The sequence below is a fragment of the Odontesthes bonariensis genome, chromosome 8 (genome assembly GCF_027942865.1).
Source record: "Odontesthes bonariensis isolate fOdoBon6 chromosome 8, fOdoBon6.hap1, whole genome shotgun sequence".
Lineage (NCBI taxonomy): Eukaryota > Metazoa > Chordata > Actinopteri > Atheriniformes > Atherinopsidae > Odontesthes > Odontesthes bonariensis.
The window spans coordinates 30,632,371-30,704,459 of NC_134513.1; the positions used below are offsets into that span (position 1 = coordinate 30,632,371).

The 72,089-nt window shown below is 40.2% G+C and overlaps 5 non-coding genes across 5 annotated transcripts; all 5 read right to left on the reverse strand.

Moving 5' to 3' along the window:
• Positions 1-33,688: 33,688 nt before the first annotated feature.
• On the reverse strand, positions 33,689-33,761 carry trnar-ucg (transfer RNA arginine (anticodon UCG)). The gene has a single exon. It is a non-coding gene; the product is annotated as a tRNA-Arg (tRNA).
• A 737-nt stretch (positions 33,762-34,498) lies between these two features.
• On the reverse strand, positions 34,499-34,572 carry trnai-aau (transfer RNA isoleucine (anticodon AAU)). The gene has a single exon. It is a non-coding gene; the product is annotated as a tRNA-Ile (tRNA).
• A 483-nt stretch (positions 34,573-35,055) lies between these two features.
• trnar-ucg (transfer RNA arginine (anticodon UCG)) lies at positions 35,056-35,128 on the reverse strand. Its single transcript has one exon. It is a non-coding gene; the product is annotated as a tRNA-Arg (tRNA).
• Positions 35,129-35,864: 736 nt separating this feature from the next.
• trnai-aau (transfer RNA isoleucine (anticodon AAU)) lies at positions 35,865-35,938 on the reverse strand. The gene has a single exon. It is a non-coding gene; the product is annotated as a tRNA-Ile (tRNA).
• Positions 35,939-45,215: 9,277 nt separating this feature from the next.
• Positions 45,216-45,304, reverse strand: trnay-gua (transfer RNA tyrosine (anticodon GUA)). Its single transcript is given in 2 exon segments — positions 45,216-45,251; positions 45,268-45,304. It is a non-coding gene; the product is annotated as a tRNA-Tyr (tRNA).
• Between the last annotated feature and the right edge of the window lie 26,785 nt (positions 45,305-72,089).

The following is a 72,089-nucleotide window of genomic DNA, read 5'->3' on the forward strand; positions in this document are numbered from 1 at the left end:
CATTTGAAGAAATTAAATAGAGAAAAATACAACATATTTATGTATTTTGACACCTGCCTCTTGTGAACATTTCTTCCCAAGAGTTTCTCCAATTGTTCCTTACTTAAATATTTTCATGGATGTTTTCCTTGTTCACAAGAGGCAGGTGTCAAAATACATAAATATGTTGTATTTTTCTGTATTTATTTTTCAAATGGATAAGTTTCCTTTTATTTATGTTATTTTCTTTTTTGTATTTGACAAATTTTCTGTAAAATCTCAAGATTAAAACACACGTAGGTAAATCTTGAGTATTTTGACACCTTCAGACCTTGGAAGAGGGTCCCTTCTTGTGTATTTCTTCCCAAGAGTTCCTCAAATTGTTCCTTACTTAAAGGTTTTCATGGAGGTTTTCCTTGTTCACAAGAGGCAGGTGTCAAAATACATAAATATGTTGTATTTTTCTGTATTTATTTCCCAAATGGATAATTTTCCTTTTATTTATGTTATTTTCTCTTTGTAATTGACAAATTTTCTGTAAAATCTCAAGATTAAAACACACGTAGGTAAATCTTGAGTATTTTGACACCTTCAGACCTTGGAAGAGGGTCCCTTCTTGTGTTTTCTTCCCAAGAGTTCCTCCAATTGTTCCTTACTTAAATGTTTTCATGGAGGTTTTCCTTGTTCACAAGAGGCAGGTGTCAAAATACATAAATATGTTGTATTTTTCTGTATTTATTTCCCAAATGGATAATTTTCCTTTTATTTATGTTATTTTCTCTTTGTAATTGACAAATTTTCTGTAAAATCTCAAGATTAAAACACACGTAGGTAAATCTTGAGTATTTTGACACCTTCAGACCTTGGAAGAGGGTCCCTTCTTGTGTATTTCTTCCCAAGAGTTCCTCAAATTGTTCCTTACTTAAAGGTTTTCATGGAGGTTTTCCTTGTTCACAAGAGGCAGGTGTCAAAATACATAAATATGTTGTATTTTTCTGTATTTATTGTTCAAATAAATACACAAGAAGGGACCCTCTTCCAAGGTCTGAAGGTGTCAAAATCCTCAAGATTTACCTACGTGTGTTTTAATCTTGAGATATCAGAGAAAATTTTTCAATTACAAAAGAGAAAATAACATAATTGAAAGGAAACTTATCCATTTGAAAAATAAATACAAAAAATACAACATATTTATGTATTTTGACACCTGCCTCTTGTGAACAAGGAAAACCTCCATGAAATCATTTAAGTAAGGAACAATTGGAGGAACTCTTGGGAAGAAATACACAAGAAGGGACCCTCTTCCAAGGTCTGAAGGTGTCAAAATACTCAAGATTTACCTACGTGTGTTTTAATCTTGAGATTTTACAGAAAATTTGTCAATTACAAAAGAGAAAATAACATAATTAAAAGGAAAATTATCCATTTGGGAAATAAATACAGAAAAATACAACATATTTATGTATTTTGACACCTGCCTCTTGTGAACAAGGAAAACCTCCATGAAAACCTTTAAGTAATAAAAAATTGGAGGAACTCTTGGGAAGAAATACACAAGAAGGGACCCTCTTCCAAGGTCTGAAGGTGTCAAAATACTCAAGGTTAAAACACACATAGGTGAATCATAAGATGTTTTAGAAAGTTTGTCAAATACAAAAAAGAAAAATACATAATTAAAAGGAAACTTATCCATTTGAACAATAAATACAGAAAAATACAACATATTTATGTATTTTGACACCTGCCTCTTGTGAACAAGGAAAACCTCCATGAAAACCTTTAAGTAAGGAACAATTGGAGGAACTCTTGGGAAGAAATACACAAGAAGGGACCCTCTTCCAAGGTCTGAAGGTGTCAAAATCCTCAAGGTTAAAACACACAAAGGTAAATCATAACATGTCTTAGAAAATTTGTCAAATAAAAAAGAGAAAATAACATAAATAAAAGGAAACTTATCCATTTGAAGAAACTAAATAGAGAAAAATACAACATATTTATGTATTTTGACACCTGCCTCTTGTGAACAAGGAAAACATCCATGAAAACCTTTAAGTAATAAATTGGAGGAACTCTTGGGAAGAAATACAAGAGAAGGGACCCTCTTCCAAGGTCTGAAGGTGTCAAAATCCTCAAGATTTACCTACGTGTGTTTTAATCTTGAGATTTTACAGAAAATTTGTCAATTACAAAAGAGAAAATAACATAATTAAAAGGAAAATTATCCATTTGGGAAATAAATACAGAAAAATAAAACATATTTACGTATTTTGACACCTGCCTCTTGTGAACAAGGAAAACATCCATGAAAACCTTTAAGTAATAAATTGGAGGAACTCTTGGGAAGAAATACAAGAGAAGGGACCCTCTTCCAAGGTCTGAAGGTGTCAAAATCCTCAAGATTTACCTACGTGTGTTTTAATCTTGAGATTTTACAGAAAATTTGTCAATTACAAAAGAGAAAATAACATAATTAAAAGGAAAATTATCCATTTGGGAAATAAATACAGAAAAATAAAACATATTTACGTATTTTGACACCTGCCTCTTGTGAACAAGGAAAACATCCATGAAAACCTTTAAGTAATAAAAAATTGGAGGAACTCTTGGGAAGAAATACACAAGAAGGGACCCTCTTCCAAGGTCTGAAGGTGTCAAAATACTCAAGATTTACCTACGTGTGTTTTAATCTTGACATTTTACAGAAAATTTGTCAAATACAAACGAGAAAATAACATTATTAAAAGGAAACTTATCCATTTGAAAAATAAATACAGAAAAATACAACATATTTATGTATTTTGACACCTGCCTCTTGTGAACAAGGAAAACCTCCATGAAAACCTTTAAGAAATAAAAAATTGGAGGAACTCTTGGGAAGAAATACACAAGAAGGGACCCTCTTCCAAGGTCTGAAGGTGTCAAAATACTCAAGATTAAAACACACATAGGTAAATCATAAGATGTTTTAGAAAGTTTGTCAAATACAAAAAAGAAAATAACATAATTAAAAGGAAACTTATCCATTTGAACAATAAATACAGAAAAATACAACATATTTATGTATTTTGACACCTGCCTTTTGTGAACAAGGAAAACCTCCATGAAAACCTTTAAGTAAGGAACAATTGGAGGAACTCTTGGGAAGAAATACACAAGAAGGGACCCTCTTCAAAAGGTCTGAAGGTGTCAAAATACTCAAGATTTACCTACGTGTGTTTTAATCTTTAGATTTCACAGAAATTTTGTCAAATACAAAAGAGAAAATATCATAAATAAAAGGAAAATTATCCATTTGAAAAAACTAAATACAGAAAAATACAACATTTTTATGTATGTTGACACCTGCCTCTTGTGAACAAGGAAAACCTCCATGAAAACATTTAAGTAAGGAACAATTGGAGAAAGTCTTGGGAAGAAATACACAAGAAGGGACCCTCTTCCAAGGTCTGAAGGTGTCAAAATCCTCAAGGTTAAAACACACATAGGTAAATCATAACATGTCTTAGAAAATTTGTCAAATAAAAAAGAGAAAACATCATAAATAAAAGGAAACTTATCCATTTGAAGAAATTAAATAGAGAAAAATACAACATATTTATGTATTTTGACACCTGCCTCTTGTGAACATTTCTTCCCAAGAGTTTCTCCAATTGTTCCTTACTTAAATGTTTTCATGGAGGTTTTCCTTGTTCACAAGAGGCAGGTGTCAAAATACATAAAAATGTTGTATTTTTCTGTATTTATTTTTCAAATGGATAAGTTTCCTTTTATTTATGTTATTTTCTTTTTTGTATTTGACAAATTTTCTGTAAAATCTCAAGATTAAAACACACGTAGGTAAATCTTGAGTATTTTGACACCTTCAGACCTTGGAAGAGGGTCCCTTCTTGTGTATTTCTTCCCAAAAGTTCCTCAAATTGTTCCTTACTTAAAGGTTTTCATGGAGGTTTTCCTTGTTCACAAGAGGCCGGTGTCAAAATACATAAATATGTTGTATTTTTCTGTATTTATTGTTCAAATAAATACACAAGAAGGGACCCTCTTCCAAGGTCTGAAGGTGTCAAAATACTCAAGGTTAAAACACACATAGGTAAATCATAACATGTCTTAGAAAATTTGTCAAATAAAAAAGAGAAAATAACATAAATAAAAGGAAACTTATCCATTTGAAGAAACTAAATAGAGAAAAATACAACATATTTATATATTTTGACACCTGCCTCTTGTGAACAAGGAAAACCTCCATGAAAACCTTTAAGTAAGGAACAATTTGAGGAACTCTTGGGAAGAAATACACAAGAAGGGACCCTCTTCCAAGGTCTGAAGGTGTCAAAATACTCAAGATTAAAACACACATAGGTAAATCATAAGATGTTTTAGAAAGTTTGTCAAATACAAAAAAGAAAATAACATAATTAAAAGGAAACTTATCCATTTGAACAATAAATACAGAAAAATACAACATATTTATGTATTTTGACACCTGCCTTTTGTGAACAAGGAAAACCTCCATGAAAACCTTTAAGTAAGGAACAATTGGAGGAACTCTTGGGAAGAAATACACAAGAAGGGACCCTCTTCAAAAGGTCTGAAGGTGTCAAAATACTCAAGATTTACCTACGTGTGTTTTAATCTTTAGATTTCACAGATATTTTGTCAAATACAAAAGAGAAAATATCATAAATAAAAGGAAAATTATCCATTTGAAAAAACTAAATACAGAAAAATACAACATTTTTATGTATGTTGACACCTGCCTCTTGTGAACAAGGAAAACCTCCATGAAAACATTTAAGTAAGGAACAATTGGAGAAAGTCTTGGGAAGAAATACACAAGAAGGGACCCTCTTCCAAGGTCTGAAGGTGTCAAAATCCTCAAGGTTAAAACACACATAGGTAAATCATAACATGTCTTAGAAAATTTGTCAAATAAAAAAGAGAAAACATCATAAATAAAAGGAAACTTATCCATTTGAAGAAATTAAATAGAGAAAAATACAACATATTTATGTATTTTGACACCTGCCTCTTGTGAACATTTCTTCCCAAGAGTTTCTCCAATTGTTCCTTACTTAAATATTTTCATGGATGTTTTCCTTGTTCACAAGAGGCAGGTGTCAAAATACATAAATATGTTGTATTTTTCTGTATTTATTTTTCAAATGGATAAGTTTCCTTTTATTTATGTTATTTTCTTTTTTGTATTTGACAAATTTTCTGTAAAATCTCAAGATTAAAACACACGTAGGTAAATCTTGAGTATTTTGACACCTTCAGACCTTGGAAGAGGGTCCCTTCTTGTGTATTTCTTCCCAAGAGTTCCTCAAATTGTTCCTTACTTAAAGGTTTTCATGGAGGTTTTCCTTGTTCACAAGAGGCAGGTGTCAAAATACATAAATATGTTGTATTTTTCTGTATTTATTTCCCAAATGGATAATTTTCCTTTTATTTATGTTATTTTCTCTTTGTAATTGACAAATTTTCTGTAAAATCTCAAGATTAAAACACACGTAGGTAAATCTTGAGTATTTTGACACCTTCAGACCTTGGAAGAGGGTCCCTTCTTGTGTTTTCTTCCCAAGAGTTCCTCCAATTGTTCCTTACTTAAATGTTTTCATGGAGGTTTTCCTTGTTCACAAGAGGCAGGTGTCAAAATACATAAATATGTTGTATTTTTCTGTATTTATTTCCCAAATGGATAATTTTCCTTTTATTTATGTTATTTTCTCTTTGTAATTGACAAATTTTCTGTAAAATCTCAAGATTAAAACACACGTAGGTAAATCTTGAGTATTTTGACACCTTCAGACCTTGGAAGAGGGTCCCTTCTTGTGTATTTCTTCCCAAGAGTTCCTCAAATTGTTCCTTACTTAAAGGTTTTCATGGAGGTTTTCCTTGTTCACAAGAGGCAGGTGTCAAAATACATAAATATGTTGTATTTTTCTGTATTTATTGTTCAAATAAATACACAAGAAGGGACCCTCTTCCAAGGTCTGAAGGTGTCAAAATCCTCAAGATTTACCTACGTGTGTTTTAATCTTGAGATATCAGAGAAAATTTTTCAATTACAAAAGAGAAAATAACATAATTGAAAGGAAACTTATCCATTTGAAAAATAAATACAAAAAATACAACATATTTATGTATTTTGACACCTGCCTCTTGTGAACAAGGAAAACCTCCATGAAATCATTTAAGTAAGGAACAATTGGAGGAACTCTTGGGAAGAAATACACAAGAAGGGACCCTCTTCCAAGGTCTGAAGGTGTCAAAATACTCAAGATTTACCTACGTGTGTTTTAATCTTGAGATTTTACAGAAAATTTGTCAATTACAAAAGAGAAAATAACATAATTAAAAGGAAAATTATCCATTTGGGAAATAAATACAGAAAAATACAACATATTTATGTATTTTGACACCTGCCTCTTGTGAACAAGGAAAACCTCCATGAAAACCTTTAAGTAATAAAAAATTGGAGGAACTCTTGGGAAGAAATACACAAGAAGGGACCCTCTTCCAAGGTCTGAAGGTGTCAAAATACTCAAGGTTAAAACACACATAGGTGAATCATAAGATGTTTTAGAAAGTTTGTCAAATACAAAAAAGAAAAATACATAATTAAAAGGAAACTTATCCATTTGAACAATAAATACAGAAAAATACAACATATTTATGTATTTTGACACCTGCCTCTTGTGAACAAGGAAAACCTCCATGAAAACCTTTAAGTAAGGAACAATTGGAGGAACTCTTGGGAAGAAATACACAAGAAGGGACCCTCTTCCAAGGTCTGAAGGTGTCAAAATCCTCAAGGTTAAAACACACAAAGGTAAATCATAACATGTCTTAGAAAATTTGTCAAATAAAAAAGAGAAAATAACATAAATAAAAGGAAACTTATCCATTTGAAGAAACTAAATAGAGAAAAATACAACATATTTATGTATTTTGACACCTGCCTCTTGTGAACAAGGAAAACATCCATGAAAACCTTTAAGTAATAAATTGGAGGAACTCTTGGGAAGAAATACAAGAGAAGGGACCCTCTTCCAAGGTCTGAAGGTGTCAAAATCCTCAAGATTTACCTACGTGTGTTTTAATCTTGAGATTTTACAGAAAATTTGTCAATTACAAAAGAGAAAATAACATAATTAAAAGGAAAATTATCCATTTGGGAAATAAATACAGAAAAATAAAACATATTTACGTATTTTGACACCTGCCTCTTGTGAACAAGGAAAACATCCATGAAAACCTTTAAGTAATAAAAAATTGGAGGAACTCTTGGGAAGAAATACACAAGAAGGGACCCTCTTCCAAGGTCTGAAGGTGTCAAAATACTCAAGATTTACCTACGTGTGTTTTAATCTTGACATTTTACAGAAAATTTGTCAAATACAAACGAGAAAATAACATTATTAAAAGGAAACTTATCCATTTGAAAAATAAATACAGAAAAATACAACATATTTATGTATTTTGACACCTGCCTCTTGTGAACAAGGAAAACCTCCATGAAAACCTTTAAGAAATAAAAAATTGGAGGAACTCTTGGGAAGAAATACACAAGAAGGGACCCTCTTCCAAGGTCTGAAGGTGTCAAAATACTCAAGATTAAAACACACATAGGTAAATCATAAGATGTTTTAGAAAGTTTGTCAAATACAAAAAAGAAAATAACATAATTAAAAGGAAACTTATCCATTTGAACAATAAATACAGAAAAATACAACATATTTATGTATTTTGACACCTGCCTTTTGTGAACAAGGAAAACCTCCATGAAAACCTTTAAGTAAGGAACAATTGGAGGAACTCTTGGGAAGAAATACACAAGAAGGGACCCTCTTCAAAAGGTCTGAAGGTGTCAAAATACTCAAGATTTACCTACGTGTGTTTTAATCTTTAGATTTCACAGAAATTTTGTCAAATACAAAAGAGAAAATATCATAAATAAAAGGAAAATTATCCATTTGAAAAAACTAAATACAGAAAAATACAACATTTTTATGTATGTTGACACCTGCCTCTTGTGAACAAGGAAAACCTCCATGAAAACATTTAAGTAAGGAACAATTGGAGAAAGTCTTGGGAAGAAATACACAAGAAGGGACCCTCTTCCAAGGTCTGAAGGTGTCAAAATCCTCAAGGTTAAAACACACATAGGTAAATCATAACATGTCTTAGAAAATTTGTCAAATAAAAAAGAGAAAACATCATAAATAAAAGGAAACTTATCCATTTGAAGAAATTAAATAGAGAAAAATACAACATATTTATGTATTTTGACACCTGCCTCTTGTGAACATTTCTTCCCAAGAGTTTCTCCAATTGTTCCTTACTTAAATGTTTTCATGGAGGTTTTCCTTGTTCACAAGAGGCAGGTGTCAAAATACATAAAAATGTTGTATTTTTCTGTATTTATTTTTCAAATGGATAAGTTTCCTTTTATTTATGTTATTTTCTTTTTTGTATTTGACAAATTTTCTGTAAAATCTCAAGATTAAAACACACGTAGGTAAATCTTGAGTATTTTGACACCTTCAGACCTTGGAAGAGGGTCCCTTCTTGTGTATTTCTTCCCAAGAGTTCCTCAAATTGTTCCTTACTTAAAGGTTTTCATGGAGGTTTTCCTTGTTCACAAGAGGCCGGTGTCAAAATACATAAATATGTTGTATTTTTCTGTATTTATTGTTCAAATAAATACACAAGAAGGGACCCTCTTCCAAGGTCTGAAGGTGTCAAAATACTCAAGATTAAAACACACATAGGTAAATCATAAGATGTTTTAGAAAGTTTGTCAAATACAAAAAAGAAAATAACATAATTAAAAGGAAACTTATCCATTTGAACAATAAATACAGAAAAATACAACATATTTATGTATTTTGACACCTGCCTTTTGTGAACAAGGAAAACCTCCATGAAAACCTTTAAGTAAGGAACAATTGGAGGAACTCTTGGGAAGAAATACACAAGAAGGGACCCTCTTCAAAAGGTCTGAAGGTGTCAAAATACTCAAGATTTACCTACGTGTGTTTTAATCTTTAGATTTCACAGAAATTTTGTCAAATACAAAAGAGAAAATATCATAAATAAAAGGAAAATTATCCATTTGAAAAAACTAAATACAGAAAAATACAACATTTTTATGTATGTTGACACCTGCCTCTTGTGAACAAGGAAAACCTCCATGAAAACATTTAAGTAAGGAACAATTGGAGAAAGTCTTGGGAAGAAATACACAAGAAGGGACCCTCTTCCAAGGTCTGAAGGTGTCAAAATCCTCAAGGTTAAAACACACATAGGTAAATCATAACATGTCTTAGAAAATTTGTCAAATAAAAAAGAGAAAACATCATAAATAAAAGGAAACTTATCCATTTGAAGAAATTAAATAGAGAAAAATACAACATATTTATGTATTTTGACACCTGCCTCTTGTGAACATTTCTTCCCAAGAGTTTCTCCAATTGTTCCTTACTTAAATGTTTTCATGGAGGTTTTCCTTGTTCACAAGAGGCAGGTGTCAAAATACATAAAAATGTTGTATTTTTCTGTATTTATTTTTCAAATGGATAAGTTTCCTTTTATTTATGTTATTTTCTTTTTTGTATTTGACAAATTTTCTGTAAAATCTCAAGATTAAAACACACGTAGGTAAATCTTGAGTATTTTGACACCTTCAGACCTTGGAAGAGGGTCCCTTCTTGTGTATTTCTTCCCAAGAGTTCCTCAAATTGTTCCTTACTTAAAGGTTTTCATGGAGGTTTTCCTTGTTCACAAGAGGCCGGTGTCAAAATACATAAATATGTTGTATTTTTCTGTATTTATTGTTCAAATAAATACACAAGAAGGGACCCTCTTCCAAGGTCTGAAGGTGTCAAAATACTCAAGGTTAAAACACACATAGGTAAATCATAACATGTCTTAGAAAATTTGTCAAATAAAAAAGAGAAAATAACATAAATAAAAGGAAACTTATCCATTTGAAGAAACTAAATAGAGAAAAATACAACATATTTATGTATTTTGACACCTGCCTCTTGTGAACAAGGAAAACCTCCATGAAAACCTTTAAGTAAGGAACAATTTGAGGAACTCTTGGGAAGAAATACACAAGAAGGGACCCTCTTCCAAGGTCTGAAGGTGTCAAAATACTCAAGATTAAAACACACATAGGTAAATCATAAGATGTTTTAGAAAGTTTGTCAAATACAAAAAAGAAAATAACATAATTAAAAGGAAACTTATCCATTTGAACAATAAATACAGAAAAATACAACATATTTATGTATTTTGACACCTGCCTTTTGTGAACAAGGAAAACCTCCATGAAAACCTTTAAGTAAGGAACAATTGGAGGAACTCTTGGGAAGAAATACACAAGAAGGGACCCTCTTCAAAAGGTCTGAAGGTGTCAAAATACTCAAGATTTACCTACGTGTGTTTTAATCTTTAGATTTCACAGATATTTTGTCAAATACAAAAGAGAAAATATCATAAATAAAAGGAAAATTATCCATTTGAAAAAACTAAATACAGAAAAATACAACATTTTTATGTATGTTGACACCTGCCTCTTGTGAACAAGGAAAACCTCCATGAAAACATTTAAGTAAGGAACAATTGGAGAAAGTCTTGGGAAGAAATACACAAGAAGGGACCCTCTTCCAAGGTCTGAAGGTGTCAAAATCCTCAAGGTTAAAACACACATAGGTAAATCATAACATGTCTTAGAAAATTTGTCAAATAAAAAAGAGAAAACATCATAAATAAAAGGAAACTTATCCATTTGAAGAAATTAAATAGAGAAAAATACAACATATTTATGTATTTTGACACCTGCCTCTTGTGAACATTTCTTCCCAAGAGTTTCTCCAATTGTTCCTTACTTAAATATTTTCATGGATGTTTTCCTTGTTCACAAGAGGCAGGTGTCAAAATACATAAATATGTTGTATTTTTCTGTATTTATTTTTCAAATGGATAAGTTTCCTTTTATTTATGTTATTTTCTTTTTTGTATTTGACAAATTTTCTGTAAAATCTCAAGATTAAAACACACGTAGGTAAATCTTGAGTATTTTGACACCTTCAGACCTTGGAAGAGGGTCCCTTCTTGTGTATTTCTTCCCAAGAGTTCCTCAAATTGTTCCTTACTTAAAGGTTTTCATGGAGGTTTTCCTTGTTCACAAGAGGCAGGTGTCAAAATACATAAATATGTTGTATTTTTCTGTATTTATTTCCCAAATGGATAATTTTCCTTTTATTTATGTTATTTTCTCTTTGTAATTGACAAATTTTCTGTAAAATCTCAAGATTAAAACACACGTAGGTAAATCTTGAGTATTTTGACACCTTCAGACCTTGGAAGAGGGTCCCTTCTTGTGTTTTCTTCCCAAGAGTTCCTCCAATTGTTCCTTACTTAAATGTTTTCATGGAGGTTTTCCTTGTTCACAAGAGGCAGGTGTCAAAATACATAAATATGTTGTATTTTTCTGTATTTATTTCCCAAATGGATAATTTTCCTTTTATTTATGTTATTTTCTCTTTGTAATTGACAAATTTTCTGTAAAATCTCAAGATTAAAACACACGTAGGTAAATCTTGAGTATTTTGACACCTTCAGACCTTGGAAGAGGGTCCCTTCTTGTGTATTTCTTCCCAAGAGTTCCTCAAATTGTTCCTTACTTAAAGGTTTTCATGGAGGTTTTCCTTGTTCACAAGAGGCAGGTGTCAAAATACATAAATATGTTGTATTTTTCTGTATTTATTGTTCAAATAAATACACAAGAAGGGACCCTCTTCCAAGGTCTGAAGGTGTCAAAATCCTCAAGATTTACCTACGTGTGTTTTAATCTTGAGATATCAGAGAAAATTTTTCAATTACAAAAGAGAAAATAACATAATTGAAAGGAAACTTATCCATTTGAAAAATAAATACAAAAAATACAACATATTTATGTATTTTGACACCTGCCTCTTGTGAACAAGGAAAACCTCCATGAAATCATTTAAGTAAGGAACAATTGGAGGAACTCTTGGGAAGAAATACACAAGAAGGGACCCTCTTCCAAGGTCTGAAGGTGTCAAAATACTCAAGATTTACCTACGTGTGTTTTAATCTTGAGATTTTACAGAAAATTTGTCAATTACAAAAGAGAAAATAACATAATTAAAAGGAAAATTATCCATTTGGGAAATAAATACAGAAAAATACAACATATTTATGTATTTTGACACCTGCCTCTTGTGAACAAGGAAAACCTCCATGAAAACCTTTAAGTAATAAAAAATTGGAGGAACTCTTGGGAAGAAATACACAAGAAGGGACCCTCTTCCAAGGTCTGAAGGTGTCAAAATACTCAAGGTTAAAACACACATAGGTGAATCATAAGATGTTTTAGAAAGTTTGTCAAATACAAAAAAGAAAAATACATAATTAAAAGGAAACTTATCCATTTGAACAATAAATACAGAAAAATACAACATATTTATGTATTTTGACACCTGCCTCTTGTGAACAAGGAAAACCTCCATGAAAACCTTTAAGTAAGGAACAATTGGAGGAACTCTTGGGAAGAAATACACAAGAAGGGACCCTCTTCCAAGGTCTGAAGGTGTCAAAATCCTCAAGGTTAAAACACACAAAGGTAAATCATAACATGTCTTAGAAAATTTGTCAAATAAAAAAGAGAAAATAACATAAATAAAAGGAAACTTATCCATTTGAAGAAACTAAATAGAGAAAAATACAACATATTTATGTATTTTGACACCTGCCTCTTGTGAACAAGGAAAACATCCATGAAAACCTTTAAGTAATAAATTGGAGGAACTCTTGGGAAGAAATACAAGAGAAGGGACCCTCTTCCAAGGTCTGAAGGTGTCAAAATCCTCAAGATTTACCTACGTGTGTTTTAATCTTGAGATTTTACAGAAAATTTGTCAATTACAAAAGAGAAAATAACATAATTAAAAGGAAAATTATCCATTTGGGAAATAAATACAGAAAAATAAAACATATTTACGTATTTTGACACCTGCCTCTTGTGAACAAGGAAAACATCCATGAAAACCTTTAAGTAATAAAAAATTGGAGGAACTCTTGGGAAGAAATACACAAGAAGGGACCCTCTTCCAAGGTCTGAAGGTGTCAAAATACTCAAGATTTACCTACGTGTGTTTTAATCTTGACATTTCACAGAAAATTTGTCAAATACAAACGAGAAAATAACATTATTAAAAGGAAACTTATCCATTTGAAAAATAAATACAGAAAAATACAACATATTTATGTATTTTGACACCTGCCTCTTGTGAACAAGGAAAACCTCCATGAAAACCTTTAAGAAATAAAAAATTGGAGGAACTCTTGGGAAGAAATACACAAGAAGGGACCCTCTTCCAAGGTCTGAAGGTGTCAAAATACTCAAGATTAAAACACACATAGGTAAATCATAAGATGTTTTAGAAAGTTTGTCAAATACAAAAAAGAAAATAACATAATTAAAAGGAAACTTATCCATTTGAACAATAAATACAGAAAAATACAACATATTTATGTATTTTGACACCTGCCTTTTGTGAACAAGGAAAACCTCCATGAAAACCTTTAAGTAAGGAACAATTGGAGGAACTCTTGGGAAGAAATACACAAGAAGGGACCCTCTTCAAAAGGTCTGAAGGTGTCAAAATACTCAAGATTTACCTACGTGTGTTTTAATCTTTAGATTTCACAGAAATTTTGTCAAATACAAAAGAGAAAATATCATAAATAAAAGGAAAATTATCCATTTGAAAAAACTAAATACAGAAAAATACAACATTTTTATGTATGTTGACACCTGCCTCTTGTGAACAAGGAAAACCTCCATGAAAACATTTAAGTAAGGAACAATTGGAGAAAGTCTTGGGAAGAAATACACAAGAAGGGACCCTCTTCCAAGGTCTGAAGGTGTCAAAATCCTCAAGGTTAAAACACACATAGGTAAATCATAACATGTCTTAGAAAATTTGTCAAATAAAAAAGAGAAAACATCATAAATAAAAGGAAACTTATCCATTTGAAGAAATTAAATAGAGAAAAATACAACATATTTATGTATTTTGACACCTGCCTCTTGTGAACATTTCTTCCCAAGAGTTTCTCCAATTGTTCCTTACTTAAATGTTTTCATGGAGGTTTTCCTTGTTCACAAGAGGCAGGTGTCAAAATACATAAAAATGTTGTATTTTTCTGTATTTATTTTTCAAATGGATAAGTTTCCTTTTATTTATGTTATTTTCTTTTTTGTATTTGACAAATTTTCTGTAAAATCTCAAGATTAAAACACACGTAGGTAAATCTTGAGTATTTTGACACCTTCAGACCTTGGAAGAGGGTCCCTTCTTGTGTATTTCTTCCCAAGAGTTCCTCAAATTGTTCCTTACTTAAAGGTTTTCATGGAGGTTTTCCTTGTTCACAAGAGGCCGGTGTCAAAATACATAAATATGTTGTATTTTTCTGTATTTATTGTTCAAATAAATACACAAGAAGGGACCCTCTTCCAAGGTCTGAAGGTGTCAAAATACTCAAGGTTAAAACACACATAGGTAAATCATAACATGTCTTAGAAAATTTGTCAAATAAAAAAGAGAAAATAACATAAATAAAAGGAAACTTATCCATTTGAAGAAACTAAATAGAGAAAAATACAACATATTTATGTATTTTGACACCTGCCTCTTGTGAACAAGGAAAACCTCCATGAAAACCTTTAAGTAAGGAACAATTTGAGGAACTCTTGGGAAGAAATACACAAGAAGGGACCCTCTTCCAAGGTCTGAAGGTGTCAAAATACTCAAGATTAAAACACACATAGGTAAATCATAAGATGTTTTAGAAAGTTTGTCAAATACAAAAAAGAAAATAACATAATTAAAAGGAAACTTATCCATTTGAACAATAAATACAGAAAAATACAACATATTTATGTATTTTGACACCTGCCTTTTGTGAACAAGGAAAACCTCCATGAAAACCTTTAAGTAAGGAACAATTGGAGGAACTCTTGGGAAGAAATACACAAGAAGGGACCCTCTTCAAAAGGTCTGAAGGTGTCAAAATACTCAAGATTTACCTACGTGTGTTTTAATCTTTAGATTTCACAGATATTTTGTCAAATACAAAAGAGAAAATATCATAAATAAAAGGAAAATTATCCATTTGAAAAAACTAAATACAGAAAAATACAACATTTTTATGTATGTTGACACCTGCCTCTTGTGAACAAGGAAAACCTCCATGAAAACATTTAAGTAAGGAACAATTGGAGAAAGTCTTGGGAAGAAATACACAAGAAGGGACCCTCTTCCAAGGTCTGAAGGTGTCAAAATCCTCAAGGTTAAAACACACATAGGTAAATCATAACATGTCTTAGAAAATTTGTCAAATAAAAAAGAGAAAACATCATAAATAAAAGGAAACTTATCCATTTGAAGAAATTAAATAGAGAAAAATACAACATATTTATGTATTTTGACACCTGCCTCTTGTGAACATTTCTTCCCAAGAGTTTCTCCAATTGTTCCTTACTTAAATATTTTCATGGATGTTTTCCTTGTTCACAAGAGGCAGGTGTCAAAATACATAAATATGTTGTATTTTTCTGTATTTATTTTTCAAATGGATAAGTTTCCTTTTATTTATGTTATTTTCTTTTTTGTATTTGACAAATTTTCTGTAAAATCTCAAGATTAAAACACACGTAGGTAAATCTTGAGTATTTTGACACCTTCAGACCTTGGAAGAGGGTCCCTTCTTGTGTATTTCTTCCCAAGAGTTCCTCAAATTGTTCCTTACTTAAAGGTTTTCATGGAGGTTTTCCTTGTTCACAAGAGGCAGGTGTCAAAATACATAAATATGTTGTATTTTTCTGTATTTATTTCCCAAATGGATAATTTTCCTTTTATTTATGTTATTTTCTCTTTGTAATTGACAAATTTTCTGTAAAATCTCAAGATTAAAACACACGTAGGTAAATCTTGAGTATTTTGACACCTTCAGACCTTGGAAGAGGGTCCCTTCTTGTGTTTTCTTCCCAAGAGTTCCTCCAATTGTTCCTTACTTAAATGTTTTCATGGAGGTTTTCCTTGTTCACAAGAGGCAGGTGTCAAAATACATAAATATGTTGTATTTTTCTGTATTTATTTCCCAAATGGATAATTTTCCTTTTATTTATGTTATTTTCTCTTTGTAATTGACAAATTTTCTGTAAAATCTCAAGATTAAAACACACGTAGGTAAATCTTGAGTATTTTGACACCTTCAGACCTTGGAAGAGGGTCCCTTCTTGTGTATTTCTTCCCAAGAGTTCCTCAAATTGTTCCTTACTTAAAGGTTTTCATGGAGGTTTTCCTTGTTCACAAGAGGCAGGTGTCAAAATACATAAATATGTTGTATTTTTCTGTATTTATTGTTCAAATAAATACACAAGAAGGGACCCTCTTCCAAGGTCTGAAGGTGTCAAAATCCTCAAGATTTACCTACGTGTGTTTTAATCTTGAGATATCAGAGAAAATTTTTCAATTACAAAAGAGAAAATAACATAATTGAAAGGAAACTTATCCATTTGAAAAATAAATACAAAAAATACAACATATTTATGTATTTTGACACCTGCCTCTTGTGAACAAGGAAAACCTCCATGAAATCATTTAAGTAAGGAACAATTGGAGGAACTCTTGGGAAGAAATACATAAGAAGGGACCCTCTTCCAAGGTCTGGAGGTGTCAAAATACTCAAGATTTAGCTACGTGTGTTTTAATCTTGAGATTTTACAGAAATTGTGTCAATTACAAAAGAGAAAATAACATAAATAAAAGGAAACTTATCCATTTGAAAAAACTAAATAGAGAAAAATACAACATATTTATGTATTTTGACACCTGCCTCTTGTGAACAAGGAAAACATCCATGAAAATCTTTAAGTAAGGAACAATTGGAGGAACTCTTGGGAAGAAATACACAAGAAGGGACCCTCTTCCAAGGTCTGAAGGTGTCAAAATACTCAAGATTTACCTACGTGTATTTGAATCTTCAGATTTCACAGAAATTTTGTCAATTACAAAAGAGAAAATAACATAAATAAAAGGAAACTTATCCATTTGAAAAATAAATAGAGAAAAATACAACATATTTATGTATTTTGACACCTGCCTCTTGTGAACAAGGAAAACCTCCATGAAAACCTTTAAGTAAGGAACAATTGGAGAAACTCTTGGGAAGAAACACACAAGAAGGGACCCTTTTCCAAGGTCTGAAGTGTCAAGGTTAAAACACACATAGGTTAATCAAAATATATCTCAAAAGGAAACTTATCTATTTTTTTTTTTTTTTTTAATTCCCCCAACTCGTAACTGTTGAAGTCAGCTCGTTTTACCATCAAACTACTGCATTTCTCTCTTGGATTTAGTTCATGTTATCTCTATCAAAAACATTATTTGTCAATTATCCGACAACTTTATAGTTGACTCTTACAAACAAATAGTGCGCGTAGCACATTTTTTTCTGTAAGTTAAACAGCCCGACAGATAGCCTACCCTACCTGACATTTGAACAAAGTAAAAATGCGCCGTGTCGGTCACTCGCAATAGACGGAGGTTTCCCCATGCGTCCCGCGAAGCGTGGTTGAAAGTTACACAAAAAAAATCTAAAACAAATTAGAGAAATCTTAACAAACCCGATCCTGTTGCTGCGAGGCTGTGTGAGTAGACTGTTGAGGGAAGTGTTCCAAGGCGGTGTTCTGTTCCAAGGCGGTGTTCTGTTCCAAGGCGGTGTTCTGTTCCAATGCGTCACAACGAGCCCGTTGTGTCATAGAGAGATCAGAGAACGATGCGTCTTTGAAAGAACAATGCGTCATAGAGAACATTCCATCATAAAGTCAGCTAATAAAGAGAGCCAAAATTTCTGGACACACAGAATGAAATATGGCCTACTGGTCATGTGGCTGTATGTTAAAAGGCTTGTATGTAGATTACAGGTGACTGCTTTTAAGCACAGAGTCATATTTCTACATCCCCCTCATTGAAAATACATTGGGTTTACTTTCCAGCACAACAGAAAGTTCAGGGTCGCTATAATTCTCACAGACTTCATTTCTACACTTACATAAAAAGCTAAAGTCTCCAGAGTTAGATTAACATTTTCCCAGTAGTTTAACATCTAGTGTTTGAGATTTGGAAAAAATGACTGCCTAGAGAGTTTCATGTTTAAATGTGGCATTTAAACACTATTTGAATAATAATAATAATAATAATAATATCCCTCTTTGAGTCCATTATGTAGCCAAATTTAGCTTTTAAGCTCAATCAAAGCAGGTTTACTTTACATGGGCCAAACCTAGCCCACACATAATGTGCCTTATATGGCTATCTATCATAAAGTATGACGAGCACTTTAAATTCCTTAAGATGACCTCTACATCTGACCTCTCATTACATTACCAAAATTCTGCCTATGCTACACCTTACTTCCAAAGTACACTCCTTCAGGTGAGTAAAATTCTCGCGCCTTGTGCAAACCTCTATGCCAGTGAGGATGCTCGGAATATCCAAGAATCATGAACTGATCCCGGCCATTTAGCCTCAATGATGGAAATGAAAAGACCTCCATCACAGATCATCTGTATGCACGGAGGATATGAGTCAATGATGAGGTTGGGCATAAATGTAACATTGCTCAGCATTACTCAAAGGGGTTGATGTGGTATTTTTCAAAATGAGAAATCCAGTTCAGAGTCTATGGACAATTATCCCCAAGTGTACCTGTACATTTAGGATATGGAAAAATGTTCGGTTTACATAGTCAGCCTCCACGGGTCCAGCAGGGGCCTGGACAATGTGACAATGTTTAAATCCAGACTGAAAACAGTTCTATTTAGCTGTGCATATGACACCTGAAAGTATTTCATCTGCACTCTTCACTTTTAAATTAATTAATTAATGATTTTTTTTGTTTTTTGGAATAATTTTATTGCCTTCTTGTGATTTTATGTAGCTGTAAAGCACTTTGAATTGCCTTGTGTACGAATTGTGCTCTACAAATGGCCTTGCCTTGGATGCGTACATGGGTACAGTGTAGTGCACCGATAACATTAGGGAAGCCTGAGAGAGATGATGAACTTAATGCAAATACTTCAGCCAGTAGGTTGTTTTACATTATCAGCTACTGTAAATGTGGAGCAGCAGCCTGAAAGGACAGAGGCCCCCCCCCCTCCCCCCTTCCGTTTAACTTTGCTTACCTCCATTGATTGCTCCGTTCTGTGTATTTTTAGTATGGTATGATTTTTTGATTCCTGCTGTAAGGGAAAAATTAATTCCTATATACATTGTGTGAGTGTTACTCTGTATCACCCGGTAATAACTCATTTAAGACACTTGTTTTTCTCTTTTCAACCTCTTTCAATGAGGGTATTGTGCTCTTATGATTTAACAACTTTAAGGAGTTTGACAGGGAAGATGGCACGATACAAAGGTGCCTTGGCTGGAGAAAGGGAGGAAAGATAGACAAAGTCTTGAACATATCAAAGGAGTGACTACGTATTAACCTGTATATTAACTGACTTGTTTTCGTCTAAGAGTCAGAGCAACTCTGAACTCTGTTCTGTGTTGTTCTCTCTTGCAAGATATTATTAAAAGCATCTTATCTCCTCAGAAAATAACTGACTCTAAAATGTCCACAACAATCTTGGCGTCACGGACAGGATCCCTCGACTGGTTTACCTGGACCGGACCGCAGTGCCTGATCAGCCTGGACTGAAGCTCCAGCCTCATACCTCCAAGGCCTTTCGGAGAGAGAGGGCTGACGGGTCCGTTTCCTGGATACCAGCGCTGGGGTCATCTTTTGAAACACAGTAATCTGGGGCGGTAAGATTGCTTTCTGTTATTATTTGGAAAAGAGGGTTTTCCCGGTTGTGTCATTAGCGATACAGAGATTTCACGGGTAAGTGAATCTTAAGTCAGTCCGAAGAAGTGTGACTGAATCAGTCCGAGGAAGTGTGACTGAAGTAGTAGGCTACTCCGAAGAAGTGTGAGTACAGATTAAGGTCCTCATTGGAGACGTCCTTTGAGTGAAGGAATATATTCCCCCATTCCAAGTCCGAGAATGGGAAACAGTATGTCTCGGGCTTCTGACCCTCCCGGGGGACCCAAGTATGATGAAATGATAAAAAAATATGGTCTGGAGAGTGTAAAATGGACTACTTATTGGATAAAAAATTGGGGTTTTCCCCCTGAAGGTTCTTTTAAAATGTCTGAAATAAGAAAATTAGAAGAGAAGATTTTCAAATGTGAGAAAGATATGAAAAAAAAAAAAAGTGAAGGTTAAACAGTGGAAAAAATTAGAAGAATGTAAGAAAGGTATAGAGTGTTGAAAAAAGGAAAGTGAAGTGAGAGAAAGAAAGAAAAATGCTAAACAAATGCCAGGACGGAATGATGATGATAATGCAGAATGTGGACGAAAAGATAATTTATCTCTGACTAATGCCTGGTTTATAGTCGGTAACGCAAGACGCAAAGCAAGACGCAAGAAGAAACGCAAGCCCTTGCGCGGTTGCAAGCCCCCCATTGCGAGCTTGCGTGTGTCACCTCAATTTTCTAAACTTCACGCAAGAAAAGACGCAAGCCTACTACTTGAAAACGACATACTCATCGATCTGACAGTATGCAGAGCGTTTACACACAGTGCACTTCACTCCTGCCCGAGCCGAAATCAGCCAGCCTGAAAAGCTGATTTCCCTTAAGCTATAAACTCTGTAAATATATAACTTTAGCAACATTTGAAACATTTTCAGGCGAGAAAGTAGTCGTTTAGACCCCCAAGGTGTTGAAAATCTGACAAAATACCGGCTATTTACAAGAAGAAGAAGCATGAATCACTCAAAGAGGTCCTGGCGGTGAATTTCCTTTCATCATAGTAGGCTTGTCATTGAAAAAACCCGCTACTCCACCTACTCTCCTGGCAGTGAATCGCCACGCAGCACACGCAAGCGCCGGCAAAGCTAAATGAAGTATAAACGTCTCGAGCCATTAACATACGCGCAAGAAGAAAGCGCAAGGGCAGTTAAAAGAAGCATAACTCAGCCTTAAGACTGAATCTCCTTTTAAGCCACCACCATATTCTACTGATAACACTTTTTCTTCTCCCTTTTCATCCGCACCTCTTTACCCTACACTGAGCGCTCTCGCTGTGCCGGATCCGGACCTGGACTCCTGCCCTCCACGACGCCTACAACAACAACAACTACAGCCACAACAACAACTACAACAACAGCAACTACAACAACTACAGGCAGACACACCACAAGCATCTGGTTTATGGGAAGAGAATTCTCCAAACTTCACTCCAGGAGAAATCTCTCCTCATCCTCAACATCTGTCACACCAGTCTGAAGATGAAGAAAAGGAAGAAGTTGAATTCACCAGTGAACCAGCCCAAAACCTTTTAATGCAAGTAAAAAAACTCCTCTCCCCACAATCTGGAAATCGGAAATCTCAACGTGTGAAAAAACCAACCCAGATCCAAACCATGCCTAGGGTTGAAGTTGCAGGTCCAGCTGGACCATTACTGGTCTATCGACCCTGGACTGAGACTGACATCATCGAAGCATCACAAAGTCTCCCGGATCCAGAGAATTCTGGACCCCGATTTGCTGAAGAGTTGCGAGGCTTCTGCGCACAATTCCGCCCGACCGGAGTGGAACTGCGTCGCATATTGACAAGAAAGTTTAAACAAACCGACCTCTGCAAATTAGAGGCGGGTTTGCCACAACCGGATCTGCGACCTACTAACAGTGAGCCTGGACATAATGACAACATTCATTACGAAGCAGCCATCCAGAGACTGTGTCAAACCATCACCACTCAGTTTCCGACCAAAATCAACATGTCCCACATTTACACCTGCAAACAGAAACCCGGTGAAGGGACTGAGGACTTCATACACCGCATCCTCGAGGAGGTGAGCAAACACAGTGGTCATCAGAGACCAACGGATTTGGGCCATGAACCAGGACCATGGGAGAGTATTGCATGCGATGCAATAATTAAAGGCCTGATGCCAGATGTCGCCTCTGAAGTAAAGAACATCTACGTGGGATGGTGTGAGGGTCCTCGTCTAATTGACGTCCGCCGATATGCCCGACATGCCCAGAACCAAGTTGAGACCCGTCAAATAGCAAAAAAGGACAAGACTGAAAAGGAGCTGCATTTGGCAGCCATGAGCATGTATTACGCAGTTGGTGATGTGACAGGTCACCCCGGAAACAGAGGACGAGGTCGGGGACGTGGACGTGGACGTGGAAGGGGAGGTCGACGTGTACCATACCTGAACTATGACTCGAATGTTTGTTTTTACTGTGGCCAGACTGGACACTGGAAGCAGGACTGTCCACAGCTGAGAAGAGACGAAACTAAGCAAAAGGCTGACTGAGGGTGGGAGGCGGGTTCCGGACGTCACACGCCAGCGGAGCCTCAACAAATGGGTGATAACACAACACACACACATGCTTTTCCTGCTCTGTGCAATGAAGAGACGCTTGCTGACTGTGACTCACGTAGTAAAGTTTTGCATGCTGTTTCTGTCCTAGAGCAAAGATGTTCACCTCAGATGACAGGAACTTATGCTCATTTGACATCTGGACCCTATAAGGCTTTTCCAACTTTTCAGCTTAGTATTTTGGGGAAACAAGTAACATTTATGGTTGACTCTGGGGCTACATCATCAGTAGTGAAGTCAGGGGAATTTGATCATCCTCCAAAGCTAAGTGGGAACTACGTCTATTCCATGTCTGCATCAGGTCAGGTTGTGAAGGAGAAAATGACAACACCCATTGCGTGTGTCACTCCCGATGGGCTCTCCTTCAAGCACTCATTTTTGTTATCAGAGCTGTGTCCCATTAACCTGATGGGCCGTGATCTCATGTGTAAACTGGGCATTATTTTAACTTCCACACCAGAGGGTGTTAAGGTTATGTCGCAGCCTGAGAAGGTTTTCACAGCGGTGCAGTTTGACTCATCAGCACTTACATATGCTTATGAGTGGAAACTTCCCAGCTCTTCTTCCTCACAACAGCTCATGGAGGAAGCAAAAGCTTTAGTTTCACCCCTTTCTGATTTCATGCAACCTGCTGATCTGCACTGCACATCACACATTTCTTTGGGGCCTGACTATGACTATGAGAAGAAGTATCGCACTCCTTTTGAAAAAATATGTACGTCTACTTTATTTTGGAATTCACAAACTGCTGCACTGGCTGTGTGTCTCACTCCAGAGCAATTAGAGTTTTTTAATGTTTGTGGTACTCGCCCTCACATCTCCTTGGCCAAACCTACACATTGGCACTGGCAGGGTGTGGGAGAGTTTGTTGCAACTTGTCAAAAAGAAACTGAGTGGACAGTTTCACCTGCTGATCCAAATTTGATGTTTTCTGAACGATTGTCAGCATACAAGAAAACCTTTTTGAGCACAATGCATTGTCAAAGAACTGTGGAACTAGTTCCCACTACAGAATCACATTTTGAAGCATGTTTTTTATCTGAAACAGATCTGTCTTCATTACCCATGTTGGCTGAAGTGCCCACTGATCTTTGGGCTAAAAGCAAAAATGATGTGGGGTTGATAAAAGGCTGTGAACCGGTAATTGTCACCCCTAAATCGGACTTTCGCCCGTGTAAAAAACAATACCCTTTGAAGCCTGAAGCAATCAAAGGGATTAAGCCTGTTTTTCAATCTTTTCAGAAAACAGGCATCATTGTTCCCTGTGAAAATTCACCTGTGCGCACTCCATTATTTCCTGTTAGAAAGATTAGAGATGCTGGCCAGCCAGATGAATGGCGTTTTGTACAGGACCTCCAAGCAGTGAATGCTGCAGTTCAGCCACGTGCTCCCACTGTCCCCAACCCACACACTATTTTGTCTCAAATTCCATCAGATGCACAGTTTTTCTCAGTTGTTGACTTGTCTAACGCATTTTTCTCTGTCCCTGTGCATCCTGATAGCCAGTTTTGGTTTGCTTTTGAATTTGAAGGGAAATCTTGGACTTTTACCCGGTTATGCCAGGGATATTGTGAAAGTCCCACTATTTACAATGCTGCCCTCAAAGCTAGTTTGGAACCACTCCAACTAACCCAAGGCTCTGCTCTTTTGCAGTACGTGGATGACATCCTTTTATGCAGCCCATCTAAGCAACAGTGTGAAAAAGACACAGTGACTCTGCTGAAGCATCTTCATTCTTGTGGCCACAAAGCCAGCTTTTCTAAATTGCAGTTTGTTCAGGACAAAGTCACCTTTTTGGGCCATGTGATTTCCAAAGAGGGGCGCTCACTTTCTCCTAAACGCGTTGCTGCAGTTCAGAACATTCCTAAACCAGTTACTAAAAAACAGCTCATGTCCTTTTTAGGCATAACATCTTACTGCAGGAACTTCATTCCTAACTACTCTTCTCTGGAAGCTCCTTTAGGTGCTCTAATCCATGGGAAAGGCGTCCAGTCAGCTGATCGTGTTCCATGGACTTCTGAGGCTGAATCAGCCTTCACTCAGCTTAAGCTGGCTCTTCAAACAGCTCCTACACTTGGTATCCCAGATCCTCATAAACCTTTCACACACAAACCTTTGACTGTTTTGGTTCCTCATTCTGTTGCCATTATTCTTCTTGAGCAGAAAACCTCACATCTTTCAGCTGCTCGCTGGCTCAGATACACCTCTGTGCTCCTTGATATGCCAAATGTCACTGTTAAACGTTGTACTGTTCTGAATCCGGCTACGTTGCTTCCCACTCCTGATGATGGGGAGCCGCATGACTGTGTAGTTGTTCTGGAACAGGTTTGTACACCCAGACCTGGGGCCTCATGTACAAAGACTTGCGTGGATTTCCTACTGAAACATGGCGTACGCTCAAACCAAAATGCCCTCCAACGTCGGATGTACGAATCTGTGCGCACGCATGTATCCAAGCACATTTCGTTTGTACATCCCAATCAACGTGGAATTGAGCGCACATGTCGGAGCACCCGACTCCTCCCTGTCCACGCCCCTACTTAAATACGCAAATCATATTTAAATGAGCCCTGCACCTGCGATTCCCCTCTGTGTACGATCAAAAAATAAAGAAAAAAGAATGAATAAGTCGGGAAAAAAGAACTTCACGGAAAGCGAGATGTCGGTGCTACTTTCTGAAGTGAAGGCCTGCTAAAATGTGTTCTTTGGCACGCTGTCCTCCGCCATAAGCAGCAAACGCAAGAGGAGTGGGTGGGAGAGCCTGAGGCTGTCAATGCTGGGGGGTCTGAGAAGCCTCACAAGCAGAGGTGAAGAAGAAGTGGTCCCACATTAAGGTGGAGGTGAAGCGGAGACTGGCTGCCCACCACTGCAGTGTGGCCAAAACAGGCGGGTGGGGGGGGGGGTGACCGACTCTGTTTTGAGAGTCGGCGCAACAATGGGTGACACTGCTCTCTCATGGGGTGGTGGGAGCTCATGTGGGTGACTCTGATTATCCTGAAGTCTAAGAATAAAACCAATTTATAACACCCCCAAGCTAAATACCGATGTTTTTGTGTAACTCACAACAACGTGTTCATACAGTAACGTGCAGAAGTGCGCTGGGGAAAAGGTGAGGCTGATTGAGACATTTCACACTTTACGCACGGGGTTATTAACATTTGCCCACAGAGACGATCAGGGGCTTGTTAGAAAGATCTTAAACTGAAGTTTAACCAGCAAAAAACAGCAAGAAACTAACTTTAACCACCGACCAATATATATAATATAATAATGATGCTGTGAAGACGGGATAGAAACTGGGGGTGCACATACTCAATGCGCGTCACGGGAATAATATTAGGACCATTACAAGAATAAAGTTACTCACCAAGAAGCAAACCATCGCGCACAGTGCCACCCTGTAGTCTGTTCCCAACGATGCTGTTACTCAGAATGTATGAATCGTGCATTGAACCAGGCCACCTCGCCACAATGTTGGTTAATTGCATTTACGCATCACATATGAATGAAAATGTTTCCTGTTAACATACAAATTCATCATGTGATTGCGCTTTTATAGCAATGTGTGCGCAGTCGATAGCTCCGATTACAAAACTGGCTGTCGCTTCAAATTGAGCTTTAATGTTGGCCTGTTGGGGATTTGATATACGTGGCTGAGATGCTGATAATTCTGTCCCACACGCCTGGCATGGCTCGGCTGGCACAGTCCCAATCGGTTGGCGACCTGCCCCTGGAATGCTCCGGTTGGAACCCCAGTGTGCACATCACCTGTGGGCACAGGCAGCGCATGCCTCCTCGCTGTGTTGCGCTCCAACGCCGGCCGCAGCTCTGCACACAGTTCTAGGAGGATTTCCCTCAAAACGGCTAATGAGTAATCAGTCGCCATCATATGCCAGCTAATACTCTCTGTTATAGTGAACACACGCTCTCTTCGAATTGCACCATTTGCAAAGTCTTCTAATACTGCTAAAGCAGCCATTGTTTTTAATGGTATGTATTGCACTACTTTGCGCATGCTTTTATATCCACTCGTGTAAATGGAGACACATGGGTGTATTAATTGTTTATCAGTATTAATTGTTCATGTGTCTCAAATGTGCACATCACTGTCTGAGGACTAATTGTTTTCACATTTATTTATTATAACAGTTTCCCAACATCACCTTAGGTGTCGCCAAAGAATCAACAGCTGCAGAAACGTGCGTACGCCAGCCCTGAAGCTGCCGTGAGGCACCGCACATTTCCACGGTCTTTTCGTTCTTGATACATCTGATCGTTGACGTGAAAAGGTGCGTACGCCACTATTTTGTGCGTACGCACGCTTTGTACATGAGGCCCCAGATCTTTCTGACACTCCTCTTCCCAACTCTGATATGATTCTTTTTGTAGATGGATCAGCTTTGCGTGATCCAGCCACAGGTACTAACTGTGTTGGGTTTGCAGTATGTTCTTCACATGACACTTTGCTGTCTGGTTCCCTTCCTAAACATTTCTCTGCCCAAACTGCTGAACTCATTGCACTTACTGAAGCGTGTAAGCTGGCAGGTGGTAAGTCTGTCACCATTTACACAGATTCCAGATATGCTTTTGGTGTTGTTCATGACTTTGGTGCGCTGTGGAAACACAGACATTTCCTTAAATCAGATGGCAAACCCATCTTGAACTCCTCACAGGTTTCTGATCTTCTTGATGCGATCCTTTTGCCTACAGCATTTTCGGTCTGTAAGTGTGCGGCTCACACTAACTCAGATGATCCTTTGGCTCGTGGCAATGCTAGAGCTGATGCTGCAGCTAAGCAGGCAGCTAACTCTTTTCCTACTTTCACTTCCCTCTTTTTGCAAGCGGAAGACACGCCCACAGATTTCCATACTTTGCAAAGTTTTGCTTCTGCAGATGAAAAACGCATTTGGTCCTCAGCGGGTGCAACTCATACAGATGGTGTTTGGCTGGGACCTGATGGTAAACCCTGTCTTCCTAAACATTTTTTTCCTCACTTTGCTAAATTGACACACGGGTTGGACCATGTGTCAAAAGGGGGGATGCTGAATGCTCTCACTGCTCATTGGTTCACAAAAGGGTTCAGCTCATATGCACAAAAATACTGTCAGTCATGTATGGTTTGTGCTACACACAATGCAGGGAAAGCAATACACACTTCACAAGCTGCACATCCTCCACCAGAAAGACCTTTTGAACATTTAATGATGGACTTTGTTGAACTCACACCAGCTGAAGGGAAGAAATATGCACTCGTAGTAGTGGACATGTTTAGTAAATGGGTTGAAGTTTTTCCTGCAAAACATGCAAACAGTCATGCAGTAACTAAAGCACTGCTGACAGAAATCATTCCAAGGTGGGGCATTCCAGAGAAGATCAGTAGTGATAATGGCAGACACTTTGTAAACACAGCATTGACCGAGGTTGGTACGTTCCTGGGAATAAGCTTGCGTACACATTGTGCTTATCATCCACAGAGCGGAGGTGCTGTGGAAAGAGAAAATGGTACTTTAAAGTCCAAGCTAGCCAATTGTTGTGAAGAAACGGGTCTGCCATGGACAAAAGCATTACCTATTGTGCTCACCTATATGAGGATGAGAATTAGAGCTCGAGTGAACCTCAGCCCATTTGAAGTTTTATTTGGCAGACCTCCTAACCTGGGAGTGGGACCTGTAACCAGACCCCTCCCCTCCACAACTGTTTGTGATGATGCAATGTTGTCTTACTGTCGAAACCTTTCCACTGTCCTCTCTCAAGTTTCACAGACAGTGAAAGCAGCACTTCCAGCCTCAGCGGACACACCCCTGCACCCACTCCAACCAGGTGATTGGATAGTGGTGAAGGAATTTCGCAGAAAACACTGGAAGTCCAAACGCTTGCTTTCAGGTTGTCCTTTTAGTGACTCTGATTTTGACATGGATGATGATGTTTCTGTTTAATTGTTGATGTTTTGATTGTTTATCATTGGACCCTTTATCACTATGATGCCTGCGTTTTAAACTCACGTTGTGTGTGAATGCAGACTGATGTTTACTAATAAAGTTATTATTTTTCTTGCTTCTTTTGGGTTGATTAATATAATGGTATTATTATAATCAAAAGGGTGGAGTGTAAGGGAAAAATTAATTCCTATATACATTGTATGAGTGTTACTCTGTATCACCCGGTAATAACTCATTTAAGACACTTGTTTTTCTCTTTTCTCCCTCTTTCAATGAGGGTATTGTGCTCTTATGATTTAACAACTTTAAGGAGTTTGACAGGGAAGATGGCATGATACAGAGGCGCCTTGGCTGGAGAAAGGGAGGAAAGATAGACAAAGTCTTGAACATATCAAAGGAGTGACTACGTATTAACCTGTATATTAACTGACTTGTTTTCGTCTAAGAGTCAGAGCAACTCTGAACTCTGTTCTGTGTTGTTCTCTCTTGCAAGATATTATTAAAAGCATCTTATCTCCTCAGAAAATAACTGACTCTGTGCCTTACTAAAATTTCCACAACACTGCGTTTTATCTAATGTCTTGTTTGTACAGTGTCCTTGACAGTTTTGAAAGGAGCTTTCAATAATTTGTATTATTAACATTATTACCTGTCCCCCATTTTTCTGAGTCTGGTCCTACGTGGGTGTAGATCGGATGTTTGTTAGGTATTGATTAGTTTTAATGAATACCATGTTCTCTCTAATTTAATTTCATGTTCAATACGTGTGTATAATTGCGTTTCTTTAGTTGCACTGGCACCGACTGATTGATTTTTCGAGACAGTGAAAGTGGTGATATGATAACCACAGTTTTTGTTACGTTTTTTAGACAAGACATGAGTTGCGGGAGCGCAGAATTCTTGGTGAACATTTCTTTCCGGAGTCTGTTTCAGCCGGTCGGACATTTTTTGAGTTGCAGCTAAGCTAACCTTCAACTTTAGCCTGCCCGAGACCTGGGGGGTATTCCTAGAAGATGGCTTTACGGAAAGCCTGGCTTATTTTGCTACTTCTGGCTAAATTTAGCGAGAGTTCCGTCCATAAAGGTGGCTTATTTGAACGCCCGCTGAGTAACCATGGTAATTTATGCTGCTGAACTAGCCTGGTCTCGGGCAGGCTAAAGTTGAAGCTTAGCTGTAATACCTTTACAGAATTTTTGGAGAAATGTTTACAGAAATGTTTACAGAATCTCTCAATCCCAAGAGTGATGCCTTTTTAAGAGACACCACTTTGTTTGACTTTGGCCGTTTGAATGGTGCTAATATTGAGGATCTGGGCCATGAGCTGCATCAATTTAAGAGACTTTCTGAAAGAAAAGTACAGGGTGGTGTGATTGAGAAGCCATCAGACACAGTAGCACTGACACGTTTCACTGAGCCATATAAAGAAGTATTTTTTTAGCTCTTTAGACTTTGCAAAATGGCTGTAGCACTCCCAGTGAGTTTTTCCACCTTGAAACTAGTGAAGACCTACCTCCGGTCTACCATTAGTGAGGAGCGTCTGAGCAATCTTGGGGTGCTCAGCATTGAATCCAGAAGGTCCGAGGCTTTGAACCTTGATGCATTTGGAGACCGTTTCTCAAGGAGTCACAATCGCAGAATCTTGTTGTTGTAGTGTTTCAGCCAAGTGCACCTGCAAATGCTTTATGGGATTTTGAGACCACTCACAGCATGTGAATTTCTTTTTTCTGTTTACTCTTTTTCATTTCTTTCTAGGGTAAGATGATGACGGTTTGACTTTGAAAAGACTTTGAGACCATTGTAAAACTTTTTCTTTCTATTTTTCCTTGTTACTACAGTGAGATAATGACCATGTAATTTAAATAGATAGTGTAATGTGATGCTGTGAAAAATTGTTGGAAAACTGTATATAGATTTTCATTTTGAGTAAACAACATTTTATAGACAGACATGTAGTGTGTGGACTTTGCTTAGTGTGATACAAAGTAATTAAAGGGAACTGTGAGAAACAGGGTGCTCTGGTCTTCCCATGTAGGAGGATGTGCAACCACTCAACACGTGAGGAACTAGATGTCCCAGTGAAACATTTGTTGCATCTTGCTCACAAGATTGTTTTACGCATGCTGATTGTAACTAAGCTGTGTAATAAAAAGAACTACACGGGGAAAGTCGGACGGAGTCGTTTGAGCACGGGTGAAGGAGTAAGTTCTGTCACTCCGTCCGGCTCCCCTTGCAAGTAAAAATACAATCTTGTGCACTGTGTGTTTTGTTGATCACTGGGGTTGTCTTGAGTGAACTGTGTTCCAGCTGGGTTAACTTTTAGACCCAACAAAAATAATTGTAAATATAGAATAAAACGTAAAAAAAAAACTAATGTTTTGTCGTTATATATGGTTATAAATGTGCCCCCCTTAAAAACAAACTGGCCCCACCTTGGCCCCCCTGGTGATTTTGGTCTAGAACCGCCACTGTATTTCTGTGTGTCCACCCGAGAAGAGGTGTAGATTATGTCCTGTGAGAATCGGGGCAAGGAATGTCTGCTCACATTGCTTCCCATTTGATCCATTCCAGGACAAGCAGCATCAAATATGTTGATATATCTTTAAAAGTCATGTGTTATGGAAGGGCGCCTACACATGTGCTGTTGTTGCTGATGTTCGTGGCAAGTATGGGGATTGAACCCATGACCTTGGCGTTATTAGCACCACGCTCTGACCTGGGGCCTCATGTACAAAGCGTGCGTACGCACAAAATAGTGGCGTACGCACCTTTTCACGTCAACGATCAGATGTATCAAGAACGAAAAGACCGTGGAAATGTGCGGTGCCTCACGGCAGCTTCAGGGCTGGCGTATGCACTTTTCTGCAGCTGTTGATTCTTTAGCGACACCTAAGGTGATGTTGGGAAACTGTTATAATAAATAAATGTGAAAACAATTTGTCCTCAGACAGTGATGTGCACATTTGAGACACATGAACAATTAATACTGATAAACAATTATACACCCATGTGTCTGCAATTACACGAGTGGATATAAAAGCAGCGCAAAGTAGTGCAATACATACCATTAAAAACAATGGCTGCTTTAAAAGTATTAGAAGACTTTGCAAATGGTGCAATTCGAAGAGAGCGTGTGTTCACTACAACCGAGAGGATTAGCTGGCATATGATGGCGACTGATTACTCATTAGCCGTTTTGAGGGAAATCCTCCTAGAACTGTGCGCAGAGCTGCGGCCGGCGTTGGAGCGCAACACAGCAAGGAGCCATGCGCTGCCTGTGCCCACAGGTGATGTGCACACTGGGGTTCCACCCGGAGCATTCCAGAGGGAGCTGGCCAACCGATTGGGACTGTGCCAGTCTACCCTGAGCCGAGCCATGCCAGCCGCGTGGGACAGAATTATCCGCATCTCAGCCAGGTATATCAAATTCCCAACAGCTCAACATTAAAGCTCAATTTGAAGCGAGAGCCGATTTTGTAATCGGAGCTATCGACTGCGCACACATTGCTATAAAAGCGCCATCACATGATGAATTTGTATGTTAACAGGGAACATTTTCATTCATCATATGTATTTTCACACATATTTTCATCAGATCATATGTGATGCGTAAATGCAATTAACCAACATTGTGGCGAGGTGCCGTGGTTCAACGCATGATTCATACATTCTGAGTAACAGCATTGTTGGGAACAGACTACAAGGTGGCACTGTGCGTGATGGTTTGCTTCTTGGTGAGTAACTTCATTCTTGTAATTGTCCTAATATTATTCCCCGTGACGCGCATTGAGTATGTGCGCCCCCAATTTCTATCCCGTCTTCACAGCATCATTATTATATTATATATATTAGTCGGTGGTCAAAGTTAGTTTCTTGCTGTTTTTTGCTGGTTAAACTTCAGTTTAAGATCTTTCTAACAAGCCCCTGATCGTCTCTGTGTTCATATATTAATAACCCTGTGCGTAAAGTGTGAAATGTCTCAATCAGCCTCACCTTTTCCCCAGCGCACTTCTGCACGTTACTGTATGAACACGTTGTTGTGAGTTACACAAAAACATCGGTATTTAGCTTGGGGGTAATCAGAGTCACCCACATGAGCTCCCACCACCCCAGAGAGAGCAGTGTCACCCATTGTTGCCCCGACTCTCTGTTCAAACAGAGTCGGTCACCCCCCCACCCCCCATCCGACTGTTTTGGCCACACTGCAGCGGTGGGCAGCCAGTCTCCGTTTCACATCCACCTTAATGTTGGACCACTTCTTCTTCACCTCTGCTTGTGAGGCTTCTCAGACCCCCCAGCACTGACAGCCTCAGGCTCTCCCACCCACTCCTCTTGTGTTTGCCGGAGGACAGCGTGCCAAAGAACACATTTTTGCGGGCCTTCACTTCAGAAAGTAGCACCGACATCTCGCTTTCCGTGAAGTTCTTCTTTTTTCCGTCTTATTCATTCTTTTTTCTTTATTTTCTGACCGTACACAGAGGGGAATCACAGGTGCAGGGCTCATTTAAATAGGATTTGCGTATTTAAGTAGGGGCGTGGACAGGGAGGAGTCGGGTGCTCCGACATGTGCGCTCAATTACACGTTGATTGGGATGTACAAACGAAATGTGCTTGGATACATGCGTGCGCACAGATTCGTACATCCGACGTTGGAGGTCATTTGGGTTTGAGCGTACGCCATGTTTCAGTAGGAAATCCCCGCAAGTCTTTGTACATGAGGCCCCAGCTGAGCACAAAATTGCCCTATGAGCAAATTTGTGCGAGAATAAGTGCTCCCAGTGTTTTCTCTGATACCTATTTAAGTCACACAAACATTCTATACAGCTTGCATTTGGTATTGCGGATTTGGATGTTATCAGCAGGTGAGTTGAAAGACTTTTAGTTCTTCAAAAAATGCTTTCAATGCAATTATTTTATCATTTGTTATATGCTACAATGACTCGACGTGATAGAACTTACTCATTCAAGTCTCTCATCTTTTTTTATAGCTTGAGTGTAGGCAGTATGGGGAAGCCAAGATCATTGCGTAACATCAGCTTAACTTTGGATTTTTTTACCAGTAACAGACTGGTAAAATCCTCCGACTTTAATGGCATGCCATTCAGAGGATTTCTGACATGGAGTACAACTAGCAAAGTACTTAGCAGCTTTCACCATGTGTTTATTTGGTTAGTACTTAGTACAGTGCTCTTGATGTCTGTACAGTAATGACAGCATACAACTAAACAAGACAACCATGAAGGGACTCGAACCCTCAATCTTCTGATCCGAAGTCAGACGCCTTGTCCATTAGGCCACATGGTCTCACCTGAGTCATCCGGCCGGTACAGGGGTAGTCTGCTGCCAAGTGTGAAACAGCCAGGAATAAAATTGTGCCTCCAAGTCTGAGGCTCTGATCATCAGTTGGAAAAGTTTTGAGGGCCCTCTTCATGCTTAGAACCAGTTGCTGCCTCAAGTGGAAGAGTTTAGGGATCAGACCATTTTGACCACGACTGGAGGATCTCGTTCTACCAGTCGATCTTCCTTCCAACGTTCACCTCTGGTCACTCCTTATGAGTGTTGACTAAATGAATGAGATTGCGAATGCATAAGGGCTGAAATCATCTTCCACTCTGTGGTGATTAGGCTCCCCCTCTTGGATCAGTGTGATAAGCGTAGTCATCTGGAATACGCTGAGAATACAGTCTCTGCCGCTCTTCTTTGAATGAAGCCAGATCAGGCGGTATGGGCATCTGGTCAGAATATCATGTAGATTCCCCCCAGGGGAGATATTTTGGATCAGTTACACGGTGAGGAGGCCTAAGGGAAGGTCCAGGACTCACAAGAAATAAACCATGCTGGTTTTGCATTAGTATTTCTGTGTGTCCACCCGAGAAGAGGTGTAGATTATGTCCTGTGAGAATCGGGGCTAGGGATGTCTGCTCACATTGCTTCCCCTGTGATCCGTTCCAGGACAAGCAGCATCAAATATATTGATATATCTTTAAAAGAAATGTGTTATGGAAGGGCGCCTACACATATGCTGTTGTTGCTGATGTTCGTGGCCAGTATGGGGATTGAACCCATGACCTTGGCGTTATTATCACCACGCTCTGACCAGCTGAGCTAACCGGCCTGATTTTGATTTGCCCTATGAGCAAATTTGTGCGAGAATAAGTGCTCTCAGTGTTTTCTCTGTTACCTATTTAAGTCACACAAACATTCTATACAGCTTGCCTTTGGTATTGCGGATTTGGATGTTATCAGCAGGTGAGTTGAAAGACTTTTAGTTCTTCAAAAAATCCTTTCAATGCAATTATTTTATCATTTGTTATATGCTACAATGACTCGACGTGATAGAACTTACTCATTCAAGTCTCTCATCTTTTTTTATAGCTTGAGTGTAGGCAGTATGGGGAAGCCAAGATCAGTGTGTAATATCAGCTTGACTTTGGATTTTTTTACCAGTAACAGACTGGTAAGATCCTCCAAGTTTAATGGCATGCCATTAAGAGGATTTCTGACATGGAGTACAAGTAGCAAAGTACTTAGCAGCTTTCACCATGTGTTTATTTGGTTAGTACAGTGCTTTCGATTTCTGTACAGTAATGACAGCATACAACCACAAAGGGACTCGAACCCTCAATCTTCTGATCCGAAGTCAGACGCCTTGTCCATTAGGCCACATGGTCTCACCTGAATCATCAGGCCGGTACAGGGGTGGTCTGCTTCCAAGTCTGAAACAGCCAGGAATAAAATTGTGCCCCCAAGTCTGAGGCTCTGATCCTTAGTTGGAAAAGGGTCGAGGGCCCTCTTCTTGCTTAGAACCAGTTGCTGCCTCAAGTGGAAGAGTTTAAGAATCAGACCATTTTGACCACGACTGGAGGAGTTCGTTCTACGAGTCGATCTTCCTTCCAACGCTCACCTCTGGTCACTCCTTATGAGTGGTGACAAAATGAATGAGATTGCGAATGCATAAGGGCTGAAATCATCTTCCACTCTGTGGTGATTAGGCTCACCCTCTTGGATCAGTGTAATAAGCGTAGTCATCTGGAATACGCTGAGAATACAGTCTCTGCCACTCTTCTTTGAATGAAGCCAGATCAGGCGGGGTATGGGCATCTGGTCAGAATATCATGTAGATTCCCCCCAGGGGAGATATTTTGGATCAGTTGCACGGTGAGGCCTGAGGGAAGGTCCAGGACTCACAAGAAATAAACCATGCTGGTCTTGCATTGGTATTTCTGTGTGTCCACCCAAGAAGAGGTGTAGATTATGTCCTGTGAGAATCGGGGCTAGGGATGTCTGCTCACATTGCTTCCCCTGTGATCCGTTCCAGGACAAGCAGCATCAAATATATTGATATATCTTTAAAAGAAATGTGTTATGGAAGGGCGCCTACACATATGCTGTTGTTGCTGATGTTCGTGGCCAGTATGGGGATTGAACCCATGACCTTGGCCTTATTAGCACCACGCTCTGACCAGCTGAGCTAACTGGCCTGACTTTGAGTTGCCCTATGAGCAAATTTGTGCGAGAATAAGTGCTCTCAGTGTTTTCTCTGTTACCTATTTAAGTCACACAAACATTCTATACAGCTTCCCTTTGGTATTGCGGATTTGGATGTTATCAGCAGGTGAGTTGAAAGACTTTTAGTTCTTCAAAAAATGCTTTCAATGCAATTATTTTATCATTTGTTATATGCTACAATGACTCGACGTGATAGAACTTACTCATTCAAGTCTCTCATCTTTTTTTATAGCTTGAGTGTAGGCAGTATGGGGAAGCCAAGATCATTGCGTAACATCAGCTTAACTTTGGATTTTTTTTACCAGTAACAGACTGGTAAAATCCTTCGACTTTAATGGCATGCCATTCAAAGGATTTCTGACATGGAGTACAAGTAGCAAAGTACTTACCAGCTTTCACCATGTGTTTATTTGGTTAGTACTCAGTACAGTGCTCTCGATTTCTGTACAGAAATGACAGCATACAACGAAAAATATGGGATCAAAAAAGGGTCAGAAACATTTTGTACTTGTACAATGATGTTCACACGTGTGATAAAGTTTTGAAGTTGTAAAAATATTTTGTGTCTATGTAAAAACATTTTGTGCATTTGTAACAAAGTTTTGAAGTTGTAAAAACATTTTGTGCATGTGTAACAAAGTTTTGAAGTTATAAAAATAGTTTGTGCATGTGTAACAAAGTTTTGAAGTTGTAAAAATAGTTTGTGTATGTGTAACAAAGTTTTGAAGTTGTAAAAACATTTTGTGCACGTGTAAAACTAAATCCGACAGACACACAAATTTCCCACCTTCAAGTACGACCCTGAAGTTACAAATTTACAAAAGTCAAGTTACGAGTACGAACTTTGACCCTGTTTTGACGCCCGAGTGAATAGCCAATCAGCATGTTGCTTACTGACTTGCCAATCAACCCGGTGCCCACCCACGCGCCAAGCAACCATCCAATCAAGGAGCAGCAATTTCTGCCGGCCGGGATCTGAGCACCAACGACACTCAGTGGGCACAGTGGGCATCAGTTGGTACTGATGGAGGAAAAACAGCATGGAGTCAAACGCTTCTGCTCAGGTAAGTTAATTAAAGATATCAGCAATTTCACGATGAAGCAAAAGTTTCTCAACTTTGTCATATAAGCGGTCATATAGGCCTAACGATGTGAAATGACAGGTGCCATGCCAAAAGTTGATTCCTGCCAGAAATTGATTTCCGGCACGCGGGAGCGCGCACAGTCTGTTCAATTTGAAAAGCGTAGCTCAGTGTTTCGATGTTTCCCTCCTCTACTCACCACACCTGATTCAAATGATCAGCTCGCCATCAAGCTCAGCAGTGGCCTGATAAGGAGCCATTCATTTGAATCAGGTGTGTTGGAGCAGGGAACATAAAACATGCAGGGCAGTGGGTCCCGAGGACCGGAATGAAGAAACACTGGTATGTGGCTCATATATGTGAGACGATAATGACGATCGTGTGTTGACTATAATCATCAAATGATGTTATTATTTTTTATCTGTGTTTATGTGTTTATCGTTGTTGGATAGATGGTGATTTATATCTGGCTTACATTAAGGCTTATAAAGACATTTGGATACTGGATATTTCTTTTTGGTCTCAAAATGACTTTTTATCACTCTGCAGAGTTATATTTACAAGATTTGACCGTTATATCCCTACCTGACAGGCAGCATACCTTTTGTGATGGATACTCCCACAGGAGTCTATTTGGTGTTGCTAATGTTTAGATTTTATGATAGATGGGCTACATCTGTATATTTTTGGAGTTCATAAATTGCACAGAATGTATTATACACTTGCTTATGGGGGAGGTATAAATGATAACCTCTTCAATTCCTCTATGGCAGGACGTGATGGTGGGCAGGCATATTCTGGACCGACTGCAGTCCAGTTTGGAGCAGGCATTGCGGCGACTGCCCTTGGACCTGGACTATCTCGAGTTCATATGCATGAGTGAAATGACTCTGATTATGTCACTCTCTGCTCACATAGACTTCACACGGGAGGTAAGTTAAATGGTGTTTGTTCGATGTGGCTTGGTTATTCTGCAGGGTTCCTAGGTTTTGATAAAACCTGCAATAGTCATGGAAAGCCCCCTGGTTGGTCTAATATTTACAGCCAATTCAGACATTTATGTATCTTGTTCACATGTTCCAATCAGTCCACAGACAGAAGTTAGATGCCAAAGATAAAAAACTATTGTATTCTTGGATTTAATGTTACACCACTTTGATAAATAAGGTCCACTGACGGCAGTGACAAATGAAAATGTTCTTCCTTCTTTCTTTTAGGTATTTGAAGGTCTTCTCCAGCTGCACACCCTCATCAGCACTGAATTAGATGGGAGAAGAAAAGCAGTTGTAGTGGACAGGACTGCTGGAGAAAGGGGGTGTCCAAAGTTGGTTATTTCCAAAGACCACCTCCTGCATTTGATTGAAATCGACCTCTCTGTCCCCTGTATTTCCAAACTGCTGGGTGTATCAGTGAGCACACATTACATTACAATACATTAATAAACCATTAATACAGAAATATTCCATACCTCCTGCTTTATAAGCAGCCAACCTCCCGTCAGTTCCCTCATTTTGGGGTATGTTTCAGTCAGGGCTCTGGCAATCTACATTCAGATAGACATGAAAATCATGAGGTTTTTTAATGCTTACTCTCCCTGCTTTTCTCCCAATTTTGGATATACACAATTTAGCTCATGCATGGGCCAAATCAGATTCTTATACCACACAAAGTGGCAAAAGGTATTTATAATTTATGAAAAGAATATATATTTTTTTTATGATGCATTCCTGAAGTTTACATAGTATAGGTAACTAAACATGTATCTTTCCAAACATGATAACATTGCAATACCTTGTCTGGTGCCAAAAGTGAGCTGAACACCATGGAATTTTACTCATGTATGTTTTAGCTAAAAAACATACAAATGTAATACTAATGTAATCTAAGGAGGAGGGGGGCTGTTGGTGGTTAGGTTACGTCATAGCCATGATCATGTACACTGATGAAATGAATGAATGAAAATACACTCTCACGTGGTGCTAATTGAACCCTTGAAGAAAAGACTGGATTACCGGTAGGACCACGTTGGGCAAAACAAGCGATGCGGTTAGGCTTTCTTTTGGTGATACTCACTCATTAAACTGATGAAATTTTGCAGTGGATAGCCTGAGTAACTGGCATGCCGGGAGGCCGCGGATGAGTTTTTCTTACTTGTGAGCAATGAAGTCGGCGGTGATCAGAGTAATTTGTGGTTATTATCAGTATAAGCAGAGCGAATCACAACTTTAATGAGTGCGGCTCAGTTTGGCATTATTGTCAGTCTTTTAGAAAAACATTTAATTTTATTAAAATAGAAAAATAAAATGTATAGCCTGTAGCCTAGGCTGTAAAAATAATAGTCATTATTAAAGTAGTCGGCTAGACTTAATTGTGTAGCCGGCTATATGTGCTGGCCGGCTACAAGGAAAGCCCTGATTATGAACTGGGAGATTTAGCATTAGCTGGTTGGAAGTCAGCACAGTTATGTCAGTTGAACTGCAGTAAAACAACGCAGGCACACACGCACACACACACTCACACAGTCGGCTGACACGGTGACACTGACTAGCGCCTCTCGCACGCGCGCATGAAACTACAGTTTTTGTCAGAAGACCCGTCCTTTCACATCGTTAGGCCTATATGACCGTTTATATGACGACATTGAGAAACTTTTGCTACATCGTGAAATTGCCGATATCTTTAATTAACTTACCTGAGCAGAAGCGTTTGACTCCATCCTGTTTTTCCTCCATCAATACCAACGTGTGCCCACTGAGGTGCTGTTTACACATACCCGGGTATTTTGAAAAACGCATATTTTCTAACCTTCGTTTTCAAAAAAAACTTGGTGCACACAGCCCCGTTTTAAAAAAAAAAACACGTCTACATTGATCCGCATAAATTCGCTATCAGGAGCTATTAAATTAGGCCAAGCCTGATGGTGGCAGTGTTAGAACAATGAGAATCCCACACAAGCCAATCAGAAGCCTAATAGAGAACCGCTGACAAGAAGAACTTCCGGATCCTTTTCTGTAATTTTCAAAATCACACAAGCGAGTATAGCCACAGCTGGTATAGCTCTCAACAACAGAAATGCTGCTAGTACCTCCATGCTTGCCAGATAAACAATGAATGGCGTTATAACGCTAGCATCCTGCCAATATGGCGGATAGGGGCGGGGCTCTGTACTATGACGACAACTCCGCATTCCATTCTGAAAACTCCGTTTTCGTCTCTTTCAACCAGTTTACACACAAACGCTAAACGGAGTTTTTAAAAAATCTCCACTTTTGCCGGTGTTCTTTTAGGCTTCGTTTTTGGAGGAAAAACTCCGTTTGTGTATAAACGAAAGGCACAAACGAAGGGAAAGGTCTTCGTTTTTCAAAATACCAGGGTATGTGTAAACAGCTCCTGAGTGTCGTTGGCGCTCAGATCCCGGCCGGCAGAAATTGCTGCTCCTTGATTGGATGGTTGTGTGTCCGTCGGATTTAAAAACTTCAAAACTTTGTTACACATACACAAACTATTTTTACAACTTCAAAACTTTGTTACACATACACAAACAATTTTTATGACTTCAAAACTTTGTTACACATACCCAAACTATTTTTACAACTTCAAAACTTTGTTACACATGCACAAAATGTTTTTACAACTTCAAAACTTTGTTACACATGCACAAAATCATTTTACAACTTCTTTAAAAAATCTTTCTGAACCTTATTTGATCCCATATTTGTGGGTTCGAGTCCCATCTGAGGTGTGTAGCAGAGTGGCGCAGCGGAAGCGTGCTGGGCCCATAACCCAGAGGTCGATGGACCGAAACATCCTCTGCTATGTATAAATTTTCAAATCAAACTCAACATCTCTCATTAAAAAAACCTGGAAAAGATGATGTAACATTTAGCAACATCACAATCTACACTTGACCAACTCTGAAAGCCTTTCTACACACTCTTAATTAAAAATCGTTTGGTGTGCACATGAGTGTCCTCCATTGTCCACTTTTCTGATATAAGTAAGAAAAAATAATTATTGTGTCAAAATACTGAAATCTTTCACTTTTGTTAAATAGATTAGAGGATCGTTTACCCGATTTCTTTTTATCGTGTATTTTATTTTGAATAGTCACGTGGATAAGGCATTGGCCTCCTAAGTCAGGAATTGTTGGTTCGAGTCCCATCTGAGGTGTGTAGCAGAGTGGCACAGCGGAAGCATGCTGGGCCCATAACCCAGAGGGTGATGGACCGAAACCATCCTCTGCTATGTATTTATTTTCAAATCATACTCAACATCTCTCACTAAAACAAACCTGGAAAAGATGATGTAACATTCATAGCATCACAATTGACACTTCACCAACTCTGAAACCCTTTCTCCACACTCTTAATTCAAACTAGTTTGGTGTGGACATGAGTGTTCTCCAAAGTCCACTTTTCTGATATAAGTAAGAAAAAAGAATTATTGTGTCAAAAGACTGAAATCTTTCACTTGTGTGAAATGGAATTTTAGGATTGTTTACCCGATTTCTTTTTGTTGTGTTTTTTATTTTGAATAGTCACGCGGACAAGGCATTCACCTCCTGAGCCAGGGATTGTGGGTTCGAGTCCCATCAGAGGTGTGTAGCAGAGTGGCACAGCAGAAGCGCCTCTGTGGCCTAATGGATAAGGAACTGCACCAAAGCTGGGGAACAATAGTCTTTATAAGGGGGGGAAGAGGAAGGAGGGGGAAAAGAAAAATGAGAAAATTGCAGGTTCAAATCCTGATTGGAACATGCATCAATTCATGCAAACTCTAACAAAGTGCTGTAAATCTAACAAATATAAACTGATACAAATACAATTGGTAAGAATAATAATGCAATTTGTTGCAATAATAACAATACAGAGAAGAGTATTAAACCACCACACACCCAATACTGCTTATATATTTTATATTATAAAATATATGCGCGCATCCACAGCCTGGTAAAATATAACAATGGATCAATGTAAAAAAAAGTCACAATATCACAGGGAGACGAAAAACACAATTATCACAATGTAATTGTCACAAAAAGTCTTACCATCGGTTGCTCAGGCACCGGTTGCGCTAATGGGGGTGCAAAGGCTGCAGCATCACAGACAGCAAGGGTGGTCGAGAGAGGAAGGATGGAGGTGGAGGTGGTTGTGGAGGATGGAGCAGAGGCGGCGTAACGGCTCATTGCTGAGGTTGGTCCATAGCTGGTGAATGTGGTCATTGTCGAAGATGGACCATGGGCGGTGACAGTGGCCATCATGGATGATGGAGCAGAAGGCACCATGGTCATCCAGTCGAAAGACTGAAAAAAATGTCACGTCAAAACATGTTTATGGATTTGTTTATGGATTATGCTTTTAATCTATTTACTCTTTAGATGGTATACATGTTATATTGTTTGTTTCTATTTTTTTCTTCATTGAGCTATTCAAATAAAGTTTCAAATTCAAATTCAAAATTTATTTATATAGCACATTAAAACAGCCTCAGCTGACCAAAGTGCTTCACAACAGCAACTGCATCACAAGAGAGTCATCAATAAAAGCAATAAGAATGACTTATCATCATCACAGATAAAAATAAAATTCAAGATAAAATTAGCAATAAAATAACAATAACAATAAAAGTAGCAACCCAAGGTGAACTCCATTTCAGCTAGTGGAAGGCCAGGGAAAAGAGATGTGTTTTCAGTCTAAGTTAGTAGTGCTATACAAATAATACTACATGTACTGTATTTATTAAGAATAGTTACCAGTTCTGTAGTCTGGACAGTGGCAGGAGTGCTGGCTACACTGGTCGTGGCAGGTGATGAGCCATTAGACGGGTCCAGCATCTCAATAGTAGGATCCAGGTTGAGGTCCAAACTGCTGTCTCCAAAGCCCTCGTCCTCCAACTCTTCCTCTGTGCCCACATCTTCCAACAGCTGGTCTGTTGCCTCAGAGTCAGGATCCACATCCTGCAAGGCCTGTCCTGTTTGGCTATACAGGTATTCTACACCTAGGAGTTTACCTGGGACAGATGTTAGAACACAATAGAGGGAAATCAGTTAAAATGAATATATGAATTTATGAATACAAGTGCTTTAAAGCCAAAACTCACCAGTATAGACAGATGGTGGCTGAAAAGATGGTATAAGCCGTCTTCCAAGCACCAGAGCACTGAGGTTGTTGGCACAGTGCACCATGTCCCCAGAGTAGCTCAAGATGGACGGAGGTTCGCCTGCCAGAGAAGCTACTTTGCGGTCCTGATTCCACCTGTTCAGGCCTTCCAGGAGGTACAGTTGGAAATTCAAACTGTTGGCACTTGTTCCTTTGGATGAGATGAATAACTTTAAGTTAATTGTTTTGTGTTTGGCTATTTGAAAGACATTCATCGTGTCACCTTTCATATTTCTCATGAATACTGATTTATACTGACCGGGAATGAACCTGTTCAGGTGAAGGTGAAATGACTACAGTGATGTGGACCCCCTTGCACATCGGTAGTTGGGCAGGACAATACCCTCTTTGGTGGTGGTGCCAGTCTGTGTGTAGAGGAGCAGTCCGGGTTCATCCTGAATGCACTTCACATGCCTCTTCTGGACTTGCCAGATATGCTGCATTCTCTCCTGGTCCAAGAGAGGGACACCAAGAAGGTCTCGACCCTTTACTCCCATCAGCTCGTTGAGGAGACGCTCGATCGTCAAAATGGTCTGCTGCTCTCCTCTCGTCCGCCTTCGGCAGTGCAGGGCCAATTCCTCCTTGGAGATCCGTTGGTCCACCATAGTGTCGGTGATGCCAGGGACACCTTCATGGATCAACTGCTCCCTCTTGGCCCGCCTCAGCAGAGACACATCCCCACTGTCCCATTCAAAAATGCAGCGGGACATACGCGCCATGAAAATGGGGTAAAGTGTGCATCCTTCGTGCAAACAGCTGCCAGACGCCGCATGAAGTGGTAGATGTCCAGCTTCAAGACTAAGTCTGGCCACCCACCAAATCGCTGCTTGAGCTTGGTCTGCCCAGTGCCCTCCCTACAGCAGTCACAGTCCACATAAAGAACTTGGTGTGGAGCCACACCTGCATCAGTGTACCTCTGGATGAGGCCAGCTGCCATTCGGTCCAGGGCAGGACCCTCTTGAGCTGTCAGAACACTGATGAGGATCTGGCCCACCTCATTTCCAACAGATGTCAGCCACAAAGCTGTCCCCTTTGTTAACCCTGACAGCTTCTTTGTGATCTGTATTCACACAGAAAAGACAGCAAGTGATGCTTGATTATCTATATATGAAACATTACTTTCATATTTCAGGTCTATACTACTACTAGATGGTTTATTTTCAACTCTTTTAATATTAAAAATGTAAAAACAGTTGCCTTTTTGGTGGAGTCCATCTTCAAGATGCCGCCATATGTGGACGTTATGCTGGCTTTAACGTGGTCCAGCCTGCCCAAGATATCCCTGCCATTAACAGCCAACATCCACCTGTGGGAGGGGATTGTTTCAGGCTCAGGTGGATCCTGAAACCTCACAGGAAGCAAGCTTGGCTGGGAGGTGAAGTTGGAGCAGGCACCGAGATACCGGCAAATACGCTTCAGCCACTCCTCGCTGTGGTTCTCCCGCAGCTGCCTCACCAGGCAAGAAGCAGTGTTGTTTTCGTCAACGATGACAAGAAGGTGGGATCTTTTTTCAGCGATGCAAACAATTTCGGTCGGGGGGTTGCCGTGACCCAGATTCGACCAGGGGTTCCTGCGACCACAACGCAGAGTACTAACCACAATACAATCACGGCCGGTTGTGGGTTTTTGTCGTGTGTGGCTTTGATGTGATCCGAAACACCTTCATATCCCAAGGATAGCATATGTAGCTCTGCGGCATGTGGCTGGCAGGCATGTTTTTTTTTGTGTTTGGAGCAAAATCATTAACAGCAGAGATAAAGAGGAAGACGAGCTTTCCTTACGGTTTGGGGTCAGCAACAGGTGTTGCAAGACAACACACTGTGAGGTATCTTTGGGGCGTAAGTGAGCTGGGATACCCAGGGAGTAGATGGTTTAGGGTGATCCTTTTCTATAGCAGTGGGAGAAGTAAGAGAGTAAAACCAGCGTGCCAAGCTAGCCAGGAGTTGAACCTAGCTTTGAAAGGATTGACGGAGTTGGCCAAAAAGATTCTCTGTGCACATAAGCTTGACACATCCTTCGAGCCAGAATTGAACCAGCGACCTAAGGATAACTGTTGTTGGGCACCTACAGTCCTCCGCTCTACCAACTGAGCTATCGAAGGGAGCAAAGCCCACATCCTTTTCATGAATCCTGTATGAATGCATGTAACCAGGCTTAAGATGCGTATCATGGGACACCTGCAGTTCTCTGCTGTACCAAATGAGTTATGGAAGCGAGCCAGGGGCTTGGGCTTGTTTATCAGTTAAATAAACACAAAAAGTGATGAGAAACCATCAGTTTAAGATGCGTTTCAGATCAAATCAGCCTCAGTTTCTATCATGCATTTAGTCGTTACAAAAACATATCCGGCATCTATCTGGGAAAGTCTCCACATCGTCCAACACAGATGTTGATCCTCAATATACCCTCACATTGTCCAGCGCAAAGGTCCACGCTTTTGGTTTGGGTTCTTTTTTTGGAAAGGTCTATCCATCCATTCATTTCTCACACGTGCTTCATCGTCTGTTGTTGGGTTGTTTACACTATGTTCGTGGTGGCGTGAAAAACTTTCCCTTTAAGTAGAGCTGAATAACACAAAGCATATGTGGCCTTTGACGGCTCATTAAAGCTGCCGTAGGCAGGTTTTCAAAATTCCGAGTCTAAAGTCGGAAAATTTGAACTGATACAACTTTCAGGTCCCTCCCCCAACCTCTACCAAGCTCCAAACCGCCCCCTAAACCTCTCCCCCTCTGTGGACGAGGTTGTGCACGTGAGTTCCCACCAGTGTGCGCGCACACAAGCTGGGGGCAGACTCACGCTCAGCTCAACATAACGAGACTGAGTGTAACCATTGTCTCCCATAAAACAAGAAAGAGATTCATATAACAGCTGTAATTACCTGTCGAGAAGAAATATGGCCAAGTCTGCATCTAACTTGAAGCCTTTGAGGTCCCGTAGTTCTTTCCACCTCTCAAATGCTACTCCAATGTTGACCCGAGTTTTATTCCGCGCTCGGTCAATTCCTTTTCTTCGAACGTCCTTTTCCGCTTCTTTTTTCTTCTTCTTCGAAATTTTGGATGTGTAGGCAGTAGTTGGCAAAGGTGGAATGGGAAGATTTGTTTTTTTCGGCTGCTGCGCCATTTTCGCTAAGAAGCCGATATCAATCTGGTCTCTGACTGGGAGAACTTTAGTTCGCATGAATGGGGGGAGGGGGGCGGGCTCGGTAGCAGCGTGTGTACAAGCTGTGATTGCCAGGTAGCCATTCCTCCCCCCCTAACGTAATTGGTTAAAAACAGCCGGGAGCGCTCGATTTTTGCAAGCACGATTACAGGTTTTAGAGGGAGCTACAGAATTCGGGATTTTTCCTAAACAGCCTATAAAATATTCTACTTCCAGAATCCCATGACAGTTCAAGCTAATATGACTAAAAAAAAGTTGCCGACCGCAGCTTTAAAAAGGCACTATTTGTAATTGGGGCCTGTTTGGATGTTTGACACTTTGACACCTTTTGTGCATTTTTGCTGTTTGATACTTTCAGACGTTTGATGTGGGACAGAGGCCTGAAGACAAAAATTCCAAAAAAGATGGAGAAATCTAAGTTCAAAGTGGGACCTTTTTTCAGCAATGCAAAAAAAAACATTTGTGCCTGGTGTTGCCGTGACCCAGATTCAAACCGGGGTTGCCACAACGCAGAGTACTAACCACTATACGATCACGGCAGGCTGTCCTGTTTGTTTGTGTGTGGGTTTCCGCATTTATGTGATTCAAAACACCTTCAAATCCCAAGGATAGCATATCTAGCTCTGCTGCATGTCGCTTTCAGGCAGGTTTTTTTCTGTTTGGAGCAAAAGCATTGTCAGGAGAGATATAGATGGAAGAAGAAGTTTCCTTTTGGAGCTGCAAGACAGCACGGTGTGTGGCATCTTTGGGGCATAGGTGTGCTGGGATACTCAGGGAGTCGTGTGAAGAAGGTTTCATGAGCAGGGCTGGACTGGCCCTATTAATAAATAACTTAATATTATGGAAACACTATTTGGATGATGTGCTTTGTATATTTAAGGGTTCGCTAGTGGAGTTACAAATGTTTTTCACATATCTGAATACACAAATTGTATAAACGTTCAAACAGAAATTGTTATTTAACGCATCTGCCTCTTTTACGCAGACACGTGCCCTCCTGTCGTGGTGATAGAGCTGTTGCCAGAGGAGCCCGACATGTCGTCCTCATCCTCCTCTTTGCGGCAGGCCAGGGCACCAAGGGTCTTGACGGAGGAGCACACAGCACGCCGTCACAATGTTGCACACTTTTTCAGGGCGATATTGGAGCGTTCCCCCAGCGCTTGACAGGCACATCCACCGGCCTTTCAGCAAACCATTCGCGCGCTCTATGGTGACTCTGGTGCGCGCGTGGGCCCGGTTGTACGCTTGCTCCTGCTGTGTCTGCGGGTTAGTTAGTGGAGTCATGAGCCATTGTTTCAGCGGATAGCCTTGATCACCTAGGAGGCAAGTAGCATTGCATTCATTAAATTCACATGTTGCAGTACAGCTTGAAACACATAACCATGCATATAACCAATGTTGCAAACATGCTGCGCAACACTCACCAATAAGCCATCCATCCTCAACAGCTCCTTCTTGTAAACGAAGGCCCACGGAGCTGTTCTGCAAAATAAACGAATCGTGCGTCCCCCTGGCCATCGGGCAACGACATTGAGAAGCAGCACATCACTGTCGCATATCAGCTGTACATTAATGGAGTGCTTCCCCTTCCTATTCACGAAGTTGTATTCGTGCTGTGATGGTACTTTTAGTGCGACGTGAGTGCAGTCTATTGCTCCTATCACGTTGGGGAACGCGCGATACCATAAAACCCTCGCTTAATGTCTGCCTGGCGTGGAGCCCCATAAGGGAATCTAATGTAAGTCGATGTCAAAGAAATAATCGCATCCAACACTGTGGGCAGAATTCGGCTCATGGACGGCTGAGAAATGCCGCATCGATCTCCTACCTCGCGCTGAAATGTACCTGTAGCCAAAAAGCTCAGAGTGGACAGCATCTGTATGTGCACAGGTATGGCTTGCGTGCGCTTAGTTTTTCGCTCGAGAAATGGCCCCAATTCACGGAAGAGGTCGAGCAATATAGGTTTTGGAAATCTGAACCTGCTTAGAAGCCACTCACTACTTTCTGCAAATAAATCTGCACGCTCCCTAAACACGCGCTCCCTCCGTAGCGCACGGTTTTCCAGATCCTCAAGCAATGCAAGTTGGGCCATGTTGCGTTCTGAATGGCATGTCCTATGTGTGCCTTTTATACCCATATCAATTAAACTAGGCTGATTATTGTCAGGTGTTCTGGTGAAACAATTATTGTTACACTGAATGAAATTCAATGAACGCCAGGTAGGTCTATACACCGTGCTTTGGAATTGCATAGGCTACACGGACCCAAATGCCGTCAGACATACTGTAATGCAACAATTGAATGAACATTGTAATATTCTCCTGTGCAGCGATCAACACCATTTGCAGTTTCGGAATTCTACCACTAGGCAATGTGCGTAAGCATGGTCAAAACTGTGCATAGATTTAGGCACATTTCTAAGTTCAAGTACATGTTCATAAATCCCACACTTTGCTCAGGAATGATCGCACGCACGCTTTACGCACAGATCTGTTCCTAAGAACGCTTGATAAATGAGGGCCCTGAAGATTTTAGGAGAAACAGCGACGAAATGATTACCAACTTCTCAAGAAGGGGTTACCATAGAACAGTTTTGAACAATGCCATAGCAAAAGTAGAAACCATTCCAAGGTCTAACTTACTGTCAACAAAAAATAAGGTTAAATCAAATAAAAGGATAATATTCTCAACTGAATACCATAGGCAATCAGTGACTTTACGCACCATCATAAATAAACACTGGCATATTTTAAAATCAGAAACCCAACTCAAAAGTACATTTCAAGAACACCCTTTAATAGTATACAAGAGAGGTAAAAACTTAAGAGATCAGTTGGTGCATTCCTATCTTCCTCCTAACACTTCCAGTTCCCAACAAGTGTTAAACTCCTATCCCAGATGGGAATAGACGTTGTGGATCATGTACTCAATGTACCTACACCTACAAATGCAGTAAATTTAAACATCCACACACAGAAAAAGATATCCAAATTAAAGGGATCATCTCATGTAACACTACATCTGTAATTTATTTGCTTACTTGCCCTTGTGGTAAATCATATGTTGGCAAAACTTCTAGAGCTCTAAAAACGCGAATTGCAGAGCACAGAAGCACCATTAGATGTAAGAATTTAAACTATCCTGTGGCAGCTCACTTTGCGGAGTTTTATCACCCCATTTCTTCATTAAAATATATTGGAATTGAGAAGGTGACTCTGCCCCATAGGGGTGGTAACCTAGACTTGTTGTTATCAAGAAGGGAACATTTTTGGATTTACCATCTTAGAACTCTAGCACCTCACGGTTTGAATGTGGATTTTGATTTAAAATGTTTCTTGTGATTGACACTTGATATATGGACCTATTATGATTAACTGATGATATTATTTATGATGATCCATTTGGACTGATGCTGTAATATCATCTTTTGATCCTTGATCTTTTTCTTTTGTTTTTCTGTCTCTTTTGGTTTTTTGATTTTTTTTATGTAAAGATAACATGATGTAGTACTTAGTGTTTACATAGGATGTGGACTGATTGAAAAAAAGTTATTTAATTGTTATTTGAAAAAACATTGTATCCAATCCTTAATTGTAAACAATTGAACACTAATTGAGTGCCTACACACCTGTCTGTAGCCTAATTATGTGTCAGGTGGGAGCAATTGAGCTTCCCTTTAAAAGGCAAGATACTACCTGTTGTTGGATACGTGACCTGAGGAAGGCTGACACAGGCCGAAACGTTGTCACAATAAAAGATCATCACTGCAACTCGGGAGTGTGCGGCACTTATCTCTTTTCTCAATTGGAGCAAAAGCATTGTCAGGAGAGATATAGATGGAAGAAGAAGTTTCCTTTTGGAGCTGCAAGACAGCACGGTGTGTGGCATCTTTGGGGCATAAGTGTGCTGGGATACTCAGGGAGTCGTGTGAAGAAGGTTTCATAAGCAGGGCTGGACTGGCATCTGAAAAGGGCCCGGGCACTTTTTGATCACTGAGGGCCCAGCGCGCATATGTATATATATGTGTATATATATATATGTATATATGTATATATATATGTGTGTATATGTGTATATGTGTATATATGTGTATATGTGTATATATACACATATGTATATATGTATATATATATATATAATGTGTGTATATATATATATGTGTGTGTATATATATATATATATATATATGTGTGTGTATATATATATATATATATATATGTGTGTGTATATATATATATATATGTGTGTGTATATATATATATATATATATATGTGTGTGTATATATATGTATATGTGTGTGTGTATATATGTATATATATATATATATATGTGTGTGTGTGTGTGTATGTGTATATATATGTATATAAAAAATAAATGGAGACACATGGGTGTATTAATTGTTTATCAGTATTAATTGTTCATCTATCTCAAATGTACACATCACTGTCTGAGGACTAATTGTTTTCACATTTATTTATTATAACAATTTCCCAACATCACCTCAGGTGTCGCCAAAGAATCAACAGCTGCAGAAACGTGCGTACGCCAGCCCTGAAGCTGCCGTGAGGCACCGCACATTTCCAGGGTCTTTTTGTTCTTGATACATCTGATCGTTGACGTGAAAAGGTGCGTACGCCACTATTTTGTGCGTACGCACGCTTTGTACATGAGGCCCCGTGTCTTCACATACCTTTAGAAAAGTCTGCAGGACCAATGAATGGGTATGTGAAAGTGAGCCTAGGCTGACAATACATGCATATTTATATTTTGCAGGCCTTGTTGGCGCAGTAGGCAGAGGGTCAGTCTCATAATCTGAAGGTTGTGAGTTCGACCCTCACACGGGGCAGGTGTTTTGATGTGGTGTTTATACCACTTCCCCTCAGTTACAGCTGGAAACTTGCTGGGCACAAGTGGCTCCGATTATTCTCTGTTGGGGCTGCAGAAAGCCCACTCGGAAGCTCAGTCACTCCAAAGTGTGGAAGGTGTCAAACGCAACTTATGGGCCTTCGAACCATCTCTCTTTTTGAAAATCAAGTTACACCCTGGCCAAGACCCATGACAAAGGACAGGAAGTTCATCACGCTAACATAATAGAATACGCTGTGTGACAAGAGCACCTTTGCAGACTCTCCTTCTCTTGACATAGACTGACATGGGACAATTCAGTCAAGTTTATCCCACCTGAAACTACCTCTTTTGCCACTTTCCATAAACTTTCAAAATGAGAATGAAAGCCAGATGAAGAAACTTGTGAGTTGATTGTTTAACCTCTAGTCCAGACAACAGGTCTTTTGAATAAGTAGCTACGTGCTCAACAAGCCATGTCATCACATATTTTAGCAAAGTCTGCAGGACCAATGACTGGGTATTTGATGTGGTGTTTATAGCACTTCACCTCAGTTACAGCCGGAAACATGTTGGGCACAGGTGCTAGTGGCACAGTGGATAAAGCGTCTGACTACGGATCAGAAGATTCTAGGTTCAACTCCTGGCTAGCTCGGTATGCTGGTTTTAGTCTCTCACTTCTCCCACTGCTATAGAAGAGGATCGCTTTAAACCTTCTACTCCCTGGGTATCCCAGCTCACTTACGCCCCAAAGATACCTCACAGTGTGTCGTCTTGCAACACATGTGGCTGACCCCACACCGTAAGGAAAGCTCGTCTTCCTCTTTATCTCTGCTGTCAATGATTTTACTCCAAACACCAAAAAAAACATGCCTGCCAGCCACATGCCGCAGAGCTACATATGCTATCCTTGGGATACGAAGGTGTTTCGGATCACATCAAAGCCACACACGACAAAAACCCACAACCGGCCATGATCGTATGGTGGTTAGTACTCTGCGTTGTGGTCGTAGCAACCCTAGTTCAAATCCGGGTCACGGCAACCCCCTGACAGAAATTCTTTGCATTGCTGAAAAAAGATCCCACTTTCAACTTACATTTCTTAAACTTTAAAAAAAAAAATTGTCTACAGGCCTCTGTCCCGTGTCAAAGGTCTGAAAGGAATTAAACAGCACAAATGCAGAAGGTCTGCCCATTTAAAGAGCATAAAAGGGGTCAAAGTATCAAACAGGCCCCAATGAGAAATAGTGCCTTTTTAATGAGTCGCCAAGGCTGCATATGTTCTGTGTTTTTTAGCTCTTCTAAAGGGAGTTATTTTGCACACCGCCACGCCCATAGTATAAACAACCTTACAACAGAAGATGAAAATCGTGTACCAAATGAATGGATGGATAGACCTGACAAAAAAAGAACCAAAACAAAAAGGCTGGACTTTTGGGCTGGACAATGTGAGGGTATATTGAGGATCAACATCTGTGTTGGACGATGTGGAGACTTTCCCAGATAGATGCCAGATATGTTTTTGTAACGACTAAATGCATGATAGAAACTGAGGCTGATTTGATCTGAAACGCATCTTAAACTGATGGTTTCTCATCACTTTTTGTGTTTATTTGACTGATAAACAGGCCCAAGCCCCTGGCTCCCTTCCATAACTCATTTGGTACAGCAGAGAACTGCAGTTTTCCCATGATACGCATCTTAAGATATATATAAATATATCATATATCATATAGACCCTCCAGAAAAACGCGGGCATAAATCCTTGATTACGCGGGCTAAAATCCTTGATCTTGTGGGCTAAAATCCTGGATTTTGCGATTGAATATGCGGGTTTTTTAATGATTTTGTGCCGTGAAATTGCGAAAAGTTGCGGAAACTTGCGAATTATGCAAAAAGTTGTGAATTATGCAAAGTTGCAAAATATGCTGCTGTAGTGCTCTCAACACTGACGGCATAATTCACTTTCTTATATGTGTTCTGTTATCTGTTATGTTGTTGGTTCATCGTCTTTAATGTTATGATGCATTTAATAGTTGCGGTCTCTTTAAGAGATCCGGTGACGTTTCATGATAACAGCTGTTCTGTTGATGCGCGAGCTGTCAGTTGGAACTGTCAGTTTTTGTCAGTTGGAACTGTCAGTTTTTGTCAGTTGGAACTGTGAGTTTTTGTGAGTTAATAAACGCGACTCACAGAGTCTTAATGTGAGAAGTTTTCGGCTCATCTTTTCGCCTAAAGGCAACTTCCACACTGGTGACCCCGACGTTTGTTTACTGGACGTATCCAGATCGCCATGACCGCAAACGCTGTGTCTCTCAAGCTCCCCGAATTCTGGGAATCGTCTTCTTCTGCCTGGTTCGCTCAGACTGAGGCACAGTTTGCCTTGCGTCAGATAACGGCCGACGAAACGAAATACTACTATGTGGTATCTGCTCTCGGAAGTTCTACGGCATCGAGAGTAGTGAGCCTTCTTAAACGTCCTCCTCTGACGAGAAAGTATGAAACTCTGAAAGAATACTTACTGAAAACATTCGAACTATCTGACACAGAGAGGGCTAGCAGGCTTTTCTCTCTTCAAGGGCTCGGTGACAGTAAGCCCTCAGAGCTAATGGACCGAATGCTCGATCTGCTCGGTGACAACAAGCCAGATTTCCTTTTCCTCCACCTTTTCCTGCGCCAACTGCCTGCTCATGTGAGAACTGCTTTGGCCAACACTGCCAGCACTGATTGTAGAGAACTGGCTGCTGAGGCTGACAAGTGTTTCCTGGCTAGTCAACAGCCCTGCGCAGCTGCCCTTCTTCCTGCTGGTGCTGTTGCTGTCTCAGAAATATCCGATGATCACATGCTCATCGCAGCAGCAGCCCCGCAACTTCCACACTGCTACTGAATGAAAAAGAGTCATTTTAAAGACCTCCAATGACAAACAAGCATACCAAGTTACTTCATAGAAGGTTTTTTTATTTTAATAACTTGAGCAGTTTCACAATACATAGGCAACACATGCGCGCGCGCACACACACACACACTTCTCGGTCCCTTCTTCTTCTTCTGTTTCATTTATTCTTTATTTGGCCAATTTCAAGCTACGCTACTCACCTCGTTTCTGGTAGCCCTCGCAATTGTTTTGGAGGTTGATGCCTCGGTGAACTACAGCTGTCTGGCTTTGGCTTTCCTTTCCGCAGCTGCAGAAAGCATTTTCAAATGTTTCGCGCTGGTAAAGTGGCACGTCACCGACGATTTTCTTTTATGCTCCAACACACAGTTGCACGGGGTGCAGAATAGTTTCCCCCTGCTTTCGTGCAAGACATCGGAGTACTGGTTTGCCCGGTCTTTGGCAGTAATGTGGGTCGGTAGGTGAGATCGATTAGCTTTTTTCATTTTGTCTCTCGTTAATTTTCTCTTCACGCTACGGTGCTGTTTTCCTTGTGTGTGTCGGTGGCAATGACGTCGCAAGCCGCGAGTCGCCAGTTAATTTGGTTCATTTAGACATTTTTTTTTCTTCCCAACTTCATGCAGAAAAGTGCGGAGATTGTAAAATCAAGCGAGTCCTGCATATTTCGCATATTTTGCGCGGAAAATGTGATTATTGCGGTGAATATGCGGCTTTTTTTTAAAATATTGAACCCCGCATAATCAGCGGTATTTTTCTGATTTTGCAACAAAATCAGCGATCGCAAAATCGCGTTTTTCTGGAGGGCCTAATCATATATAGCTAATCAAGCATCACTCGCTGTCTTTTCTGTGTCATCACAGATCACAAAGAAGCTGTCAGGGTTAACAAAGGGGACAGCTTTGTGGCTGACATCTGTTGGAAATGAGCTGCGCCAGATCCTCATCAGTGTTCTGACAGCTCAAGAGGGTCCTGCCCTGGACCGAATGGCAGCTGGCCTCATCCAGAGGTACACTGATGCAGGTGTGACTCCACCTCAAGTTCTTTATGTGGACTGTGACTGCTGTCGGGAGGGCAATGGGCAGACCAAGCTCAAGCAGCGATTTGGTGGGTGGTCAGACTTGGTCATGAAACTGGACATCTACCACTTCATGCGGCGTCTGGCAGCTGGTTGCACGAAGGATGCACATCCACTTTACCCTATTTTCATGGCGCGTATGTCCCGCTGCATTTTTGAATGGGACAGTGGGGATGTATCTCTGCTGAGGCGGGCCAAGAGGGAGCAGCTGATCCATGAAGGTGTCCCTGGCATCACCGACACTATGGTGGACCAACGGATCTCCAAGGAGAAATTGGCCCTGCACTGCCGAAGGCGGACAAGAGGAGAGCAGCAGACCATATTGACGATCGAGCGTCTCCTCAACGAGCTGATGGGAGTAAAGGGTCGAGACCTTCTTGGTGTCCCTCTCTTGGACCAGGAGGGGATGCAGCACATCTGGCAAGTCCAGAAGAGGCATGTGAAGTGCATTCAGGATGAACCCGGACTGCTCCTCTACACACAGACTGGCACCACCACCAAAGAGGGTATTGTCCTGCCCAACTACCGATGTGCAAGGGGGCCACATCACTAAAGTAATTTCACCTGAACAGGTTCATTCCCGGTCAGTATAAATCAGTATTCATGAGAAATATGAAAGGTGACACAATGAATGTCTTTCAAATAGCCAAACACAAAACAATTAACTTAAAGTTATTCATCTCATCCAAAGGAACAAGTGCCAACAGTTTGAATTTCCAACTGTACCTCCTGGAAGGCCTGAACAGGTGGAATCAGGACCGCAGAGTAGCTTCTCTGGCAGGCGAACCTCCGTCCATCTTGAGCTACTCTGGGGACCTGGTGCACTGTGCCAACACCCTCAGTGCTCTGGTGCTTGGAAGACGGCTTATACCATCTTTTCAGCCACCATCTGTCTATACTGGTGAGTTTTGGCTTTAAAGCACTTGTATTCATAAATTCATATATTCATTTTAACTGATTTCCCTCTATTGTGTTCTAACATCTGTCCCAGGTGAACTCCTAGGTGTAGATTACCTGTATGGCCAAACAGGACAGGCCTTGCAGGACGTGGATCCTGACTCTGAGGCAACAGACCAGCTGTTGGAGGATGTGGGCACAGAGGAAGAGTTGGAGGACGAGGGCTTTGGAGACAGCAGTTTGGACCTCAACCTGGATCCTGCTATTGAGATGCTGGACCCGTCCAATGGCTCATCACCTGCCACGACCAGTGTAGCCAAGCTACAGCTGAGGCTGTTTTAATGTGCTATATAAATACATTTTGAATTTGAATTTGAAACTTTATTTGGATAGCTCAATGAAGAAAAAAAACAATATAACATGTTTACCATCTAAACAGTAAATAGATTAAAAGCATAATCCATAAACATTTTTTTCAGTCTTTCGACTGGATGACCACGGTGCCTTCTGCTCCATCATCCATGATGGCCACTGTCACCGCCCATGGTCCATCTTCTACAATGACCATATTCACCAGCTATGTTATGCCGCCTCTGCTCCATCCTCCACAACCACCTCCGCCTCCATCCTTCCTCTCTCGACCACCCTTGCTGTCTGCACACATTGCACAGATAACACACCTGATAATTATGCACACGCTTTATGGTTTTGTGCGCCTGTCCAGAAGTTTTGGCTTGAGGTCTGTGAGGACCTATCAACATGGCTTAAGTGTAGTATTCCTGCATGCCCCACACTGTGCATACTGGGTGACTTGGACAACATCAACATGGAAATTAACTCCGCACACATGGTCCTCACAGTGCTATGTATCGCAAAGAAAACTATTCTCATGAACTGGAAAGCAAAGAGGAATCTGTGTATTAACCAGTTTAGAAATTTTCTTTTAGATTATATTAGCATGGAAACAATGGCCCTCATTTATCAAACTTGCGTAAGACGAAAAACGTGCGTAGGTCGTGTGTACGTTCTTTTCTGCGCAAAGGTTGGCATTTATCAAATCCATCGTGAGCGCAGGAAAGATGAAATCGCCACGACAGGTCTGAGGGCTTGTACGCACTTTTCCATTTTGACTTGCAGTGACTGCAATAGCATACATAAACAGCAGCGTCACTAGTGCGTGCCTCATGAGTCGCAACAAATCCCTTGGTTAAAATTACAGACTTATCACTTCAAAGAAGGCCCATGTTTTATTTGACTTCAACATAAATATAAACATAAACACAAATTAAACTAATCAAATCAAATCAAATTTATTTGTATAGCACATTTCATGTACAAACAGTTCAAAGTGCTTTACATAAAATAAAAGCATTGCAGCAGGGAGTGCAAGAAGCATTAAAAATACATAAAATAATATAAAGAGAAACAAATAAAATCATTTAAATGAATTTAAAAACAGGCAACAGTCTAGATAAGTTAAAAGATATTTCATGCATAGACACATGAGAAAAGAAATGTTTTTAACCTGGATTTAAAAATGTCTACATTTGGTGAAAGTTTAATCTCCACTGGCAGTTTGTTCCACTTATTTGCAGCATAACAGCTAAATGCTGCTTCTCCATGTTTAGTTTGGACTCTGGACTGGACCAGCTGACCAAACTAGAAAGTTGCAAGCAGCTGTGAGCGGGACCGAGGTGTGCGTACGTTGGGGCATGCGCTGGACGCTGGAGTTGCAGCTCTGCCCACCCGCACGATACCCTCTGCGTACGTACGAGCACATAATAACCCCAATGCGGAGGGGTTTTTGAAAATTTCTAGGGTGCGCCACTGGGCCATTTAGCACCGCCCACACACGACACTCTTTACATACGTACGAGGTCGACAAGGTGGACGTGTCTACCAAGTTTCATGACTTTGCGATGATGATAAGGCTTTCAAATCACAAACGCCATCACATGATTTTCACCGCCTGGCCACGCCCACACCGTTCAGAGTTTGGAAAAGTTTCTCAAAAGTTTTTTTCCCCCCTTGCTTCAGAGTAACCTGGCCAAGTTTGAAGATTTTAGCATGAAATATGTAGGAGGAGTTTGTTCAAGAGCGAGTTGTGAAAAAAAAAAGACGTTTCCGACCACCATTAGGTGGCGCTGTAGGTGGATGTCACTATTTTATATGTGCGCATTCAGGCTGGGTCCAGCATTCACCGTATGAAGTTTGGGACAGATTGGATAATGTGTGTGGAAGTTATAAGCGACTTAATTCTTCATGGCGAGTCACGGCCACGCCCTTTGAGGTTTGAAAAAGTTTCTCCATGATTCTTTCCCCCCATGTCTTAAGAGTAACCTGGCCAAGTTTGAAGTCTGTAGCATTAAATCTGTAGGACGAGTTCGATCAAATGCGAGGTGTGGATAAAAAAAGACATTTCCAACCACCAGCAGGTGGCGCTATAGGTGGATGTCACTATGATAATATGTGCGCGTTCAGTCTGGGTCCAGCAATCACCGTATGGAGTTTGGGACAGATTGGATAATGTATGTGGAAGTTATAAGCGACTTACGTTTTTGAGGCGAGTGATGGCGAGTCATCAAACTTTGAAGCGTCGCCACGGCCACGCCCTTTAAGTTTTGAAAAAGTTTCCCCATGAATTTTTCCCCTCATGTCTTAAAGGATAAGACCGGTTTTTTGACATTGGGGCCTTGATTTCACTTTATAACATGATGTTCTACTCACCCCTGCTTGTTGTTGGTCATTTGGAGCTGTTCCGAAGATATTCGCGAGGCGTCTGGCTGCTCTCTTGAGATATTCGGCCATGAAACGGTTTCCTATGGGCAAGCTCATACAGGCACAAACTATGCTGTTTATAATTTATTAATTACTCTACACTAGCACTGATAACGCGGAGGTGCGTCGCTTACTTAAAAAAATCCGGGTTATTGTAATTTTTATTTTTTTGTCGTAAAGTGGGTGTTACTGACGTCATCGTCGTGCTACTGCCACAGGCAGCCCACAGACCTGCTGCCTATTTATTCATTCGGCTAAAATTCAAAATTAGTAACCCGGATTTTTTTAAGTAAGCGACGCACCTCCACGTTATCAGTGCTGGTGTAGAGTAATTAATAAATTATAAACAGCATAGTTTGTACCTGTATAAGCTTGCCCATAGGAAACCGTTTCATGGCCGAATATCTCAAGAGAGCCGCCAGACGCCTCGCGAATATCTTCGGAACAGCTCCAAATGACCAACAACAAGCAGGGGTGAGTAGAACATCATATTATAATGTGAAATCAAGGGCCCAATGTCAAAAAACCGGTCTTATCCTTTAAGAGTAACCTGGCCAAGTGCGGCCTCTCAACCCCCTTTTGTGGGCGTAGCCTCGATCATCACCACCTCTCATCCCTTCATTAGAGTATGTGTTCGATTTATTTATGTTTGTCATAAGGTTGATATCTGCTGTGTTGGTAACAAGTAAAGTAGCACACGACAAGTAGTAAGATAATAAGATGGTCTCCTGACTGTTTTGCTGGGTAGTAATAAAATGTCTCTTCCAAACCGGCTCCAGCCTCCTGGACTGCGGGTAGATTTCTTTAACTGCTCAGCTGCTGTGTAACTACGGCTCTGTGTGGGGATGATTTACAGCTGATCTTGACTGACTACCAAGAAACAGTGTAAAGAAACCTGGGCTTTTTGATAACTGGGTTAGTGTAGATGTAGTTGACAATGTTCAGTTAAAGGTGCAGGCTACAAGAAGATAGCATTTGACATTTAAACGGATCACCTTTGCGCTCTAACGCAGCTTAGGCTAATAGTACTGACGCAGAGTCAGTCCATCGTTCATGAAACACGCTAGATGTTTTTGCTGGGCGATAAAAGTACGCTGTAAAGTTTAACAGCACCCCAAACTGCAGCTTCCTAAATAACTAGTCATTTGAATCGATCTTTTCAACTATTTCAGGAAAAGAATAAAGTGTTAGAACCATACATGTATAAAGTACAAACGATTCAGACTTGAGTAGAAGTACAAGTACTCTATCAAAAAAGTGACTTGAGTAGAAGTAGAAGTGCTCTTTAAGCACCGTATTTAAGTGGAAGTTAAAATTACTACTCAAGTACTGAAAGTAAAAGTAAAAGTATTGTGTAGTGTAGTTATTAAAGAAATCGGTCGAAAGTTTGAAAATCAAATTGTTTATATTATTCAAAATGTTTGGCTGTAACAGCAGTACAGCGGAGTGTACAAGAGCACCTTTAAACATTGTCATTTTCTTTCAACTTGTTAAAAAAAATCTCAAGGCCAGTTAGGCCACATACAAATACAAATGCCATGTAAAAACAAAAAGTGATTAGAATACCTGGGGAGTATTCCTAGAAAGTAGCTAAAGAAAGCCAGGCTATAGCCGGAAAGCGTCGCTTGAACTAGCGCCATCTCCCTTTAAGCCTCAAGTTGTTCCTCAAAGATATTTTAGCTGCATCTCGGTGAGGCTAATCCAAGCGAGGCTTACATCGCCTAGCTAAGTGCGAGTGCACGAGGAACGTAAGAAGCCCTGACGAGTGGATGGTGGAAAAACGGAGATCTGTGTGAAAATGAGAGCGAGACAAGAGCTGTTATTTTTTCGGCAGCTTAACAAATAATGCTGATGGAGCTGTATGAGGATTTTAAAAGTGTCATCAACAGAAATGGTAATACAGCTGCGATCAATAAAGCGAGGAAACGGCATGGCTAACAACTGCAGAAAGACTAAATACGTAAGTTATGAAAGTTTCATACCATTGTCAGTTGTTAGACATTTATTTTACTGTCCTCATGTATTTATACTCTCCTCTTGGTGTTATAATGTGTTTACATAAAGCATGCTGAATTGTCTCTGTATGAGATGTACAGCACAAATATACTGGCCCTGCTCACTTTATTAATAACCCAATAATCGACACGCATCATCATACTTTGTGACTATATTATCCTGTGTGTGTGACCCACATATTATTTTTCACTGTTACATCTCAACAGTAGCAATCTTAAAGGCTGATTCTTACTCGGCGCAACCTCGCTCTTACTAGCTGGTCACAAATGGCACAAACGGTCACGTGACCCAAAATTCCGCCACGCCCCCCGTCGCAAGCTAGAAAATCCTCGCGCTTCGCAAGGTCGCGCACACAACTTTTTTTCTGACTTCGCGCGCGCTCAACCGGAAACAGCTGACCAAGAAAAAGAAAAAATGAACACTGCAGAGACCGCGGTGACCGAGAGGGTGCGCCTCTACAAACATCTGTACGACACGTCTATGAAGTTACACTGGGACAACGTTTGACAAAGTTCGTCTTGTTGCAAAGGACGAACATTCCACCTTCTCTTCTGTTTTTGCCGCAGCCGCTTAGCTCTGAGATACATATACAGTTCTACACCCAGAGTAAATTCATTCCGCATCAGATGTGCCAGCCTCTGCTGACGTGACACCACAGGTGGCATTGTGTATGCTTTCTTCGTATGCTTTTCAGCTTGTTTCCTCAACAGTGACGCCCGCTGGTCTGGAGAGAACTGCAAATGTGACGCATACTCGGCACAAACTGCGCTTATGAGCTGAAGGAACTGTGAAGGGGCTGGCGCTTTCGATGACGTCATTAATGGTTCTCGAGCCAGAACAGTTGCGCGTTTGCGCCGAGTAAGAATCAGGCTTAACAGCCAAAAGCGTACCTGGCAGCAGGTGAAGGTAAAGTACAGGAACATATTTCAGAGTGGTAAGTAGCCTTTGAAGAAATGTGTTTGTCCAATAAAGAGAGCACCAAACTAGATATGGAAGAAACTGAAAATAAAAAAGATCAAGCTAGAAATTATGAAACTGGAGAGGGATGTTAGTATAAATTCAGATAAAGGAGAATTTCGTGTTGTGAACTGTATTTAATTCGGTTTTCTCTCCACAGCTTGAGAAATATGTAATAATAATTCAACAATTCAACACAACTTGAACTCAAACTTGTCATTATTGTACGGTTCATGCAATGTGTTAGAAATATGTTTTTTACATTTATATTCACAGTGGGGTGCCATGACCTAAACGTGTGGAAAGTTATAAATCATCTCTGTCCATTTAGCCTTCTTACACTTGCTCTGACTTAAACTGCTACTGTGTCAATGCTAAATTATGAAAAGAAGTTCTAACTCAAAGGTCACAACAATAAGGATCAAAGGAAATATGTGTCCCTGTATAGATCCCTCACTGTGTCAGGAGAAACTGAGTCCTTTCAGGCACTAGAACTCAACGAAGAAAAGACTTCAGCCTGAAAAGTTGTCCACAAGACAAAATGTATAAAATATGAAGTATACTATTAATTTAAGATGGCTCTGTCAGAAGTCAGCCATGGTGCCTGAGAACTTTAAGCAATGAACCTGTATTTAATTTGGCCAAAGGTCATTTCTATCCGTGGCCTTGTTTTAGCATGTGCATGTGCATGTGCACATGCCCTTGTTCCTGGATCAGGATATGGCATGAGGAGGTACGGCCAGCATGCATAGCCTCTGTCCCCAAGCAGGACACCATTGAACTCTCCTGCAGAATAAGAGAAATGTTGGATGGATATACATGTGTTAAGACTTTAGGCAATTTGATGCAATATGTGCCTTATATGGCTATTCATAATAAAGTATGACGAGCACTTTAAATTCCTTAAGATGAACTCTGCACCTGACCTCTCATTACATTACCAAAATTCTGCCTATGCTACACCTTACTTCAAAAGTACACTCCTTCGGGTCAGTAAAATTCTCGCGCCTTGTGCAAACCTCTGTGCCAGTGAGGATGCTCAGAAGATCCTAGAATCATGAACTGATCCCGGCCATTTAGCCTCAATGTTGGAAATGAAATGACCTCCATCACAGTTCATCTGTATGCTCGGCGGATAGGAGTCAATGATGAGCTTTCACAGGGCATAAATGTAACATTGCTCAGCATTACTCAAAGGGGTTTATGTGGTGTTTTTCAAAATGTGAAATCCAGTTCAGAGTCTATGGACAATTATCCCCAAGTGTACCTGTACATTTAGGCTATGGAAAAATGTTGGGTTTACATAGTCAGCCTCCACGGGTCCAGCAGGGGCCTGGACAATGTGACAATGTTTAAATCCAGACTGAAAACAGTTCTATTTAGATGTGCATGTGACACCTGAAAGTATTTTATCTGCACTCTTCACTTTTAAATTAATTAATTAATGATTTTTTTGTTTTTTGGAATGATTTTTTTTGCCTTCTTGTGATTTTATGTAGCTGTAAAGCACTTTGAATTGCCTGGTGTACGAATTGTGCTCTACACTTGCCTTGCCTTGGATGCGTACATGGGCACAGTGTAGTGCACCAATAACATTCAATTCAAAAATACTTTATTTATCCCAGAGGCAAATTAAATGTTGATGTAGCTCAATTAAATCAAGGAGTTATTATAGATGCTGATGGCTGTGGGCAGGAATGATTTCCTGTAGCGGTCCGTTTTGCATCCAAACTGAAGAAGCCTTTTACTGAAGAGACTCTGTTTTCTGATAACAGTCTCATGGAGAGGATGTTCAGGGTTGTCCATAATTCTCTTGATTTTATGCAAAATCCTTCTTTGCATTATTGTCTCCAGAGGTTCCACAGTCGTCCCCAGAACAGAACCAGCCTTCTTAATCAGGTTGTTGAGTCTTTTTAGGTCCCTGGTTCTGATGCTGCTGCCCCAACAGATGACGCAAGAGGAAATGACACTCTCAACAACAGACTTGTAGAATATCTGCAACATCTTGTTGCAAACCTTGAAGGACCTTAGCTTCCTCAAGAAGTACAGTCTGCTCTGTCCTTTCTTGTAGATGGCTTCACTGTTGTGTCTCCAGTCCAGTCTGTTGTCCACATGAACACCAAGGTATTTATATTCCTCAACCACCTCCATTTCTTCTCCCATGATGGAAACAGGGTTTGATCTGACCCTGTTTCTCCTGAAATCTACAATGATCTCCTTTGTTTTGTTAACATTCAAGATGAGATGATTGTTCCCACACCATGCCACAAAGCGGTCCACCAGCTCTCTGTACTCAGCTTCTTGTCCATCTCTGATACACCCAACAACTGCAGAGTCATCTGAATATTTCTGTAGATGACAGGAGTCTGACTTGTACTGGAAGTCTGAAGTGTACAGAGTGAAAAGGAATGGTGAGAGTACAGTCCCCTGTGGTGCTCCTGTGCTGCTGATCACCTGGTTAGACACACAATTCTTCAGTCTGACAAACTGTGGTCTGTTTGGCAGGTAGTCATTAATCCAGGTGATTGTTGAGGCCTCCACCTAAGTCTTCTGGAGTTTCAGACGAAGCAGATCAGGCTGGATTGTGTTAAATGCACTGGAGAAATCAAAGAACATGATCCTCGCAGTGCTGCCTGCTTTGTCCAGATGACAGTGGGTTTGGTGAAGCAGGTGTATGATAGCGTCTTCAACTCCAACTCCATAGCGATAAGCAAACTGCAGGGGGTCCTGATATGTGCTGGTTTGCTTACACAGGTGGGTCAACAGGAGTCTCTCCAGGACCTTTATGATGTGGGATGTCAGGGCAACAGGTCTGTAGTCATTGATGTCTGAAGGGTGAGTTTTCTTTGGTACCAGAACCAGACAGGATGTCTTCCACAACAGTGGTACCTTCTCTTGGGTCAAGCTAAGGTTGAAAAGGTGTTGCTGAATCCCACAGAGCTGCTCTGCACAGGCCTTCAGGACTCGGGGGCTGACACCATCTGGACCTGCAGCCTTGTTCCGGTTCAGTCTCTCCAACTGCCTCTTCACCTGACTTCTAGAAACAGAAAAGTGGGAGGGGGAGGCAAAGGGGACAGCAGCATCTCCTGATTGGGTTGAAGACAAACTAGTGGAAGCAGAAGAATCCATGACTGAGGTGGAGGTGGAGATGTTACAGGAAAGCTGTGGGTCAGAGAAGGGTGGGATGTCTCTTTGGCTGGGAACAGGAGGGGAGGATGGTGAGCTTGTTCCTGAACTGAACCTGTTGAAGAATGTGTTCAGCTCATTTGCTCTGTCCAGACTTCCATCCATCCGATCCTCCCTCTGCTTGAGGCCTGTGATCTTCTTCATTCGTGACCACACATCTCTGATATTGTTCCTCTGCAGTTTACTCTCAAGCTTCTTTCTATACACCTCCTTGCTCTCTCTGATCTTGACTTTGAGCTGCTTCTGTATACTCCTCAGTAACTCCCTGTCTCGCTCCCTAAAGGCTCTTTTTTTCTTGTTCAATAGTTCTTTTAGCTCACTGGTGATCCAGGGTTTGTTATTAGGGAAGCATCTTACTGTTCTGGTGGGGATGGTGTTGTCCACACAGAAGTTTATATAGTCAGTCACACACTCAGTCATGGCATTAATGTCCTCTCCATGTGGCTTACAAAGAGAAATCCAATCGGTTGCATCAAAACAACCCTGTAAGGCTTCTTCAGCTTCATGTGACCACTTTCTAACAGTCCTTTTTGTGACAGGTAGTCTCTGGACAAGGGGTTTATATGCTGAACAGAGAAAAACAAGGTTGTGATCTGATTTACCCAGGGGAGGTCTTGATTTGGAAATGTATGAATCCTTGACATTTGTGTAAAACAAATCCAATGTCTTGTTTTCTCTGGTAGAGCAGCTGACAAACTGTTGAAAAGTTGGCAGTGTAGCAGAGAGTGAGGCATGATTAAAATCACCCGATATTGCCACAAAAGAATTGGGGTGTTGTGTCTGTATCTTAGCAACAACGGAACTGATGACATCACATGCAGTGTCGGCAACAGCTGAGGGTGGAATGTAAACAGCCACCAAAACAACACTGGTGAACTCTCTTGGCAAATAATATGGACGAAAACCTACTGCCAATAGTTCAATGTCAGGACTGTACATGTCCTGGGTGACACCATCTGTTGTTGACAAGCACTGCCAATCCACCCCCTTTCCTTTTCCTGCTACTCTTTAAATCTCGATCTGCTTGTACAGTCAGGAAGCCCGGCAGAGAGACGCTGGAGTCGGGGATATGATCCTGCAGCCATGTCTCAGTAAAACACATAATGCTACATTCCCGATATTCTTGCTGAGTCCTTGTCAAGGCTAGAAGTTCATCCAACTTGTTAGCTAACGATCTTACATTGCCCATGATGACGGATGGCAGAGATGGTTTGAACTTCTTCTTCTTTCTTTCTCTCCTCTTTGCTCCTGCTCTGCATCCACGACGCCTCCTTTTCAAATTCCAGTGGGATTTCTGGCTTCAGTTGTCGAATTATTTCTGCTTTTCCAATGTTAATCAGCTGCTCCCTGTTGTAAACCACCTTGTTGCTATGGTTATGCATCATAGCAAAAGAGCAAAATATACAAAACTATTGGGAAAAATTAATCCAGCTGCACAGCTTCCAAGGCAGGAAGGAACAGTTGTCCAAAAAATGCAATTTCTTCCAAGAAAAAACAGGAATGAAATTTAGAAAAAAGAATAAATCTCAATGTGAGGTACAGAGCTACTCCAACGTGCTGCCACCCTCAGCAGCGCATTCTAGAACATGAATGCGGGAAACATTAGGGAAGCCTGAGGGAGATGATGAACTTAATGCAAATACTTCAGCCAGTAGGTTGTTTTACATTATTGGCTACTGTAAATGTGGAGCAGCAGCCTGAAAGGACAGAGGTCATATTTTTAAATGGTAAGATGTTTTAATTCCTGCGTTTTATCTAATATCTTGTTTGTACAGTCCTTGACTGTACAAATAATTTGTATCATTAACATTTTTACCTGTCCCCCATTTTTCTGAGTCCTACGTGGGTGTAGATTGGATGTTTGTTAGGTATTGATTAGTTTTAATGAATACCATGTTCTCTCTCATTTAATTTCATGTTCAATACGTGTGTATAGTTGCGTTTCTTTAGTTGCACTGGCACCGACTGATTGATTTTTCGAGACAGTGAAAGTGGTGATATGATAACCACAGTTTTTGTTTCGTTTTTTAGACAAGACATGAGTTGCGGGAGCGCAGAATTCTTGGTGAACATTTCTTTCCGGAGTCCGTTTCAGCCGTTCGGACATTTTTTGAGTTGCAGCTAAGCTAAGCTTCAACTTTAGCCTGCCCAAGACCAGGCTAGTTCAGCGGCATAAATTACCATGGTTACTCAGCGGGCGTTCAAATAAGCCACCTTTATGGAACGGAACTCTCGCTAACTTTAGCCAGAAGTAGCGAAATAAGCCAGGCTTTCCGCTAAGCCAGCTTCTAGGAATACCCCCCTGCTCTTTCGTATGAGTAACAACAACATGTGCAAATAAAAACAAGAAAGGCACAAAAAATAAAAACAGCTTCAGTCAGACTAGTAAACATAACCCTCCTTTAAAGTGCAACAAATGAGGCTAAAAGACTGATGCTGACTCTCCAATATGACTGGTCTAATTTTTTCCCTTGTCCATATATGTGAGAGGTAGATTTTTCTGAATGAAAATAAGCATCTCAGCATTGTTGCAGTGTATGCGATTTCTCTTCTTGTCTATGACATTGGAGACGGCGCTGAACAGCCGCTCGCTGTCTACGCTGGTACAGGGCGCAGTGAGGTTACTTGCTTGCAACTCAGGCAAGTGCAGGGAAGCGGACCTGGGTGGAGCTCCAGTATTTCAAAGGGCATGCTGTCTTGAGGATGGTGGCTTCTCCCAGGTATGCATGCACCTAAATAAAAAGTAAAAACAAAACAGAAAAGTCTACTTACTTTTCTTCAAAGCACAGACAGGCATATGAGGCGTATTTGATTCACTTTATGAACATTTTCATGTGAAGCACTCAACAAATCTGCTGATAATGTTTATTATTTACTCACCTGTGATGCTGTTTCGCCTGTAGTTGCTTGTTTGGCGACATCATTCTCTGTGACGATTTCTTGGTACATGTCCTGCAGGCTCCCAGTTCGGGCCCTCTTAGGTGGGGGGTCCTGGTCCTCCTGGCCTGGATCATCTGCACTGGCACCAGCAGCGTCTTCTTGCTGAGCGTTGCCCACACTGGCCATTTCATCCACAACTTTCAGCAGCTTATTCCTTGCTTCTGTTACCCGGCAACCTTGGATGGCTGAGGGTAATGTGTTAGATGATCTTCTCTCAACGTGTGATACTGTGGTATGAGAAAGACGAGACACACACGTTGAGCTTCTTTCACATTCAACCAGAAGATTTTTTCTTTTTGTGTTATAAACACACTTCATATGCAGCATACTTCAGATATCACATACTTCAGGTATCGCATACTTCAGTAGAGAACCATTAACTTCATTACATCAGAATTGACTGTAATATACCTTTAAACCAAACAATGCTTCTTTCAACATGCTCTATTTAGCATTATGAATTCTGTCAAAATACAAAATTAATTCACAAATAGCTTTTACTTCTCTAAACCATATTAATTTTGTAGTTAGTGCTTTAAAGTCAATACCTTGTCCTATTTCCTGAGACCTTTTGTATTTAACTATCAAAATAAAAATATATAACATATATTTTAACATTTAAGCATCTTAGCTTTTAACAATATCCATTTTTCCATAAAAGAAAATAATATTTTACATCTTACATAAACAACTATTCTCTCAATATAAACTGAAAAAAGTGCAATGCTTCTTTAATACTGTGCCTCTTTACACAGCTTCACATAACGATATGGTTTATCCGGTTTTTCAACAACCCATGAAAAACATCATATAAAATAAAATAAAGACCAGAACAATGTCCTTCAGCTAGCTCCTCAGTTAGCTCACACATGTGTAGAAGCCCGCTAGCATTAGCTCCGATTAGCCTTCATGAACAAGTCCCATTTTTGTACACAATACAATTACAAAACGAACTTTGCGACTCATTAGTTGAGATTCGATTTAAGAACCTTTTTAACTCTTTCAAGAAACTAATATGTATGCATAAAACACAGTTTTACTGACCTGTGGTATGAGAAAGACGAGACACACACGTTGAGCTTCTTTCACATTCAACCAGAAGATTTATTCTTCTTGTGTGCTCAATCTTCTCTATGCCACCAATGCGACAGCGCCCCTAGCGGTTGTGTGTGGAATTGCATAGGCCTAACTAAAATGACACTAAAGAACTCATTACAATGAGAAGTTAAAGATACAAAGTGAAAAATTATGTTGGGGTGTCTATTTTCTTAATTATTGCTTTAATTTACTATTAACTTGTTTTTTTACCCCTCTACACTCTCCCTCACTTAAAAAAATGTCTCCTGACATTAACAATTTCTTGTGTAAGTCTCACTGTATGGGAGGGTACTGCTGATACAGATGTGGATATGGAACATAGGGAAATGGCAGTAGACCAGGTGTCATTGTGAAGGGTTGGTTGAATAGCAACGGACTAACACCTGCACTCCAACAGCTATATGATGGCTGACCAAGTGTCTCATATGTTAGTCTTCCTGTTGGTCTCCCTCTTCTCTCTGATCTCCGTACATTGCTTTCTCCTATGGTTTCATCCATCTCCATCTGATCCTGATCTCTTTCACACATTTCAGATCTGTCTTCAGTTTCCGCAGTATGTCTTTCACTGACAGTGGCTTCTCTTGCAGAAGGACAGAACTCTTCAGCTGTTGCACGCAGATTATTTTGATTTTCTTGGTTCTGTTTTGTCACAACCTGTTCTTGTTCAGCATTTTGGGTTTGGTTAGGCCGTAGTTGTTGTGGGTTTACAAATCCATAACACAGGATTCTGCTCCGGAGGTTATGGTGGTAAGTAAACTCTTCTTCTTCTTCAGAGTCATGCATTTCAGGTTCATTGTCACGTATTTCAGTTTGTCGCTTTCTTTTCTGTGTTGTTTGTTCTCTCACAGGAAGTTCGTCCTCCAGAGGTAAGTCGTTGACAGGCAGCAGCAGGTTTCTGTGAAGCACACGCATGGTTTTGTTACCCCTCTCTGGCTGTACTTTGTAGACGGGTCCATCCCCCACTCTTTCAATCACACGGTACACCACATGCTCCCAGTATGAGCGGAGTTTACCTGGACCTCCCCTTTCTGAGAGGTTTTTAACCAGGACTCTATCTCCTGCCTGGAGAACGACACCTCTGACGCGTCTGTCATATTGCTTTTTGCCTTTAGCTGAATACTTTTGACTGTTGTTGGCAGCTATTTGGTACGCCACACGCATCCTTTCAGCCCACTTTTTAACAAAGGTTTGATGGTTGCAGTTTTCAGTCTCTCTCCTGGTGCCAAAGAGCAAATCGACAGGTAGACGTGGAGCCCTGCCATACAATAGGAAGAAAGGTGAGTATCCTGTTGCTTCGTGCCTTGTGCAATTATATGCATGCACGATTTGTGGCAGATGATCTTTCCAGTCACTCTTTTTCTCCTCTTGTAAGGTGCGCAACATCTGGAGAAGCGTGCGGTTCAGTCGCTCCACTGGATTGCACTGAGGATGATAGGGAGTGGTACGTGAGTGAGAAATCCCTGAGAGTTGTTGTAATCTTTGGAATAAGTTATTCTCGAACTCACGTCCCTGATCATGATGTAGTTTCTCTGGGTACCCAAAGCGAGGAATAAAATCTTGGAATATCTTCTCAGCTGCTGTCTTTCCGGATTTGTTTCTCGTTGGGTACGCTTGTGCAAAGCGAGTGAAATGGTCAGCGACAACCAGGATATATTCATATCCTCCTTTGCTTGGCTCCAAATGCAAATAATCAATAGAGACCAACTCAAATGGCGCACTAGTTATGATGGATCCCATTGGAGCTCTCTGTGGGACATTGGGACGTTTTTGTTTAATACATGGACATTTCTTCGTCACATAATCCTCAATGTCTTGTTGCATGTTCGGCCAGTAAAAGCGTTCTCGAGCAAGATGGATCACTTTGTCAGGACCGACATGGCCCATGTCGTCATGCAAGCTCTTCAACACTAGTGGTTTGAGTTTTTCTGGGAGAACTAGCTGTTTATTTAGTTCTGTTTTCCGGAAAAGTAGTCCGTTTTCCACGACTAGCTTGTTCCACTCGTACAACAGTCTCCTTGTTTCTTTACACATGGTTCTTTTATCTTTTTCATTTGGACTCCAGTTTTGTTGTTTCAATGACACAATCTCTTTAATAGCTGTATCTTCTTGTTGTGCTGCTCTGATGTTTTCAGGAATAATGGTCATGACACCATCAGGTAGGTTAGTCTCATCATTTTCATCAGCAAGTTGTAAGGCAGCAATCCAGGGAACATCATTGCTTTGTGTTGCTTTGTTGCCTTGCCACACTGCAGACACTACTTCAGGTGACACTGTCTCGGTGTGATCTTTCATGTATTGTTCAAAGCCTACTGGGTATCTGGACAACATATCTGCATCAGCATTACTCTTTCCCGGTCTATACTTGATATCAAAGTGAAAGTCGGCCAATTCCCCAACCCACCTACGACCCACAGCATTTAACCTGGCAGAACTCAAAACATAAGTCAGGGGATTGTTATCTGTGTAGACCGTGAAAGTTGGTGCGTAATACAGATAGTCTCGGAACTTATCACAAATGGCCCACTTGAGTGCGAGGAGCTCATGTTTACTAGAATGGAGGTGATAATTTTGTTTAGCGGGTGTTAAGGTCCTAGATCCGTAGCCAATAACACGCAGTTTGTTGTTTTGGGACTGATACAAAACCGCTCCGAGCCCTTCATTTGACGCATCTGTATGCAAAACAAACGGACGATCAAAGTCGGGATAGGCTAAGATGGGCGGATTTATCAGCATCTCCACAAGTTTGGATAGCACAGTCTGATGTTCAGTCGTCCATGTCACAGGCGTTCGAGAGGGAAGCTGACCTGTGTTTACTTTCATTTTACAACCTCGACCCTTAGAACTCTGGAGCTTGTTGGTCTTACTTGTGTCGGCTGAGCTTTGAAGGAGTTCAAACAGAGGTCTTGCTAGTCGTGAGAAATCTTGGATGAAGGATCGGTAATAACTAAGGAAACCTAGCAATGTCCGAACTTCTCCAACTGTGTGAGGTTTCTTCTCCTTCAGAGCTATTACAGCTTCCAGATCTTTTGGGTCAATCTGGA